At 38.4% G+C, this 72089-nt stretch overlaps 1 pseudogene; it reads right to left on the bottom strand.

The window, feature by feature from the left end:
• Positions 1–17729: 17729 nt before the first annotated feature.
• Positions 17730–45354, bottom strand: LOC118000772 (annotated as a pseudogene).
• Between the last annotated feature and the right edge of the window lie 26735 nt (positions 45355–72089).

Raw genomic sequence — 72089 nt, 5'->3', positions numbered from 1 at the left:
TAAATAGCTACATAGTTAGGTAGGTAGATAAATAGGTAGATAGAGATGCATCCATAGGTATAAAGATTTTTTAGATAAAATGGACCTAAGAATCCATTAAATTTATTGTATATTTAAGTAGTATGCTACCACCAGAAATAGATACACTGTTCTTAGAGAGTGAAAATATGAAACCATGAGAAAGCACTATATTTAATTTTTGAAAGATTATTAGACATTATTTAATAAATATTATTATTATTATTATTAGTTTTTTTGGTGTGTGTGCCTTCTAGTAACAGCACAGGGCTTCAGGGAAAGCAGAAGTGGAGGAAAAGATTGTTAATGGGGTTTTGTAAGGCTGAATGATTTAACCTTTGACAAAAACAAGAGGTCTGTCTGAAGGAGAACCCATGATAAAAGACATCATTTTGCTATTGACCTTCAGGTGTTGAACTACTTCTAAACAAGCACCCAAAAGAACTGAGAGATTTCTAAGATTTTTTTTTTGTCTTTATCCGAAAGAAAAATACACATAGACAGACATGCATTTCTGGATCCAGGGATGAGGAAACAAAACTGGACGGGGAACAGAGAGGAGAAAGGAGAAAAAGAGCTAGAAGCAAGGCACTGGACTGACCAAGGCAGCTGGTTTAGAATTTCAGACAACTCTCCCACTGTTACCAACTCTTGGAGCAGAGGAAAGTTCTTATATAGAATCTGGGAAACAAGTGGACCCTTAAGGGGAGCTAAATAGGATCAAAAAGTCACTTAACGGGCATGTAAGGGAGAAATACAGTCTTGGTGATCAAAATGCTTTGTATCATATTGATTTGTTAAGTATTATATAAGGTCCCCAGGTCAAAGCACCATCCAAGGATCCCTAAAGTCTTCTCCAAGTCCCTAAAAACAAAATTTCCTTTAATCCACCCGTGGATTCAACTAATTCAAGGAGGAATAGAGATGGGATATTTTCAGGCATTCCCAGAGTATTTTTATTTGCTTCTAATATCTTTAGCTACACCCATTAAACCAGTGTCTTCATACATGTATCTCCCTTGAGAAGCCTCAGAGGCTGTTGCAGTTCTGCTCTGTGGAACCTGGTTGCACTTTAGGACTCATCATCCCCATTGTAACCTTTTGATATATTCTGATTTTTCTGTAGATTTATTTTGTAAAAAAGGAGTCTACACTTCAAAAAAAGTACTGCAGTTCTAAAATGTCGCTTAGGGCAAATTAATTTCTTGACTCATAAAGATCACAAACAAGATGTGGAAGGAAGATGCATACCAAAGTAGGCTGGAGAATTTAGACCAGGGACCTGGCTCTGCTTTCTTCTCTTCTGCCAGACTGAGTTCCACGGCTGGGCCTTTTGAGACCAATGATAGCACTAAGATGGAGCTGTAGGCATTGTGAATGCCATACTGCTTCAACGCAATAGTTCTCAGACCTTGCAATGTCATGAGCCATGACAAATACTGTGGCTATTCTGACTACATATTACTACTACTACATTACAGGCGTGGCACACAGCTGTCACTTTTGGGGGCCAATTATGACCAGAGATACTGCAGGGGTTCAGTCACATAATTTTATGGGTCCTTGTCTATAAAAAGAATTTGATTTCTTAAGATGTATGATAAAATTCTCAGTCCCCTGGGTGGTATAGTTATTTATCAATGAAGACAGGATACTGAATGCAAAAGAGTTCCTTAATGTATTTGTTTATTGTTCAGTCAAGTGTTTGGAGATTCTTATACTTATACTATATTCTTATACTAATAGCTGACTCACCTCAGAAAATCTTCCAACTCCAAAGCGAATGGTTTGATAGTCTTGAATACTGGGGTCGTTGTTAAAAAGCATGTGCTTTCCTCTCTTGCTACCCAGAGCTTCCTGGGAAGGAAAACAAAAAAGAGAAACAAAATTCTACATCACTACTATCCTCTTAGCAGAACACAAAGCCTTTCTTCCTCTGCAGCTTCATTTTCACCACCCAGACCACTCCAGTTCATCTGCATGTAAGGAATTAACGTGTTTTCTATCTAATCACTCCTCTACCTTACTGTTCTGGGTGAGAAGAAGCTGCCAGCTCTAAATGAAATGCCTCTGATGAAACTCAAGGCCAGAAGAAATGCTGTCACTGGGCATATATTTCTTGCCAGGTGACTTCTGTGTGCTGTGGTCATCTAACTCTTGCTAACACTTTGGACGGGCATTATTATCCTCAGACTGTAGATGAGGAATTTGAATGTAAGATAATTTATCAGCTAAGGGAGGTCTGTTCCTCCCACTTGATCCCTGCATTTGTTCAGGTCTGCTGTTGCCTAAAATGTGAAGGGAGGGGTTACAGGCAGTTGTAAATAAACATAAGTGCAGACAAGATCACCAGCAATTTCTCAACTACCAGAGAGCAGTATTATCAGGTCTTTTTGGTTGTCTTAATGTAATTCAGCTCTTGTGTAGAGCTGTATAGTTCTGTGTGAAAATACGTTTCTGGTGAAATTCCTGGAATATACCATATGTAACTCGGTGGTAAATAAAGCCATAGTCAAAACTGGGTTATACAAATGACTGAAACAATGAGTTGAGAGCCCATGTTTGTTCTTGAGAATCAATAACACATATTCTAAGACCCTTCATAGAAGATGCCCTATTACTTAAAATGTTAACTTCTTTAAGCCTGTAATCCTGAATTATAGAAAACCAACAAAGGGTCTAAGTATCTCAGTTTTGTGCTCCAGAGAGGTGTATGTACTTACTAGGTCTACTTTCTTCCTTAACAGATCATTCTTTCTTCTCTTGAATTCCTTAGATAAGATCTCCACAAATATTTCCATGGCTGGAGATTACTTTTGAACTACAACTATATGTATACATGTACCTATACACACACAAACACATACACACACATATGTACCCCCACACACACGTCCACATATATCCATATTGAAATTTAGTTCGCCCCTTAGTTTCAATCATCTTGGCTACAACTATCAAGTTTTCTCTCTATGTAGAAAATTGATGTATGGTAAAGAACATAGAATAGCTTACATATGGATCATACTTTATAAAGAGTTTTAATTTGCATTATTTCATTGGAGCCTTATAATAGGCTTACTAGTAGGTAAGAGAGATGTTACTAATTCATTTTTAAATATAAATAAATGGAAGCTCGGATCCATGTTCAATATTCCATATAAGGTAATACAACTGAACTGAAATCCAGATCATCACAACATAAATTCAGTATATATTTTTTATCATAATTCTTTCTAAAAAGTTACTGTTGTTCTGATATCTGTATCTATAACTATTTCTTTATATGTCCTGTTATCTGTTTGTCTACCAATCAGTCACTCTATCTATTTATTTATCTCTCTATAATCTAGCTGGCCAGCCTTATATTTTACTGTGTTTGAGGTTTTCCCAGGACGCCAGCGATGCTCATGTTTATCTATTTGGGGAAAGAAATCTCTTCACATTTGGTTGGATTCACAGACCCCTAACCCACAGAGTTCTACTGTTGCCCCCCAGGACTAGAAATCTTTTCTACTCTCCTCAGCCACTGTGATGCATTCGGCCCACCAGTGTTATGCAGAAAATTTAAATACAAGTCTTTAATTTAGCAGATCCACCCACAAGGTTCCAGAAGCTTAAGTCAGCATGAGTCTTTGGGAAAATATCACTCTGGAAAAAATAGTACATGTGAGAAAAATACTGTGAATTCAGAAGCATTTGTTTTACAAACTACAGATGCAGAGTGAAAGAAAATGACATCTCGCTTTGATATTAAGCATTCCTCCATAACACATCCATCTGCAGCATGTTTTGCAGCCACTTCCCCGCTAAACCTCCCGGCGCCCAGATCTGCACATGAGGTACAATACAGCTGACCCTGTTTTACAGATGGAGAGAATAGAAACACGGAGAGACCAGATGAATTTCTCAAAGTTTCAGGCAGTTCTCAGACATCTGGCACTGGACAGGCGTAAACTAAGTCACAGTCGCCCTTTCCTGAAGCTGGAAAAAAGGAACAGTGTTGGTTCCAGGCTTTCTCTCTTAAGAGAGCCTTGTTGGCTGAGAGCTGATTCAAAGGGGACTTATCCTGAAGCCATTTTTGTGTAGCAAAACCTTAGTCTTTAGTAGATTGTATGTTTACTTGGGGTAGGTTTAGGGGAAGGCGGAGCAGCAGTTTTACAATGGAGGGAGCCTTGGAATGAAAAGACTCAGCCTTTGGTTAGGATCCTATCTCCTTAGGCAAGTTTCTTTATTACTCTATGCTTCAGTAATCTCATCTTTAAAATAAAGGGATGGACTAGATCAGTGGTTCTCAAAGTATGATTCTCAGGGCAGCAGACTCAGCATCACCTTGGAACTTGTTAGAAATGAGAATTCTTGTGCCTCACCCTTTACCAACTGAATCAGAAATGCTGGGGGTGGAGCCTGAAATCTAGTTTCTGAAGCCTTCAAGTGATTCTGGTGCGCATGCTAAAATTTGAGGATAACTGGATCAAAACTTCTCTAAAGGCCTTCTATCACTAAGATTCCGAATCCATCATGTTATTGACACGATGAATTGCATCTTTCAGATAATTTTAAGAATATTTTGGGCTCAGGGTGCCTGGGTGGCTCAGTGGATTAAGCATCTGCCTTTAGCTTGGGTCATGATCCCAGGGTCCCAGGATGGAGCTCCGCCTCAGGCTCCCTGCTCATCGGGGAGTCTACTTCTCCCTCTCTCTGTCCCTCCCCACTGCTTGTGCTTTCTCTCTCACTCTCTCTCAAATAAATAAATAAAACCTTTTTTTTTTTAAAAAAAAAGAGAGAAAGACTATTTTGGGCTTTTCTTTTTCTTTTTTCTTTTTTTAAAAATATTTTATTTATTTATTCATGAGAGACAGAGAGAGAGAGAGAGGCAGAGGGAGAAGCAGGCTCCCAAGGAGCAGGGAGCCCGATGCAGGACTCGATCCCAGGACCCTGGGATCATGACCTGAGCTGAAGGCAGACACCTAACCATCTGAGCCACCCAGGCGCCCTATTTTGGGCTTTTCGAAACACATATTAGTTAATTTTCAACTTCTGTCTAGAAAGTAGGTGTTAATATTCTCTACTTTAGTGGCAGAGAAATTGAGGTACAAGCTTCCAGAATCTATAGGGATGAAGAAGTGAATGAGTATAGTGTAATATCTCTCTTCCCCCAAATAAAATGCACTTATCCTTTCTTTCTGCAACTCAGGTTTTGGAACCACAGTTGACCAAAATAGAGAATGAGCAGACATGGAACTCAGGGCTATTCTCCCATTTTCTTAATGATCTTAGCAAGATGGTACCAGTTGTTACCTTGCAGTCCCCTGGGTAAAATCTGGTGTAATATTAGTTGCTGGTTTCTACCAGTCTAGAATGATAGAAGGATACATGAAATAATGTAAACCAAAGTTTTTATAGTTCCTCAGAGGCAAGATATAACTTAGAAACATTTCATGAGCCCAGGTTTGGCAATGAGGTACCTGATTAGGGTCTTTGAAATCTCCTCTTTTCCTTTAAGAACATAGCCTGACATGTTAGGTATTGAGCAGATGCATATTGAATCCCATTGGTCTATGGAGATTTCTGTGGGATATATAAAGAACAGTATTCCATTCTGCATGTAACTAAAGGAACATGGTAAGTTGAACTGTGAACAGGTCAACAAGACCTGAAGATACTCCAAACCTTGTCAGAGAAAGAAAAATGAAAGAAAGAGCAGATATTTAATCCAAAGAATAAATGGTATTTGGTGGAAAAAGGGAATGGGCATATTCAAACAGCAGAAAAGTAGAAGATCTTCCATCTAGAACATGGAACAATGGATACAAAGAACAGGAGGGAAGATATCTGACTCTTCTCAGCAACTGTGAGTTACCAACATTTGTGCAGTCAGAGCAGAGTGGAGACTGATACAGTAGAAGAGATTTAAAATGTTGGAAAAGTAGTGCTGGTATTGAGTTGGAGGAGAGGAGACTCTGAGAGCTTGGGTTATGTGCTCATGACATTTGGCCTTTTGTTATTATGCCCAATTCATTCTCCTCAGTTCTCTGCCCTATTTTGAGCCCTGGGAAATTGATATCCCAGACTTTGTCACCTGGGTATAGTTGCCTTTTGACTTCAGATTGGTTTGCAAAGTGGAAAATGCAGGTAAGAATTTGGAGTGGGAGAGAAGAGAGCACATCGTGTATTTACTCCACCTCTACCACTGGCCCCCTTCCTATGCGAGGGTCAGACAAAGGCAGGTCTTATTACAGAAACCCTCTGCCATATCTAAATCTTGTCAGATCCTTAGAACATCATCCATTCCCTGTGCCCCTTTGGATCTGGGGTGGTAACTCCTTCAAATGTTGCTAATCTTGAGCTGCTTTATCTCTTGCTGGTCCTTCTAAACTTGTCCACATCTAGACAAACAGTCCACTCAGTAAACTCTCTTCAATTACCATGTGGGATGCCATCTGATGAGCTGGTTGGTGGCCTCAGAGCAAGGGTTCTGAATCTTTAATATGCATAAGAATCAAGTGGGGGCTTGTTAAACAGCAGATTACTGAACCTCATCCCCAGAATTTCTGACTCAGTGGATCTGGGATGGGGCCCAAGAATTTTCACCCCTAACAAGTTCCCAGGCAATGGTGATATTGCTGGTCTGGGGACTACGTTTTGAGAAGAACTGCCTGATAGTCCTTCCCAAATGTGGCCACAAATAAGAATTACTTCCTGAACTACATAAAAATATCAATTCTTGAAATCCCCTCTGGGTCTCCTGAAACAGAATCTGGACGTTTGGAGTCCTGGAATGTGTATTTCCTAAATTTTCTCAGATGAATACGATGAAGATGGATTCTCTCTCCAAGATGCTTCCACAGTCTGAGATAATGAGAAAGTGAGCTAGTGCTTACTCTCTGACCTTTGGCTTGAGGGTCATGCAAAGGCCATCTGACTCTGCCTGAGAAAGGAACAGGAAACTTGTTCCTCTTCTTCCTCCAAGATCCAGATCAGCAGCTTCAACTTTGGAGAGGAGCGGCTTCTCCGAATACTATAAGGAAGCGTAATCACCTCTTTCTCCTTTGTTTCCCATCAGTACCTTGCACACACCTTTTGAGTGAGTGCACCCATCACACTGCATTTGCACTGTTGGCTCTTAGAGCTGTCTCCCAGGGAAGACGGTGAGCTCCTGGCGGACAGGGGTTGAATCTTACCAGTTTTGAATGGCCAGCACTTAGCCTTTATCACATCATTTTATCACCAAGACAACTGGCCTGGCAAAGAGTAAGTTTGAGGGGTGGGGATGGGAGGGAAGATTGTCGAATAAATGAATGAAATGATGGAATGAATGAATAGATGTTGGTCTTCCTTGTCTTTCCTATGACATCAACACAAAATAATGATAAACTTTTATTTTGCCCTTGGAGGCTGATTTTAGCAAGTAACTTTGTTAATGCAGAGGAACTTGAAGTGAGTTGGATGGCCTCATAGATCTTTTCTGTCTCTTAACTTCTTGGTTCAACAAGAAATTGAAAGGAATCAATCTTCCACTGACTGACAGTTTTGACAGCTGCTGTTCTCAGGATGTCAGTGGGTAATCTGTTATTCTCCTCGCCAACTAAAAACTGAACAGAGACATATGCACTGTCAGTCTCATTCTTCTGATCTCACTCCTGTGCCCAGTTCCCCCACTTCTGCCCTTTGATTTTCTTTCCCTCCCCTCATGTCAGGGAAGTGCCTTTATATTGGGAGCAACTCTGAAGCTCCTCTCTGCCTCCGGATTCAAGCTCATCTTCTCTGAGTATTATTACAGTGGAGTCTCCAGCTTCACAAACGAATAGGGCATCATAAACGTAAAGCTGTTCAAATAATAAATGCATCTTTTCTCTATGCTTAGCCAAGGGAAGTGGATATTAAAATGAATAAGAGTAATGATAAAAAGGGAACTAGCAGCATGGGTATAATTAAACTAAATAGCTCACACACACACACAAAAAGCTCTAAACATTGACTTCCTCTGGGGCACACCCCAGTACACCCAGACCTCGCCTCAGAAAGGTATGCACCACCTGTCATCCTAATGTAAAGCAAACACCTACACTCACCCTCCCGTCTACAATTGGGAAAGAAATTTGACTTCCTGAGTCAAAAACTCTTTCAGCCCCTGGGAGAGATAGAAAAAAACTATCTTTCCTAGCCTCAGTATTCAAGACACCCAAATGCAATTCCTTCAATTGATAGGATGACAGGTACTAAAAGATGAGGGCCTGATGCAGGGGGATTTGATTTGTATTCAGTGTTATAAGTGCATTTCATCTGTGCCAGTAAAAGTAGCCAGCAGCATTGTAGGGACATTTTGACCCTCAGATCTGCTCTATAGATTTCCTGGGGGGCCCTCTTCTAGAGAATTCACTGGGAAGTATAGGCTCTGTGCAGGCTCAGGCACCCTGGGTAGGGCTGCTAGCACCTCCACTTTCTCCCCTGGAGCCATTTAAAACCTTACAAAGAACCAGTCACGCAGACTAGGTTACACCTACCTTCCTGTCTCAAGAGCTCTGGGTCCAAATCACCCCTAGGATGAAAATTAGGAAGCATTTCCTCATTACCCTTGGTAAGCTGATCCTGTGAGAACAGTCTCCAGGTTATTTTTTCATTTGGAAACTTCATGCATTCGTGTAACCTTTTTCCTCCAAAGAAGTTATTTACACAAAGGTCTCTCCTAAGATTCTTTCCTTTTAAGGAAACAACATATTCACTAGAAAATTAACACGTGTATAATGTGTATGACTTTGTTAACGTCAGGAGCTTCTCTTGCTCTTTATTTTGCTTTCTTGTACTTTTCGAGACTCATGTATCTTCCATCTAGAGAAGCACAGGGGGAAGCCCACACATTTCCCGGGACCTCGGGGAGTCAATCTATTTCCGACTGGCTTCTTTCATGGCCCTTTTCAACCTGACACAAAATGCTGCTGAGGTGGAGCCTGGCTTGGTAAGGATTTTCCCTTCTGTTCATTCAGTAATCATGGTCAATTCCTTGGTCTTCAAGCTGCTAGTTTCATAGAAGAGAATGTCCTTCAGAAAAAGAGCTTAAAGGCCTTCGTTATAATGCCGCATTTGACAGTTGGCAGAGTCCACAAGCAGAGAGAAGAGATTTGGCTGATACCATTAAAAAAGCTCAAATCTCATTACTTCACCTTTTGTTAGTCTTCTCTTTTTCTCTTATTGTTACATCTTTTGTGTCATGCTTGGTATTCACGATAGTAACCATATGTATCATGGACTCTTACAAATATTAAGCCTAAAATAAAGCAGAATTAATTGCTCAGAATATAATGCAAATCTTCCTTACCATGTGAGTGATTTTGAGAATGCACTTATAAGTTGCACTTCTCTAGGTCTGTATGTCTCAGTTAATAGGACCAGTGGAGCAGGGATACTAAATATGCCTTCAAGCATTAATTCTCTCTGGTTTATGCTCTCAATATCTGATAATTATCAAGGTGATTGTTGTCTCTGGTAGCACGGAAAAACAAGAGTTAAACGAGTATTTTTGCACACAGGATTAGTATACATGTATTATGCACACAGATGATCTCTAAAAGCATATTGCCTTAACATTTAATTAATTTTGTATTATGATTTATTTCATTCTATAGGGCAAAATAAATAGAAATCCTAGACTTGGAATTTTGAGTCCTGGGTGTCACTCTAGCATTCCTATTTAATTTTACTGTATGACTGTAGGCAAGTCACTTAACTTCAATGAGCTTCAATGTTGTTATCTGTGAAATAATAGCAGATGTACTAATCTAGGGATATATCTGTCTAAGGAAAGAGGAGAAATTTTATACTACATTTCTCCAAGAGTCCTTCTAGTTCTACCATTCAGTGAAATCTGATCTCTCTAAATATGCATATCTTTATATATGAAATATCTAGATTATTTGGGCATAAAGGCAAAGGGTGGGGGTACAAAAAAAGGCAGAGATGGTAACAACAGAAGTTCCAGGGAGTTCCCTCCTTGGTTGATGAAGATGAGTATTTGTTGAGAACACAGGGAGAGCATGATGGAGGCAGAAAGAAGCCAGTGTTAATGCGGATCTTCTCTTCTTAGGACTTCTGCTTCACCCTTCCTATAGTCTGAATCTGGTTCGATTTAGAGGCAAAGAGCCCCTGGACAGCCGTAGTTGGTGTTCCTCATTGAAACACAGTTACAGTCCCAGAAAGCCATATTCTTATAAGGCCTAGCAATAACTTTACAAACTCTGAGTTTAAATGTTACAAACTCTTAATTTAAGCCAAATAAATTCATTTACATTAATAGTGATTTTAGCTAAATGACTTACTGACTTTTTTAATAAAAGAAAAACACAGAAGGGAAAGCCTAGTAAAGACTTACATCTATAGACCGAGTTACAGTTTTGCAGTACTGAAAGATACTTTTTAATAGAAAACCATTTAACTACATTGAAAAGGTAGAAGGAGTTGTTACCCAAAAATGACCCTATTTCTTAATGAACATCACATAAAAGCAACAAATAAAATTTGTCTTGGTTTCTGGCTTCAGATACAAGCACACACAGATAAGCTGAGTGTTCTTGGGCACAAGGTCGACACCAACAGAAATTAGTTTGCTTAGAAAGTTGCCACAGTCTCACACTTGGTGACCCATACATACCTACCCAAACCATCAAGAAGTAGGGGCAGAAGTACTGGGCATACTAAGAATTTTTATCACCAGGCCTATAAGGATAAATACACTAAATTACCCAGGAGTGCTGTTCACCACTGGAATAAGTCACCTTTCCAGTATAAGAAGATATATATTGTTGGGAAATGTCCTTTATGCAAAAGGGTGTGGCAGCATAGTCTACTTCTCCACTATGTTTTTTCTCCTTCCCAGCCATAATCTCACTCCTTATGGCAAACAGGCACATTCTGATTTGGTGCAGAGGGCAAGGGAAGTCAGCATCCTGTATTTCAGGACCCAACTGCCATAGATTACCTATTTACTATGTGAACAGCCTGAAAATTATTTAGATAATAACAGAGCCAGATCAGGGGTGCTGAACATTAAAATTCCCTGGGAACCTCTGAAAACTACTGATGCCCAACACCTGCCACCACACCCTCAGTAAATCAGAATCTGTGGTGGTGGGGTCTGGGCATTGGTGTGTTTTGAAAGCTCCCTAGGGATTCTGATGTGCAGCCAAGCCTGAGAGGTACAGGTTTCTTCTAAACGCAAGCAGTGGAAGGCATCAATGACAAGAGAGAATCGACCTTGGATTAAACTTTGAACTCTAGTATAAAAGATAAGGATATTTGAAAGTGGACATGCATCTGTTGGGCCTACTCATGGGGAGCATGCCCCACAATCTTGCCACTGGGCAGATGGCAAGTTGAAAACCCCAAAACTGGGGCGCCTGGGTGGCTAAGTCAGTTAAGCATCTGCCTCTTGATTTCGGCTCAGGTCATGATCTCAGGGTTGTGAGATCAAGTCTGGTGTCAGGCTCTGTGCTCAGTGTGGTCTGCTGGAGATTCTCAACCTCTGACTCTCCCCCCCTCCCTGCCCCCAGCCCCACTCTCAATCTCTCTCTCTTTAATAATAAATAAATAAATCTTTGAAAACTTAAAGTCTAAAATCTCAAAAGATCACTTAACATGTTTAGGGAAAACCAAGATTGCTGCTTCCCGTGGTAATACTCAGATCCTAAAGAAGTTTTTTTGTTTGTTTGTTTTGTTTGTTTTTTTTTTAGTTTTTCATGAGTGAAGTTGCTTGAGAAATAATACACCACCCAGCAAAATAGCACCCCAAAAGTGCTATTGCCTCATTCTGGCAAGGAAAACTGTGTTTTCCCTTAGGCCTTGCTTCGTAGGCTGGAGTTGCCATGGGAAGCAAGGCTTTATTGGGATGCCAGAACAAACAGGCTCTGAAACCACCCTAGCACAACTTATAGAGCTGCCTATAAATCAAAGAAAGCCCTAGGGTCAAAGCCACTTAGACACACACACACACTCACACATACACATACTCCCAGAAAAATATTACAAAGGAGAAGGTGTGTCAGGGATATCCAACTAAAATTACTGCACGTAAGTAATAATAACCGAAATTTATGTGTCCCTTTCATCCACAGTTCTCAAAAGATGCAGAATGTGCTAATATCACTTGTCTTTTGAAAGTTTTCCAACATTCTGAGGGATAAAAGAGGAGGGATTCTGCATATAAAGTCAGGCAGGTAGACATGGCTGTGAGGGGCCATCTAGTCTTTTCTTTCGGTGTCAGGCACAGTTACAATGAAACCAAGTCATTTCTCTGCTTCCCATTGGCAACGTCAGGTCTCCTCCATTCCAGGGTATCATCTTCCACCCACTCTATTTTTCTCCAGGGGACTTCCTACCAGTAATCACTCTGTTGGGATGAAATTTTAAAGCAATCTCTCCTAACACCACACTCATGTGCCAGTGTGAGCTTTAGGCCGGTTGACAACTACAAGCTGGCCCCCTCTTTTCTCCATTCTTCCCATTTACTCCGTTTCCTTTTTTATCATGAATGCCCATGATCCCACTAAAGAGTGAACTCTTTTGACTCTGGGGAAGAAAGAGTACCTTATTATCCTTAGAAACCTGGCAATACTCAGATAGCCTTGATATTAAAAAAAAAAAATTTCTATATCTACCCCATATTTCTGACATGTGTGTTTAAGACCACATGATTCTGCTCTACCATCTATAGAAATGCGGATAGCTGGTCCGGCTCCCCAGCTAGAAGGGGCTAGTAGATATCAGTTCCCCCGACTTCTTTCCCTCAGGCAGTTCTTTTTTTTAAATTTTAATAATGCTAAATTGAAACGTGAGATTAAGTTTGGAATCCTTACAAGAAAGGTTTTAGAAAAGAGTCCCACTTTTCCATTTAATGAGGGATTATTTTGTTGTTTAAAAGATGAGGACATTTGCAGGAAGGAGATCTCCCCACATTGTAAAGACTGCCTGGATGGTTTTACACTCATATGTTTGCTCCGCCTGTCCCCAGCTTCTGCAGCAGTGACCCCCACCTAAAAATTACGGATTCAGTCCTGCTCAGAGCTCTGGGATTGGGCCAGACTCTAGCCATGTGGTTGATTTAATCTACTTCAATACCCTGGAGTATTACCTCAAAGGACATTCATTGCAAGCCTAACCCTGACTTTGAGTCCTTGTGTTAATAACTTGCTTTCTGTCTTATCCCTGACACCCAGTCAGCACCAGAACCTGAGTCCCTGTCACTGGCCTCATGCCTGATCTACATTCTTTGTAAATCTCTTAGCATACCAACCTCCCTAGGATTGCATTCTTTTGCCATCTCCCAAATTCAATACCTTCTAATTGATGTGAAGACCATATAGAGCTAGTAATCATGGAGGAAGTGGACAGATGGGAAGCAAACTTGGAATAATTCCTGAGTCCTACTGCAGACTCTTGTATGTGCCTTCATTCTGTTCTCATTGTGCCTGGCTCTTGATTGGATATTAGTCAACATGGAGCTTAACCAGAATATAAACTCTTAGGACTAGGGTGCTTTTTTCTTTTTAACTCTTTATTCCCTCCTTCTATCATTCATGTTTAGACTTGGGTCTCCTTTCCCTCCTTATTCTATCTCAATTTCTCCCCCTCAAGAACAGAGGGAGCTATGCTTTCAAGAAAGATATGCTGCATTACTTGTCTAAATGAGTTCTAATTTCTCTCTTCATTGGCACAGAGAATTTGGGAAAGTTCCTTTACCTCTCTGAGCTTCCCATTTACTCATGGCATTTTTTACATGGATCAAATGAGTTGTGAAAGCTGTATGTACTATAAATATATTGGCTATTTTCTCCTTTTTCCCTAATGTTATGAGAACAGAGTGGTAACACATACAAAATCTTCTTAAATATTTCCTCAGAAAAATTTTAGAGCAACTTGGTGAGGGGGTTTCTTTCCTGCCCAGTACTGCTTGGGTTCCTTTTGGTCAGAGTCTCTAAACCACAGTTCGATGATCACTCATATAGTGCAAAGGTTTGGTACCTGTATTTCTTTCTCTGCTGTGCACTTTTCTCAGGTCTTTGACCCCGGCACTTCAGCTAAACCAAAACTTCAAAGAGGTCCTAAGCTAGTGGGAGAACTTCAAAGTCTTCCTACAGGGTCAATTAGCATCTATAAAATTTATCTCTGTTGTCACTAATGACTATTAAACCAAAGTGGGGGCTAACGAGGACTGATAACCACCACCTCCTGAGATTGTTGTTTTCAGTGGAGAATAACCTTTAACTCTCTACATTGACTCTCCAATGTGTGATTGGTTTAAGATTCATTAACTATTTTTAGGTTTGAGGTTCTTTTCATGATTCCTTCAAATAAGGAGCTTTCCCGTATACCTGTGTACCTGGTAACAAGCATAGCTTAGGTGCCTGCCTGGCCCTTAAAAATAAGTTATCAAGACTTTGTGATGAAATGAGAACTCACCTCCCAGATGGATGTGAGGTTCAAAAAGCAAGTGGGCACATCAACACCAGGCACACTGTCTAGGTCATAAGGCAAGACTGAGATCAAATCTTACCTCTGCCATTTTGTAGTCTCTTGATCTTGGGCAAGTTCATTGGCCCATCTGTGCTTTTGTAAGATGGAGCTAATGAAAATCCCAGGAGCTGTAGTGAGTGAAAAGGATGAATACAAAATATTCAGGGATCACTAGCATTTGGTGACCCTGTGAATGGGGTTTTTTTAATTAACAAAGGCAAATGGATATTTAAAGCCAATGGTAAAAATGTTCTTAAAGTTTGAATTGCTATTATATTTAAGGGATCTTTTCTTATATGAATATCTCTCTCAAATTATCATGTAATTATAGGTATATATTTCTATATAACATAGATGAAATGATTCAATATGCAAATATTTGCTTTGGGTCTTATTTATATCTTCTAATTATAAAATTAGCACATTCTAAATCTGTTTGGGGAGAACCGAAAAATATAAAGGAGCAGGAAAAAGAAAAAACAACTCCACCTATATACAATTACCCAGACATCTGCTATTTTGTCACTTTCTCTTTTAAACAATTTTTACCATCAGGAATCCTACTGAAATAAAAATAAAAACAAGTGTTTTGGATATATATGAAATTTCTGATAAATGTAAGAAAATTACTCATTATTTTGCTCATAAATATTTGGCTCTTTTTATTATCATTTCCACTTTCTTTTGATTCTTCAACCTCATCAGAGCAGCATTCTCTCCACTGACTGTATATTAGAATCAGCTGGGGAGCTTCAGCAACAGACTGAATTGAAGGTCAGCCTTCACCTCTGACCTATTAGGAGAGTAGTTGACAGAGAGGTGGGCATTTGCATTTTTAAAATTTCTCCAGGTGAATCTAATTTACAACTAAGTCCCAGAAGCCCTGCTTCAGAGGGACTGAATCCTTCGCAGCAGGAACCCATCTTTCCTATCTGAAAACAGTGGTGCCAAACCTTCCTTCCAAAGGTGCTGTGCAACCAAACCAATCTCTCCTTAGGGTCAAAACTCCTGGAAAAGCCATCAGAACTATAATCCTTGGCTCCGTTGCTGGGCACCTCTATACTTTCTTCTTTATCACTGTTCTTTGGAAGGTTACAGATTATCACCTATCATTATATATCACAACTTTAAAAAAATAAATCAGTTTTCAAATTCTTTTTTCCTTCACAGCATTTTCCTGTCAAGTTCTCCACCCCCAAACTCTTATTCTTCAACTTTAACACTCCCCTCTCCTGGTTTACTAGGCAGATTGATATCATGAAGGAAAAAAAAAAAAGTTGTTCTAGAAGAAGCCGGTGGTGAGTTTGGGTCTCAGCCCTATCAGCCACCACATGATGGAAGGACTGAATAAATAACACACTGAAAGCCTGAGGGACACCAGATAGCGCATCCTAGGAGGGACTGTTTTGTTCACTCCCCCTTTTCCCCCTTTTCCCTCTTCTACCTCTCTTTCTGATCCTTTCCTAGAGAAGATGGATACTTTTATTCACCAGAGTGCTGTGAGAATGTTTCCTAGAGAGAAATTCCTACTCCACAGGGGGAAGCAGACTGTACTCCCTGTTCACTCTTTTGTGAGGATGAACCACATCACAGAAAGAAGGAGGACATGGAAAATAAGAGAGTGAGAGAGTGATGGACTACAGTAATTCCTCTATGTCCTCTTCAAGAGAATGTAGTCTAAGGGGAGGGGGTGGGGGGATGGGTTAGCCTGGTGATGGATATTAAAGAGGGCATGTCCTGAATGGAGCACTGGGTGTTATACGCAAACAATGAATCATGGAACACTACCTCAAAAATTAATGACGTAATGTATGGTGATTAACATAATAAAATTAAAAAAAATTTTAAAAAGAATAGTCTAAAACTGCATTATTTTTAAAGATCTCTTGACAGTTGGATTTTTGGTTTGGTTGGTTAGTTGGTTTGGGATTTGGGAAAATGTATGGGTTGGGTGGGCAGAAGCTGTCCTTAGGGCAGCCAAACTATATTCCTCTTCTTCCCCAAAACAGACTTATTGCAAATGTAGCAATCAAAAGAGTTTCCTGAGGGTTTACTATATGCTGTTCTAGATTGGTAAGCCTCAAAATGGCACTCTAAGGGAGGATGTATTCTCTAACAAAAGAAAACTACTTGTGTTTCCTATGTATGTGGCCTCATTTTCTACCCCAAATACTTGCTTATGCTTCTTTTGGAAAGACTTCCTCTTCATCATCTCCTCAACACTGAATTCCAAAAAAACTTCAAGTCTCAATGGGAATACATCCCTCGTCTAAATGCTCATAACACTGACCTATATAGTTCTCTTCTTATCTAATCTCTTTTTTTACTTTCTATTTTTTTAAAGATTTTATTTATTTATTTTGACAGAGAGAGACAGTGAGAGAGGGAACACAAGCAGGGGGAGCAGGAGAGGGAGAAGCAGGCTTCCCGCTGAGCAGAGAGCCTGATGTGGGCTCCATCCCAGGACCCTAGGATCATGACCTGAACCGAAGGCAGATGCTTACTTAACAACTGAGACACCCAGGCACCCCTCTTTTTTTACTTTCATTTGAGTTCCAATGTCTAATAATGTTTTATAAGTTCTGTTGGACTATATGATAATCGTCATGATGTGATTTTATAGCAATGCTTACCACAGTGCCAGGCACAGAGCAGGTACTCAATAAATATTTTTAACTGGGTATTTTATTTATTTGTACTTACACCTACAAATCAACCAGCTAAACTGGTACTATTATCATAATACATTAAAATACAAAACATCTTTCTACAAATACTAGAATGATGAATAAATGAGTAGTTGTAGTAAAACAGCACAAGGGCAGAGGAAATCAATGAAGCACATTATAGTTCAACACTTCACCGTAACAATTGAGGTTATTAACAAGTAAAGCCTCACAATCTCAGAAAATACAAATAATTCTTTATCACATGTCTTTGTATTTCTACTTCCTGTTCTTGAGGTTAGATTCTAAAACCTAAAGATATTCATATTAATATTATATCTAGTTATCTCTAGCCAGAAACATCTTTTATCACGTTGTCTGTAGCAGCCAGTGCTACGGAAACGTCTTTGATTAGACTCCAATCTTACCCTCTCAATGGACACAATTAACATAATGAGAAACAGAATATCAAGGCAGAGATACAGGACCCTAAAAGACAAATCCTAGAAGTAAAACAGCCACTGCCCAAATTGAGATTGAATAATATACTCATCGTCACACATCAGCACGCTATAGGTTCACAGAGTAATTTGGGAATAAATCCATTATTTGCGGGATACTAAAATACTTAGTGGATTACTTTATTATACTATGGCTGTCCCCAGCAGTTTCTAAGATGGACTCCAAGTCCCTGACAGAATTTTGCTGGAACAGGATCTGGCCCTGCAGGGATTCCTCTCCACGCTTGTGGAACTGATTGACTCAGGTCTGGTTGTTCCAGGCTTGGGGGCAGCACGTCTGACTGTTCCAGGAATGGTTGCTCCAAGACTGGCTATTCTGGGTCTGGTTGCTTCTTATTGGAAGGTTTCCAGAAGTGTTCATCAGGTATCCTGGTAAGAGGAATAGAAGCCTGGGTATTCTGTAGTTGCTGAGCTGTTCTGAGTCACAGTCTTGCTATTCTTTGGCCAGTTAATTTTTTCTGCCACCTCTTCCATTTCATTCTCTGGTTCTAGAACCAGGTCTTAACCTGCTTATAGCTAAGGTTCAGAATGTTGGAAAGTTCTTGCATCTTCTGGAGACTGAGGTATTTCTGTCTCTGTAATCTATCATTGAGGACATATTGCTGGGTCTGAGAGAACACGTTTTTGTTTGTTTCTTTGTTTTGTTTTTAAGATTTTATTCATTTATTTGAGAGAGAGGGAAAGAGAAAAAACACAAGTGGGGCGGGAGGGGCAGAGGGAGAGGGAGAAGCAGACTCCCTGCTCAGCAGGGAGCCTAACACAGGGCTCAATCCCAGGACCCCAGGATCATGACCTGAGCCAAAGGCCGCTGCTTAACTGACTGAGCCACCAGGGGCCCTGAGAGAACACAGTTCTGATCTTGTGTTTCTTGCCCTGGGCCACATCTTCCTTCTTCACCATGCTCTCCTCTACAGAAGTGGGTAGTAGTTTTACTCTGAGATTGGTGGAAGAATCAGGGCTGCCCTGAATAAGCAGATCCATGGAGGAAGGAAGAAGAGAGATAGTCCCTGAGTGGGGTGTTTCAGCAGATGACATTTGCAAGGATGCATAATTTTCTTCAGGGCCACAAATCTCAGGCATTGGAGAAGAGTCCCTAGAATTGGATATTTTGGGGCCAGGTGGGCATTGGGGCTGGAGCTGGGCCTCACACTCATGTTGTCTTTCGAATTCTCAGTTAATCTTCTCTCTCAATTAGTATTTTTTGAATTAATGATATTCCCATGGTAATGGTATTTAATATTGCTTAAACATATGACTAGAAACTAGAAATTTCATTGTTGATAATCATATTTAATAATGGTTCTTAATACTGACAGAGTTCTTTACACTGATTAATCACCTTTCACTCATGGATTAATACCTTGGATAAGAATGGAGGACATAAGAGCATAAACAGGTCTAGTTGCCTGAGTTTACCCAGAAGTGTCATGCTAATATTGCAATAAGAAACCAGTATGAGTAGGCTTGATGGGATAACCACTCATGAGCTTTTTTTTTTTTTTTTTCATAATGAAGCTGAAAAAATTAAATCATTGAAGAAATGTTAAACAGAAAGAAAAGCAAGAAGAAAAAGTCACCACTATACTGTTACTCAGTGACTAATACCTCTAAAATGTGGATACATTTCCATTTTTTTCTATACTTATATAGTCTATTAATACAATCTCCAGTCATAATTGTTTTAAACATCAGGATTATTGTAAATATCCAGTTTCATATTCTGCTTTTGCACTTTGATAGCATGTATTTTTCCATATCAGTATGTATTATAGGAAAACATAAGTTTTAATGGCTGTACTGTATTAGAATGTTTGGATAGATTACAAAATTATTTTTTCAGTTTCTCCACTGTTGGTCATTTCAGTTGTTCCAGGATATTTTTAAGTTTTGTCACAAATGATGTCTCAGTGAATATCTATGTGCCCAGATTTGTGTGCACTTGTCTGATTATTTTCTTAAGTTCTACTTCCAGATGTGAAATTACCAACCACTATTTCCTTTTCAGCTTGGCAAACCTACAAAACTAAAGGAAAGATAATGTGAGCAGTGATCTTTAGCATTGTGATTCTTTACCGGGATTGAGGTTCAGAGCATGACGTAATGTAAAGAGTTGTGACCCAGAACCCTAGGGAACCGGCTTCTAACCCTAGATTGACCTCCAGTCCACAGGAGGCGCAGGAGTTCTTGCTCGGCTTCATTCAGGTGAAGTGTGGGACTCTTCTGAGTTCCTCACTTTGGACCAATTTGAGCAGGGAATTTCTGAACTTGAGTGTGTATCAGAATTATCTGGCAGGGCTTGTTAAACAGAAATTTCTGGGCCTTACCCCAAGAGTGCCACATTCAGAGGTCTAGCTGGAGTCTAAGTATTTGCATTTCTAACAATTCCCAGATGTTGCTGATGCTCCTGGCCTGAGACCTCATGTTTGAAAACAACTGAACTAGAGCACCTGTTTAGAAAAGGGACCAGGATGGTGAGGATGCAAGGGAAATGCCTTCACTTATTTAAAATAAAACACAAGATGTAAGAATCAAAGCAAAATGTTTATCTGGGAAAGTACAGAGAAAAGGATCACCAGATTCTCTCCCCTTTAGCCCAACCATACTTTTGGGGACTCCTGATCATTTCTTTGCCCATAATGCTGCATCTCAGAGATGAGGTGCTTACCCTTTAATATTCTAGGCCAGATGTGATTCCATACCCCAGAAAATAGCTGAGATAAGACAGAATTGTTCAAAATTGGTGCACCTGGGTGGCTTAGTTGGTTAAGCATCTGACTCTTGGTTTCAGCTCAGGTCATGACCTCAGGGTCGTGAGAACAAGCCCATGTTGGGCTCCATGCCTTAGCGCAGAGTCTGTTTGAAATGCTTTTCTTCTCCCTCTCCCTTTCCCCTCCCCCCACTCATGCAAGCGCTCTCTCTAAAAAACAATAAAATAAGTAAAATCTTAAAAAAAAGAATTGTTCAAAATTACTTTATCAATACTAAAGGCCAATTGAAAGAGAACAAAAAACAGGAAGCAGAAAAAAGTCTAGCTTACATAGTACAAACATCTGACAATTTTATTAGTAAATAGGCTTCAAAAAATTGTAGCTCTGAGCTATTGCACACCAGTCTCCCCAAATGGCTATATCACAGCTGTGGGTCCTTGGCAACTTCCTAGACCTTTTGCTTGGTTCCTCGCTTTCCAGACAGAGCCCCATCCCTCCGTATGGCTAGAACAGGGGACATGTCCCCATTCACCTAGCATATGCTGTCTTCTGGTCCACTGTGTGACTAAAGCTATTTAGGGGCAGCCTACTTGGTTTAGCTTGAGGGACATACCTGTTTCTCTAGCAACTAGTGGGATTTGGTAATTGATAAAGAGCTGACCCAGCCTAAGTTACCAAACACCTAGGCCCTTCTCACTACATCTAGTTAGGCAAAGCCCAATAACACTTTAGTCACAGCATGATTCCAGCATATGTGTAATGAGAATTGTACACCTACAGTAAATAGGCTGCAGGACAGGGCAATGGCTGTTGTCCTGTCACTAAATGAGTATGAATGTGTGCACAGTTAGACTAATTAAAGGAAAAGGGGATGTTCAGTCAGTTTCCATACATGCAGGTGGTTATAATTAGGGTCTTTTGGGTATGACCAAAAAGGATGAATCTAGGGCTGATACATAAACATTATAAGGAAAAGATTAGAGAAATAACACTTAATACGCACTTACCGTATTCTGTGATTGTGGCAGGTAGTTTCTCAGAGATAGAGTTGTCTAAAAATAAAGTCGGTTATCTTAAAAAATAATGGGTTACATGTTACTGGAGGCATTCAAACCAGATTCATGTTCAAGTACCACTTCCGATCAGCCTTCAGTTTACTCCCATTCCCTGGATCCTAGGTTTTGAATGATCCTGAATCACTTACTTTACATTTTCTAACTTGTCTTTCTGCTTCTACTCTAGCTCTTATAATCCATTGCAGTTAGAGCAGTCATTTAAAAATGTGACTATAGGAGCGCCTGGCTGGCTCCATCAGTAGAGCATGCAACTCTTGATCTCAGGTTCGTGAGTTCAAGCCCCACATTGGGCATGGGACCTACTTAAAAAAAATTAAGAATGTGAAAAATACCATACCTCTACTTAAAACACTTCAATAACATTCAAATATACTTGGAATAAAAACTAAACTCAAGATGCTCTGCATGGCCTGGCTGATGCCCACCTCTCCACTGAGAGAATCTTCAACTCTCTTCCATGTTCACCATACTCCTGACCTTAGGCCTTCTTTCTGTTTTTTTGACCAGGCCACACTCATGCCTCCCTCAGCCACTTTGCATGTGCCATGTTTTCTCAGTGATGTTCTCCCCCAGAACAAGCCAGTTCCATTTTATCATTCCATTCTCCAGCAAAATGTTTCCTCTTCAGAGAAATTCATCCCCACCATCCTCTCTAAAATCTAAATGCCTCTACTTACAACCACCAGTTTTAAACCTATTTTTCCCACTGTATTCTGTCCACTGCCCCTATTACCTCTTTAAATTACTTTATTTATTGGGTTACTTATTACTACCTTTTTCTTTTCTGCCACGGGAATGTGTGCTCCATGACAGGAGAAGCCTTGCCTATTTTATTCACAACAGTATCCCTAGCACCTAAAGTACTGTCTGGATAGAAAAGGGGGCAGGGGGGAGAAGAAGGAAGGGAGGGTGGGAAGAAGGGAAGAAGATACAAAAAGGAGTTAAAAGATTTCTTTCAGCATTTCAGTAGCTAGGACATGTTTTACCAACTACTGTACATTTGAGTTTTTTAAAGGTTTTGTGTGGATTTTAAAGACCAATAAATTTATATGTAATCAGCTTCAGATCCCTTCTCCTCCATCCACATTATTTTCTTCAATCACTCTGTTATAGAGATGGAGAAAATTACAAGTTGGTGAGGTTGACTTGACCAAGGTCATGTGGCAGAGCTGAGACAAGTTCTTTCCACTGCATCACCCTGGAATTTCTTAAACACTCCAACCAGACTTACACCTTTTCTCTAAAGAAAGCAAGAGAGAGTTCAGAGTCCTTATTTTTAAACCTGCATTAAATGGAAACCTTTGGAAGAGCAGGTGGTGGTAATGTTATGAATCTGGCTCAGCAAGGGAACACTGAGGTCATGATAGTTTTCACATTTAGTAACTTCAAAAATATAGGGATGATGTAAACTTCCAAAGACTTGTTGCCAACCTAGTGATACTGGTAACTTTGGGCAGGAGGTTGTATCATTGGTCAGGGCAAAAACATGCATAGCCAATGAGCTCTCTCCAGTCAAGAGAGATGCTCTGGTAATGCTTTCAGATGGCTGTCTTGGATTCACATCCTGCCTACAGTAACACTAGCAAGGCTGCTTAAGTTTCCTATTAGATACAAGACAAAAATATCCTATGATGTGAAGAAGTTGTTAAGACCAAAGAGTACCTACTTCATGGAGTTGAAAGATTTAATGAGTGAACACATTTAATAATGTGCTTTATACATACTCTGGCACTTAGTAAGTACTAGTTAAATGTCACTTTTTAAAATGAAAAAAATAAATAGATTGAAATGAGAGTGAATTTGAATGTTTGATTTTCTGAGTAACATTGGGTCACTCATAATTCAGCCTATTTTGAATTCTGTTTCAAGTAACTCATCCTCAGTGGAAGAACCACAAGATCATAGGTCAGAAGTTGAAGGGACATTCGTAGTGATCACCTGGTTACAAATGAGGTAACTGAAACAAAATACCACCACCACCAACAGGGACAGAGAGACTTAATCCAGGGCAGTGAAAGACTGCAATTCAAACCCAGATCAATTTTTCCCCAATCCATTGTTTTCTTCTCTTCCCCAGACAGCAATGTTTATTGCACTTTGCATCTGGCCCAATTTTATTTTTTATTTTTTTTTAAGATTTATTTATTTCAGAGAGAGAAAGAGAGTGAGAGAGCATGTATGCATGCGTGTAAGTTGGTGGAGGAATAGAGGGAGAGGGAGACAAGCAAACTCCCCACTGAGCTGGTAGTCCAAGGATGTGGGGTTCTCCATCCCAGGACCCTGAGATCATGACCTGAGCTGAAATCCAGAGTCCAGTACTTAACCAACTGAGCCATCCAGGTGCCCCTGGCCCATTTTTAAAACTTCCTTCTACATTAAATACTCTTAAGTATGTATATAGAGCTATAAGGTTAAGATATATAGCTCCACCTTTAAACCAGAGGCCCCCAGTAGGTTTGTATTCATTCTACCTAACCTACTGGACGATCTCATGACCACACTCTAGATATTTCATCACATGGGGGATCAAAAACAGCAGATCCTATCCAAAGACACTTCCAGACGTAAAATTCTGTGATTCTTATTACTTATGATGATTCCAAACCAGTTATTCTTGAATGGTTCCCAAATATACTGTTTAAGATGGAAAGGAAATAGGTAAAATGGTTATAGCCAAATTGATCATTAAATTATTTTGCCTGACTTCACTCCAGCAATGTGCCCTTGTAGTTTTTTTATATTTTATAAGTCAACTAATTTTTACTATTAATTTACATAGAAACTACAAGGTATTTTAGCTCCATTTGATTGACCTTCAGCTAGCATTTAAGTTTAAAAGGAAAGTTAAACAATTCACTTCATTTCTGTGCAGATGGAGGTAGACAAAGTTAATGCTCACCCTGTAGCTATTAGAGATGTCTGCCTGCATTCTCGGCAATTTCTCATATCAAGGGTGTAGAAAGAGTGCAATAGGCGAAGAATGGAAATCCTGGGTTTGAATACTGGCTCTAGTGTTTTGCACAACCTCTGATTCTGAGATAGGTCACTTCCTGTTTCTGAGTTCAGTGTCTTCATCTGTAAAATGAGGGTGGAATCTACTAGATGATTCAACCTCCCCTCTCCCAATAAGTCAAGGTTCTGTTGATAAACACCAAAAGGTTTAGGAGATGGCACAATTAAATTCCTTCTACCCTCCCACGTGCTGAGGAATGACTTAGCAGCAGAAAATAGCCATGTTCCTCTCAATGTGGGTTTAGCTTCTTCCAACTCCAAGCAGCTGGACGAGTAAGCAGATGTATTTGTGCTACTGCAGAAGAAAATACCAAGCAGCCTGTACTCCTCAGTGTTTCGCTGAGAGATAATTTAGGATTCACTTCCACACATGCTAGTAGTCCCCAAACCCTGACAATTTGGTATATGCTTGTGCATTACATTTCTTGTGGGGGTCTGCTCCTTCCCTCTAGTATACAAACAATGAGAGTTCAAATCCTCAGCCTCTCCAACCTGAGTCACTACAATAGCTTTCCAGTCTATGCTTAGCTTCCCTCTTCCTCTGTCTATTCTCATCCCTGTCCCAAGTTGACCTCTCTAGAACAAAAGTCTGACCACAGCCAAGACCTGCTTAAAAAGTCTATGGCTCGATTGCCCTCAGAATAAAATCTAAACTACTTAGTTTTACTTTCACATGATTTGGTCCCAACCTATCTTTTCGATCTCAGTTCCCTCTCCGTTCTTACCCAGACAATCCATGTTCTACCCCAAGGAAATGTTTTCCTCTTGATAACATCAGACTATATTTACTGAGCATGTTCAAGGTTCCAGGTGCTTTTACATACATTATCTCATTTAATCAAAGAATATACTTCAAGACAGGTATTAGTATCTCAGTTTTCAAGAGAGATTGACTAACTTGCCCAAGGTTCCTCAGGTTTTGGAGGGGTGAGCAGGGCTCAGACACAGGTCTGTCTCTCTGTGCTTTTTCTACTTGCACATGCTCTTTAACTTCTTTGCACATGCTCTTTACTCATTCTAGAATGTTCTTTCCATTTCCCCACTTATTGTTTAGACCCATCTAAAATGTCATATTCTCTATGAATATTTTTTTTTCTTCTAATGGAATAAACATTCTCTGTGCTCCAGTACTTTCCTTATAGACACACATAGTATTATAAATTATAATAGAGATATTTTCGTGCATAGCTTAAACTCTGGTGAAAATGTAGGCTTCTGGAGGGCAAGGGCCATGTTAACTGCACAGCTGGCATTTAGTACAATGCCTAGAAGATAGGAGGTATTCATTAAATGTCTTTTGGAATGAATGTTCTATTTTATCTTTAGTATTCTCATGTCTAAATTTAGATCTGAGAGAGATGTAGCAAAATCAATCACCAAATACTACCCAGTACTAGGGTTTGGCACAGAAATAAAGCTTACAAAAGAGCAGAGCTTATACTTCAAAAATAACTAATTTGTACTCAGAAACGTTGTACTATCCGTGATAAAACGGATTACTCCTAAAATAAACTACAACCATTTTGTTGAAAAAAGTGAAAAAGAAAGAAACATCTCTACTGATACCATGGTTAAAAATCGCTATTCTGTCTAAATTGCTCAAGCATTAGTTGTCTTCCACTCTTGGAGCAAAATAGACTTGCAGTCTTTCTGTGAGGATAGGTAGTGATGTTTTCTTGCAAGAACTCACATCCAGGCAGAGGGTTGGTGCGTTCCATAGTGAGCACCACATTTTTAGTGTATTGCAACAACAGTAACAATTACAAAGACACAAGGATATGGCCCAGTCTAAGGCTTTTGTGGAAAGTATTCTTGCATTCACACAGCAGGACTTTCCAGATTTAGTCAGGCATGCCTATTTACCCACCGAGGGAAGAAAACGTCTCAGCAATTTAACATGCCAAGTAGATATCATTTGTACGGAAACTGCCAGCTATTTTAGAGAAGGTAAATAAAGGCAAATCAATGCCAGCAAACTGTGTTTCACGTCTTTGAGATGGCATTAATGAAAGAGAAAGCTTTCTTTTGGTAGCATTTGGTACACATTTGTTACATACACAGAGGCCCACAGGCCTCTCACTTCCCCTCCACAATGTAGCTGCTCTCTAGGCCCTCCCACCTCTGTCCGAGCAAGGAGGGCACAACGTGATGTTACTGCCTCTTCTCTCTCACTTTGGGGCCAAAAGAATATTCCAAAACATGGGTTGTATCATGTCACAGGTTTTCACATGAATCTAAAATAATTTACCCTCACTGCCTAGAATAATGAAATGAGGCTTTTAAGGCCTACCTCACTTCAAGCTGGAACACCCTCCCCTATCCCATAAAACTCCTACAATACTATATTCTTCAAGGCACAGCTCAATTATCACTTTCCCAAAGAAGCATTCTAGTTTCAATTCAGATGAAGCCTTTTTCTGAATAGTCTGATCTGTTTTGTTGTTGTTGTTGTTGTTGTTGTTTCTGTGCTTTGTATTGCGTTCCCTGTTTATAAATTGTAAAAGCCCCGAGGTCAGAAACCACATCTTTTTTTTTTTTTTTTAAGATTTTATTTATTCATTTGACAGAGAGACGGTGAGAGAGGGAACACAAGCAGGGGCAGAGGCAGAAGGAGGAGCAGGCTTCCCGCTGAGCAAGGAGCCTGATGCGGGGCTCGATCCCAGAGTCCTGGGATCATGACCTGAGCTGAAGGCAGACGCTTAATGACTAAGCCACCCAGGTGCCCCTCAGAAACCACATCTTAATGACTGAACAAATGAGTTTTTTTGCCATTAAACATAAGAAAGAAACATAACATGCCATTAAGCATGGCTGCCTTTTCCTCATAGAAAAATCCTGATCTCAAAGTGTAATCTCAATAAAGAAGATTCAAGTCAGGTTGTGGGGAAATATCATGAAGCCACAAACATTAAAAGACAAGAAATCACATCATAACAATTGACCACTTTCATGGTTCCAAATGTGCTTTTAGAATCCTGCTGGTTCTTGGTGTCCTATCTGAAACTGTTATAAGTTCAGTAAGCTAGGCTTGTAAAGATTTTTTTTAAAGGATATGAAGCAAAGATGAACTTCTTGGATTGTAAAATCATTAAAAGTGGTTGCTGGTAAGTGTTTTTCAGAATGGTACTTTCTCTTCCTGTCTCTCAGAGTCTTTTGAAAGCACAGCATCCTCAGTGTTTCGTGTTACAGTTGAAGAAACAGGTGCAGAGAGATTAGCTCATCCAAGTCCATGGGGCAGTAAGTGGTGGAGAAACAATATGAAAGCAGGAGTTTGACGGAGTTTGACCCTGGACTCGTGTTACGATGCCTTGTCTGAGCTACTCTTTCTGCTGCCTCCTTCTTGAAACAAGACTATTCCTCTGTTTTCTTTGTTCCTCATGGAAGTAATCTAAGAAAGAAGCTTAAGACCTTTCCCCAAACTTAAAGCCTGTTCAAGAGCCTATAACTCTGGAATGTATTCTTGAGATTTTAAGATGTATCTTTCATATATGTGAGATGTGACTTATCTAAGATGTATTTTAGTCTAAAATATTTTTAAGTTGAAATAGCAACATTCGGGGTGCCTGGGTGGCTCAGTCGTTAAGCGTCTGCCTTCGGCTCAGGTCATGATCTCAGGGTCCTGGGATCGAGCCCCACATCGGGCTCCCTGCTCGGCGGGAAGCCTGCTTCTCCCTCTCCCACTCCCCCTGCTTGTGTTCCCTCTCTCACTGTGCCTCTCTCTGTCAAATAAATAAATAAAATCTTTATAAAAAAAAATAAAAAATAAAAAATAAATTAAAAAAAGAAATAGCAACATCCTAATTTTGTAAAATCTCATTGTATTTATTTAATCTCCAAGGTGAATTGCATATTTATGGATTATTTAAAAATAAGGAGGAAGCAAGGGAAGCCAGGAATTAAGGCTGACTGAGAATGTTCCCCCATGACAGTTGTCAATGGAGCTGGAAGAAGGATCCACACAGTCCAGGACTGAAGCCCAAAAGTTGTTTGCTTCAAAGAGCAGTGTTACCAACTTTATTTATTTATTGTCTATTGTTTTTCTGTTTCCCAATCCATTGGTAATTGATTTTATCTTCCTTTAATCCTTTCTGATACTTTTTTTTTTAATATTTTATTTATTTATTTGATTGAGCGAGAAGGAGAAAGAGAGAGTTCAAGATGGGGGAGGGTCAGAGGGAGAAGCAGACTCCCCGCTGAGCAGGGAGCCCGATGCGGGACTCGATCCCGGGACTCCAGGATCATGACCTGAGCCGAAGGCAGTCGCTTAACCAACTGAGCCACCCAGGTTCCCTCCTTTCTGCTACTTTTCTCAAGTTCATTTTATTGGTGTCTTTCTAACTTCTTATCTTTTATGCTTGGTGACTTTCTTTCTTGATTGGTAATGAGAACATTAAGAAATAGTCTGCTTTGAGTATAGTTTTGCCTCCGAATCATAAATAAATTATTATAGTTACTGTCAGGTATGAATAAGTGATGGTATAGCTATATGACATTATGCAACACTTAAAACACTTCTAAATGATTTTTATCACAAGCAAAAAAAGTTATAAAGCATGTTATACAGTAACATACCAATTTTTAAAACCCTTTAATGCTTAAAATATACTTCAAGAATATTCACTGGTGTTATCTCTAAATGGTGGTATTATAGCTCCATTTTGTTTTCTTCTTTATGCCTTTATATTTTCATTTTTAACATGATTGACAGTCATAATCACTTAAAATTTTTCTATTCAGTTTTCTGTCATATTTCTAAAAGATGATTAAGATAATAATGAACACAGGGGCACATGGGTGGCTCAATTGGTTAAGTGTCACTCTTGGTCTTGGTTCAGGTCATGATCTTGAGGTCATGGGATCAAGTCCTGCATCAGGCTCCATGCTCAGCACAGAGTCTGCTTGAGATTCTGTCTCTTCTTCTCCTTCTGCCTCTCCCCAACCCCCATGTTCTAAATAAAAAAATAAGTAAATAAAGAAAAAAAATCTTTCAATACCATGAAGATAATAATGAACATATATGGAAAATGTTTATGACATAAAATTTTTAAAAAATACTTGAATGTGTGTTATAATCTTAACCCTGGAAAATTTAATTACATAGATAAAAAATTAGAAGGAAATAGATACAAATATGAACTACTATGTTCTTAATTGGGAAGTCATCAATTCACTTTGTTTTCTTCCGTATTTTTGTAACTTTCTGCAATGAGATAAAATGAATTTTATAAGAAGAAAACAAGAAGTAGATGTTAGTCATTATAAAAGTTTACTCCAGAAAGCTGTTGGAGTTTTTAGCTCGTTTGTTTTTTTGGTACATGCCCACCTGACCCCTAGGCTGTTTGAAGAGCATTCCAGCTGCTCTTCCGGCTTCTTTCCTTGTCTGTCTCTCATTCTCTTCTCCACACTGCTGATAGGATCTTAAGAATCCCTATCATTTTCTAATCACAGCGCTCCCCTGATGGGAACACTTGAAAGACTTTTGACCACCTCTGAAATGGAATTTGAAATTTTTGACATCAGCAACCAAGCTCTCCATTTTTAGACTCTGAGTGTAGGTCTATGCTTATACTCACTTTTTCTCTCAACAAATTCTATGTTCAGGTCAAAATGAACACTGAATTCAACTCTCTCTTTGCAAGGGCTTGAGTCCTTGCAAAAATAATCCCATTTTTTATTTTATTTATTTTATTTTTATTTTTTGAAGATTTTATTCATTTGAGAGAGAGAGAGAGAGTGAGAGAGCACAGGCACGGAGAGTGGCAGGCAGAGGGAGAAGCAGGCTCCGCACTGACCAGGGAGCCCGATGCAGGGCTTGATCCCAGGACCCTTGGCTCATGACCTGAGCTGAGGGCAGACGCTTAACCGACTGAGCCACCCAAGCGCGCTCCCATTTTTTAATAACACCATTCCCCACTCATATCAAAATGTAATAAAAATTTCCTAGACCCTTCTTGATTGCCTCTGCTGGAATAAGCAACTTTCTTACATATTTTCCTGGCCCTTACATCATAGTGCCTTCTATTATAGTTATTCTTGTTAATGTACATGTTATGTATCCAAATAAATTATCTTGAATTCAGTACATGTATATTTCCTTATTAGTACTCTTTGAAGTTCTGCATCTTATCCAGCTGTATAGAGTCACTATCACCATTATATGGTGAAAGCTTGCATACAATAGATGTTTAGCAAGAGAAGATTGGAAGGAATTATTAAAGAACTATTTTCTTGTTTAAGTCATGATGTTCTGATACCGAAAATCTGGGTTGTTAATTTTGTTTTCTGGTTTTGTTTTTGAATCAGCAAACAGTTGCAAATTTGAGCTATCAAACACCAGAATTGTACAATACTCCTTTCCCTGCTAGAGGGCTACGAGGAATTGAGTCCATTCCATGAATCCAAAACTGACAGAAGACGTCTCTAAGTCAGAAGTATGGGTGACCACAGGGGTGAGAGTTGATTGTGTGTTTGGGGGAAGGATGCACCAGGAGGATGTCCAGTGAGACACCCTGAGCAAGTCAGCATTATAAGGACAGAGGACAGAGCTGAGTGATAGAGACTATGGAGCAATGAGTGGTAGAAGACTGGTAAGTCAAAAGTCCAATCCTCAGCAAATATATGAGAGAAGTGTTTTTGTCTATGGCTGCCTTTCATTCACATGTTCCCACAGCATGATGCATAGGGGACTTGGTAGCACTTGTAGGACCGGTAACAATGTGGTTCCTTTGCACTTATTTTCCCCTTCCTTGCATATTAATAATCAGACACATGTAGCTCTCTCTAAAGTGTTTTCAATACTTAATGAGCCTTTCCAGTAGAATTAAAGCTGGTCCGTTCTTGGGATTCAGAAATGTCTTGTAAAATCTTGAAATCTTGGTGTTGGGCACAAGAAATAAATTACAAGGGCATTTGGTTCAAAATATCAGACACCAGAATAGAAGGGGGTGGCTGAGAAATATACTTCTTCAGGCATAGTCTTCCTCACCTGTCCCACAGTGTCTGACTCTGCAAACAGAAATGAAAGGAACGGATTTTTCTAAAACTCTTAAAGACACAGTGGAACTTCCTTAGAGCCCATCTCAAAGAAACAGTAAGAGAGAGATTCTCTGTACCTCTGCATAGAATTTAGTACAAGAAGATTCCAGACTCCTAGAGCCCCTTGAGACCTCAGCTTCCCCCCTTAGATCACACTCCTCTCTCTGACCTCATTGGATCCCTCCTAGGGAGCAGGAATTATTAATCTAATTGACTAGAACCCAAGAGGGTCACTGTGAGAAACAAGAGTGTCTTAAAGTTAGATTCCATGACCCACTTTTTTTTTACTCTGGATATCCCTTTAGGAAGCTGACCACACTCTGTGCTTTGTCTTAGCCTCTATGCAAAGGATGAGTGGATGCTGGGGCTGCTTCTCCTAAGCCTCAGGCCTACGTTGTGCTCTCCTTTGTGGGCTTTCCCAGACATTAATAATATCAGCACTTTCTTTCCTGCTTGGCTGCTGATCCTTTGGTGAATATGCTCTTTGGCTAGGAACTCTGGAGAAGAGGAAGGATGAATGGTAGGATTTGGGCAACGAACCAACCGCACCCTAAACCACACCCAGAATGCATCATTGTGCCTTTTTATAGGATTTTGGAAGGATTAAATAAAAGAATGCATGTAAAATGCTAAACACAGTCCCTGGCATATAGTACACACTCAATAAATGTTAATTATTGTTAATAATACACACAGATCCTAAATATTTGCCATCGGCTATTCGTACCTGATCAGATAGCTCTCAAGTTTTGGGAAAAGTGCTTTAAGGCTGAACACCTGAACATTTGACTGATAGAAACTGGAACAAAATAGGTTGTCTTAGCTTACTGTGAATTTTCTTCCTATGGTTTAATAAAGAAGTAAAAATTTCCTTTGAAGCATACCACTTTCTTTTCTGGGAGAGTTCACTCTGTGGAATGTTCTGGTTATGCATATAAGTACCTCTACTTTGGCCTTTGGGTAGCCAGTGCCAGTGAAAGGATACGAATGCAAATTCCTCAGACCTGCCTTGACAGATTCTGCCTAATGAATCATCAAAGTAGGGGGTGAGCTATATCTTCTCAAAGATTTTTCCTTTCTATATTAAAATAACCTTTTAGATTTTTTTCTTGCAGGACTAAAGAACAGAGTTGGGAGTAAGAGACTGATACTCAAGGAAAGGATCTGGTAGAAGAAACTCTGAAGAGTAGACCCATGTAGCATGTTGGGAGGCCAGAGGCCGAAGAGGCACACAAGCTGCCCCAGCCCCCTTGTGATGCGATTTAGTAGGTAGGCTACAGGAAGCATTGCTGTCTAATAGCCAATATTTAGTTTTCCCCTTCTGGCTTGGCAATTCCCTTTTGCTATCTTCATGTTTTTGATAGACGTTTTTAAGCCTCATGCTCAATGCTTAGGGAGTGGCAGAAGAGGCACGTTCGTGCTTAGGGGAATCAGTAAGAAGCAGGGATAAGTAGCCCATCAAAGAGGCTGTGAGACTGCAGAGAGTGAACCAAGGACCTGGTGATGGCTGCAGTCTGGATAATAGAAAATAGAAGCTTTTCTGAAGAATGTTCAGAGGTACTTCTGGAGGGGGAGACTCATCCAGCAACATAGATCGGGGCATCCTTTATTATCTTTAGCTATAACTGAACAGGATGATTTGAAAGAATAGAGAACTTGCACAATACAGTAGAAACCCAGAACTGAGTAGCACAGACCATCCTTTGGAGAAGGATCCTGTCCCTGCATCTTACTCTTTCTGACCTTGAATGTGTCTTTCTCGGGCCAAGGTATATCACCTTTAGATACCTTTTGACTCTCAATACCATCGAATACATTATTTTATATTCAGTCAATCATCCAATCGAGCATTTGTGTTTGCCATGTTCAGGCGCCAGAAAATACAAACATGAATAAGACATGGTCCTGAACTCAAGGGTCTATGGGAGAAAGAGAATTGCATAAATGGTTGATTCACATGCATTGCAAATGTGCATGCAGGGTGCTGTAAGAGCATAAAGAGGAGAGGGGGGCGATCCCAGACTGAGGCTGTTGGTTATAGCTTCCTGAAGATGACGTTCAAACTGACTCTGGAAGCTACCTCAGATTGTCCATTTGAATCATGCACTCCCTTTCCTCAATTTCATGAAATATGGTAAGTACAGGAGAGAGCTCTTCTTGATCATAGACTTTCTGGAACAAATACAAATTAGAGAAGAACAGATTGCTAAGCAGTAGGAGCCATAGAATTTCATCTGTGGAATTGAGAGCCAGCATAGTGATAGTCCATGGGCTGGTTTTCAGTTGACTTGAGTTCTAATCCTGATTGCCACTTACTTTACCATGTCACCTGGGACAATTCAGGAGACACTTGGAATCTCATTTCCTTCACCAGTGAAAAGGAAGTAATACCCTTGCTTGGCTCCCCAAGAGGGCTGTCATGAGAAACAGATGAAGTACTGGGGATGAAGTTGCCTCACAAGACACATGGGAGCTTCCTCATTGGTGGGGAATATATTCTGAGGAGTCTGGCCCTCCTTTAAAGGCACTAGGAGAATGGCTGGTGTGGGGAGGGACCCTTGCAGAGGAGCCGGCAGTGTTTTACTGGAATGAGAGTTCCCATCAATCACCTAAACCAGTGGGAGATTTCTGTCCCAGGACGGGGATAACAGAGAAAGGGAATTTCCTCCAAGCTGCTCCACAGACCTATATGCCATCAGCCAGCATGATGTGGAAAACAGGGACAGCAGTGGGTGAAAGACAAGAAGGAAGGACAGTGTCAGCAAAGGTCAGGGTGTCGCACATCAGTCACCATGACAGCTGCCAGGGCTCAGAGGGATGCAGAGCCTGATGAGGATGGCTACTGGATTGGATTCGGACACATTCTGGAGGCTTTGCATCACACACCCAGGATGGTGGTCTTTGCTCATCTTAGCTTATCCTCCTACTCAGCCTCTCCGAAAGTGTGCTTTCCAGGCTGCCGTATCTGCTTTCCTCCCAGAAAGGATTACTCATCTGCACTCTCGCAGCCTTGCCATCAACACCAGGGAGAGAGCTTCTGCCTCCCCGCTGGGCCAGAGGCCCTCTGGACCACAGGTTATGAAACACAGGAGCTCCACACGCAGATTCCCTGGAAAGTGGACAGGGCTTGTCCAGCATGTGCCTCACGTCCCAGTGTACCTAACACTCCACACCTCCTTTTTACATATTTGGAGAAGCAGAAAAGCATGCTAAAAAAGGGGCTGGATTGTGAGCCACTTCAAATCACGTGAAGGGAACAGATAGTAACTTAGAACTACTAGTTGCTGGGTGGTGTGCTAGGATTGCTCCCAGAATTTTACAGTTTACCTCAGAGCTATTTTTAAGATGGATATTTTTAATACTACACTTCAGATCAATGAACTGAGGCAGAGAGAGGGTAGGTAACTTGCCCAGGGTCACCCAGTCAATAAGTGTTGAAACTAGTAATCCAACCTAAATCAGGGCCACGACAAAGTCCAGGCCCTTGGCCTCGCCCTCATCTAAAAGAGGAGATCACTGATGGGGTCTGGGGTCCCTTCTATGTCCAAAATGCCATGACCCTTTTTAGCTATGTGCTCTGGGAGTAAATTACTTCATTTTTTTTTTTTTAACTGTAAGGATTATTTGTATCTTACTATCCAGTATATTTTCTCTTTCTGGAATACTTAAGAAATATTAGTTGAATTGAATTGACCTGAATTTTCAAAGCCTCATTTCCTTCATGTCTAAAATTATGATAATGGTCCTTGTATCACTAGCCCCAACAGGTTGCTATGAGGCTCAGATGAAATCCTGTGTTTACAAGCATGTTTTAAAAATATAGAATTGTGATACTGTATGGAATATATTACTGTACTATTATATATAATGTGCATGCATTCATAAGTATATGTGTCATAACTGTACTCAAGGACTATCACAAAAGAAACACTCAGCAACCAGAAGGAGAAAGAAAATGTTGCCAGAATTCTGGAAGTCTCATTGAGCTCCCTTCCAGTCACTAGCCCCCACCCTAAGGACAACCACTTCCCTGACAGCAGAAGTAAATGTTCTCTGCCTTTGTAGGATACTTCATTAAGGTATAATCCATATGCCTTCTTATGTCTGGCTTCTTTCACTCAGCAACTTGTTTGTGAGATTCATTCCTATTTGTTGATATAATTTTATATCATGTAAATGAAATCTCTGGTAGGGTCACTGGAAGAACCTTGAAACTCTCATCCCTGACATTAAAGAAACAATTGAAACATTTAGTACAAAGAATAATAAAATCACAAACTCCCAGAATAATATGCATAGTTACTTCCTTTGAAAATAGTCTTCTTCCCGGATGCCTTTGTCGTCGTCCACGTTTTCAGAAAAACCTTGAAGGGCAGGTATACTAGGATTGATTTTAAAATGGTATGAATCCCTTTAATTTTAAAAAAAAAAAGCAAAAACTTAAAATAAGGCAAAAAAAATCTCTTAAAAAATTGATCACATGTGGGGCGCCTGGGTGGCTCAGTCGTTAAGCGTCTGCCTTCGGCTCAGGTCGTGATCCCAGGGTCCTGGGATCGAGCCCCGCATCGGGCTCCCTGCTCTGCGCGAAGCCTGCTTCTCCCTCTCCGATTCCCCTTGCTTGTGTTCCCTCTCTCGCTATGTCTCTCTCTGTCAAATAAATAAATAAAATCTTAAAAAAAAAAAAAAAGATCACATGTAGGTTTGATGGTTTGCTTCAGCTCTTACTCCTTCCGATTGCCTTTAGTCATCTCTTAAATCAGAGAAGGAATTTATATTCAGCTACTTTGTTGAGCGTTGTTTCCTCTCTACTGTTTTTGATAGGGACACTGATGTGAAATTGCAGAAAATCAGATCTAAAAAGAACCTTAGATGTTATCAAGTGCCATCCCCCATTGTGCAGATAAGGAAATTGTGACCTACATGATTAAGTGGCTTGTCAGTTCCAGTCGCGAGGCTGTGAGCAAAAATTGGACTAATTCATTTACCTGGAATTCTAAATACTTTCCTGTTAAATTGTCTACAGGAATTTAATAAACGGGTATTAGTGGTTTATCAGCATTAGGTAGAAGACAAAGTTTATTGTATAAATGAAAATAGAAGTGATTGTAATGGAGAAAATAGTTTTCCAATATACTAGTGTGCTTCTTTCTTCAGTATTACTTGTTTGTTTAATGTACCGATCCTTTTACCTATTTTGTTGGGGGCATTCATTTGCCTCAGGAAGTTATGGAGCTACCAGAAGAGTAAAACAAAGACTTTATTTTTTCTCATTCTGACCTCTAAAATAAAATCATTTAAACCAATTTTATTGATGTATAACCTGATGACAATAATAATGTATGCATTTTTACTACACCGTTCAATGAGTTTTGACAAATGAATATTCTCATGTTACCACCATCATCTTCAAGAGGCAGAATATTTCCAACATAACAGAAAGTTCCCTAGTGCCAAGTCATTCAGCCCCACCCCAAGCAGGTCTCAAGCAACTACTAATTTGCTTTCTGTGACTAAAAATTTGCCTTTTATAGAATATCATAAAAATAGAATCATAAAGTACATAGTGTTATATTTTACTTCTTTCAATTAATGTAATGTTCTGAGATTCATTCCTGTTATGTGTAATAATATTTTGTTTTTCTTATTGCTGAGTAGTATCCCATGTATAGGTATACTATAATTTATTTTTTCATTTATCAGTTGATGGACATTTAAATTGTTTCCAGTTTGAGGCAATTACATATAATGCTGCTAAGAATATCTGCATATGTGTATTTGTTATTTGTGTGAATGTATACTTTTATTTCTCTTTGGTAAATATCCAGGAGTGGAATTCTTGAGTCATATGATAAACATACATAAACACACATATAAAGTATATAATTATAATGCAATTATAATTATTTATATATAATTTTAAAATATTATTTACATATATTTTACTTTATAAGGTAATATCATAGTGTTTTTCAATGCAGCTGTACTATTTTATATTCTCACAAGCAATATAAGAAAATTCCAGTTATTCCATATTCTCACCAACACTTCATCTTTACCAGTCTTTTTAACTAGAATTTGTCCATTTCATCTAAGTCATTAAACTTATTGCCATAATTTAGCACTGACCTATATTTAGTATTAGTAGTTAGTATTATATGATATCTGCAAGCTATAATTTTTCTTTACTTTTATCAGTGGCACTAGAAATTGCTTAATTTTATTGATTTTTTTTTATATACTAATGCTCATCATTTCTTTTTTTTTATTCTTATGTTAATCCTCATACATTATATCATTAGTTTTTGATGTAGTGTTCCATAATTCATTGTTTGTGCATAATACCCGGTGCTCCATGCAGAACATGCCCTCCTCAATACCCATCACCAGGCTAACCTATCCTCCCACCTCCCTCCCCTCTAGAACCCTCAGTTTGTTTTTCAGAGTCCATCGTCTCTCATGGTTCATTTACCCCTCTGATTTCCCCCCCTTCATTCTTCCCCTCCTGCTATCTTCTTCTTCTTTTTTTTTTTCCTTAACATATATTGCATTATTTGTTTCAGAGGTAGAGATCTGAGATTCAACAGTCTTGCACAATTCACAGCTTACCAGAGCACATACCCTCCCCAGTGTCTATCACCCAGTCACCCCATCCCTCCCACCCCACCCCCCACTCCAGCAACCCTCAGTTTGTTTCCTGCGATTAAGAATTCCTTATATCAGTGAGGTCATATGATACATGTCTTTCTCTGTTTGACTTATTTCGCTCAACATAATACCCTCAAGTTCCATCCACGTCATTGTAAGTGGCAAGATCTCATTCCTTTTGATGGCTGCATAATATTCCATTGTATATATATACCACCTCTTCTTTATCCAGTCATCTGTCGATGGACATCTTGGCTCTTTCCACAGTTTGGCTATTGTGGACATTGCTGCTATAAACATCAGGGTGCACGTACCCTTTCGGATGCCTACTTTTGTCTTTGGGGTAAATACCCAGTAGTGCAATTGCTGGGTCATAGGGTAACTCTATTTTCAACTTTTTGAGGAACCTCCATACTGTTTTCCAGAGTGGTTGCACCAGCTTGCATTCCCACCAACAGTGTAGGAGCGTTCCCCTTTCTCCACATCCCCGCCAACATCTGTCGTTTCCTGACTTGTTAATTTTAGCCATTCTGACTGGTGTGAGGTGGCATCTCATTGAGGTTTTGATTTGGATTTCCCTGATGCTGAGCAATATTGAGCACTTTTCATGTGTCTGTTGGCCATTTGGATGTCTTCTTTGGAAAAATGTCAGTTCATGTCTTCTGCCCATTTCTTGATTGGATTCTTTGTTCTTTGGGTGTTGAGTTTGATGAGTTCTTTATAGATTTTGGATACTAGCCCTTTATCTGAACCAACAGAATGGGAGAAGATATTTGCAAACTGATTTTTTTTAAGATTTTATTTATTTATTTGACAGAGAGAGAGAGATAGCGAGCACAGGAACACAAGCAGGGGGAGTGGGAGAGGGAGAAGCAGACTTCCTGCCGAGCAGGGAGCCCGATGTGGGACTCGATCCCAGGACCCTGGGATCATGACCTAAGCCAAAGGCAGACACTTAACGACTGAGCCACCCAAGCGCCCAATTTTATTGATATTTTTAAAGGCAAGTATGTCTTTATTGATTTTTTTCTATTGTTTGTTTTCTATGTCACTACTTTCCACTGTTTATTATTTTCTTCTATCTACTTAGTTTTGGCTTCATTATATTATTTTCCAGTTTCTTTTGGAAACTTACACATTGCCGTTAGAACTTTCTTCCTTCTTTCATAATTAAAGCATTATGTGCTAGAAATTTCATTCTAAGAACTACTTTAGTTAAATCTCACACATTTTACATTGTGTTTTCATTTTCATCCAATTTAAAATATTTTCTAATTTTCTTTGCGATTTCTTTTTAATTAATGGTTTATATAGAAGTATAGCATTTAATTTCTAAACAGTTGGGAAATTTTAATATATCCTTTTGTTGTTATTCATTGTTAATTTTGTTTTATTGTACCCAAAGAAAATGTTTTGTATGCTTTCAGTTACTTTTATATTTATTGACACTTGGGTTATGACCCAGTATATCAAGATGAATGTTCCATGCATACTTGTTGGCATGGGGATGGGTGGGTAAGTATTCTGCTGTTGTTGGGAAAAGTATTTAAACACCAATTAGGTCAAATCGATTTATAATATTTTTGTTCAGTTTTTCTACATCCTTTATTTATTTATTTATTTTTATTTTATCTTATTTTATTTTATTATGTTTTGTTAATCACCATACATTACATCATTAGTTTTTGATGTAGCATTCCATGATTCATTGTTTGCATATAACACCCAGCGCTCCATTCAGTATGTGTCCTCTTTAATACCCATCACCAGGCTAACCCATCGCCCCCCAAGAATCTTCAGTTTGTATCCTTATTTATGTTTTTATTAGTCATTGGAACAGGAATGCTAATCATCTTCTGTAATTGCAGATGTGCAAGAATATGAACTTACATACTAATTACTACTAGTAATTTTGCTTTCTGGCATTAGTTCTATTTTTTTTTTTTTTTGCTTGTATTTTAAGGTCTCTTATTAGGTAAATATATATTTAGGTTGTTCTGTCTTCTAGATATATCTACCTGTTTATTTTTATGAAATATTCCACTTTGTCCCAGGTACTATTCTTTTTCCTGAAGTCTGTCTGAAATTAATATAGCCACCTCAAAATTTTTAAGATGTGTGTTTACATGATATATCTCCTTTTCACCCTTTTATTTTTGTAGATTTTTTTTTAAATTTTGGAATGTATTTTGGATACAGAGAAAAATTGTAAAAAGTACAAAATATTCCTATACACCCTTCACCTAGTTCCCCCCAATATTACATCTTACATAACCATGGTACATTTATCAAAATTAAAAACTAGCATTGGCACATTACTATTAACTAAATTCCAAGATTTGATCCATCATATGGCATTTATTAATAATTACTCTTTTGTTTCTTCTGGTGTTTAAAAATTTCTCATTCTTCTTTGTTTTTCATGACCATGGAAATTTTGAAAAGTACTTGTTGGGTATTTATAGACTATCTCTCAATATGTGTTTATTATATGGCTTTTTGATGATTATGATTTTTTTTTAAGATTTTACTTATTTATTTACTTATTTATTTGGCAGAGAGAGAGAGTAAGAGCACAAGCTGAGAGACAGAGGGAGAGGGAGAGGGAGAAACAGGCTCTCTGCTGAGCAGGGAGGCCAATGCGAGGCTCAATCCCAGGACTCTGGGATCATGACCTGAGTCTAAGGCAGCCGCTTAACCGACTGAGCCACTCAGGCGCCCCATGATTATGATACGTTTTTTCATGATTATAGGGGTTATTGTTTTTTTGGAGGAATACCTCAGAGGTCTAGTGTGTTCTTATCACATTATATCAGGAGGTTAATAATAACAATGAGTTATCACTGGTGTTGTTCAACCTTGATCACTTGAATAAGTTAGAGTCTTTCAGGTACTCCCCCATTAAATTACTATATTTTGCCTTTCATAGTCTATTATTTGGAAGCACATTCCTAAGTCCAGTCCACAGTCAAAAAGAGGGGAATTAACCTCTAATTTCTAGAAGGAGGTGCATCTTCATATATTACTTGGAATTCTTCTGTAAAGATTTGTTCTATCTTTTCCATTTATTTATTGGTTTAATCATTTTTATGTAACAGTATGCACTCGCCATATTTATTTTATACTTTCAGTTATAATCCAATATTACAGTATTTGATCTTTTTTCTCATATTATTCTAGTTTTGACCATTGGGAGCTCTTTCATACTGGCCTCTGTGTCACTTTGACATGACCCCCCCCCCTTTTTTAAGCATTTCCTTACTTCCTGGCACTGCAAGGTGCTCCAGGTTTATTTCATGTTCCCTGAATTAGGTCTAGAATTAGCAATCTGCTTAGGAAATTTGGTTCTTTTTTTATGTAGATCCAAGTTTCTTACCTATGTCATTTTCCCGCTGCCTAAAGAATTTCTTTTAATATTTTTTTTCCAGGAAGGATCTGCTGGTAATGAATTACCTCCGTGTTTGTTTGTCTGGGAAAATCTTTATTTCTCCCTCACATTTAGAGCTTTATTCCCCTAGATATAGAATTCTAAGTTGGTGATTTTCTTTTGTTTCGTTTTTCCTTTCAACACAAAAATATCATCCCACTCTCTTCTAGCTTGTAGGGGGTTTCTGATGACAAGTCTGCTGTAATTCTTACCCTTTTTCCCTCTATAGATAAAGTATTGTTTTCCTCTACTTTCAAGATTTTCTCTTTTTCTTTGGTTTTCTGAGTTTGAATATACTATGCTTAGAGGTGTACACAGATGTATGTATGTATGTTTGCTGTTTATCATGTATCCTGTTTGTCATCCTCTGACATCCTGCATCTGTGGTTTGGTATGTGTGACATTAATTTTGCTCAGTTCTCAGTCATTATTACCTCACTTTTTTTCTCTTTTCTATTCTCTCTTTTCCTTCTGGTATTCCAGATAATATCCCATAGCTCTTGGTTGTTCTATTTTTTCTTTCTTTTTCTCTTTCTATCTTTTGTATTCTTTCCTTTCAGATTTCAGTTTGAAAAGTGTATATTTGCCTATCTTGAAGCTCACTGATTCTTGAGCAATGTCAAATTTACTGATGACCCATCAAAGGCATTCTTCATTTCTGGTACAGTGATTTTTTTTTTTTAAATTTCTAGAAATTCCTTTTGATTCTTCATATTTTCATTTCTCTGCTTACATTTCCCCAACTATCCTTGCAAGTTGTATACTTTTTCCTTTAACCCATAACATATTAATGATAATTATTTTAAATTCCCTATGTGATGATTTCAGTATCTGTGTCATATTTGAGGATGGCATTGAGGATGATTTTTCTCTTCAGGGTATGTCATTTCTTGCCTTTTGGCATGCTCTAAAGGCTAGATATGTTTTATTGGGTAATAGAGACTGAGATAAATAGGTCTTTCGTGTGAGGATTTGTGTTAATCTGGCTAGAAGTTAGGCTGTGTTTAATGTTTGCTGTATCTGTAAGTGCCAGAAGATTCAAATGCCTTTAGTGGCCTTTAGGCTTCCTTAAATAGTCCTCTGCAGAGAGAGTCTGTGTCTTGCAGCCATTTCAGCTGTAATCCACTGTTATTATGCTGGAGCTCTATTGGTGTGATGGTAAGTGTGTGGTAAAAGAATTGTTTTATAATCCTCTGATTAAAATTTCAGTCTTTTAATGGACCTATGTCTCAGGACTGTGACCTCCACAAATGTTTCCAGTGCAGAGTTGTTTTTTTGGGTTTTTTTTTTTTTTTAACCTCTGTTAAGTATGTTTTATTACTTTTTCTCTTAGCTGAGACAGAAGGCTGGAAGGAAAAGGATTGGAAGGGATTCCCTTACCTGAGTTGGGATATTGCTCTGGAAATGCCCTTTCTGCTGAATAGTAGACTTTTGTCATGAAGGTTCGGAGTATATTCCACAATGATTACTGTATGAATTGAATTTTGTCCCCCTCCCAAATATATCTTGAATTCCTACCTTTCAATACCTAAAATGTAGACCTTATTTGGAAAAAAGGGTCTTTGCAGATTCAGTCAAATTAAGATAAAAAATCATTAGCATAAGTCTTAATCCTCTATGACTGGTATCCTCATAAGAAGAAGGAAATTTGGACACAGATATACGGAGAAAATACCATGTGATGACAGAGCAGAGATTGGAGTCATGCAGCCACAAGCCAAGACATACCAAGGACCAATGGCCACCATCAGAAGCTAAAAAGAAGCAAGGAATGATTCTTCCCTACATATTTCAGAGAGAACATGGCCCTGCTAACACTTTAGTTTTAGACTTCCAGCCTTCAGTAATATGAAAGAATAAATTCCTGTTGTTTTAAGCCATACCCATCCATGATACTTTGTTATGGCAGCCCAGAAAACTAACAATTACTCTTCCCCTCTCCTTATACACTCATGAAAGAACCTTTCTTAAAACTTCACCATGGTGATCTGGTTGGGTTTATGGATGTAAAGCTCACAAATTTTGGGAGATCTCCTTAAGACTACACATCGCAGCAGTTTCTTAGTCTCATGCTAGTCCACAGTCAGTCTCCAGCAGTTCATCAAAATTACCATGAAGTGTGCCTATAGGTTTATCTCCAGGGGCTTCCCTTTAGGTAAATGGATCTTAACTGCATCTCTCTGGACGCACATGTCTCTCCAAATATCAGAGTGATAGATTGTCCTGTTCCCGTCATTCACTGAGGTCCAGTTTGCATATCATTTTCTTGTGGTAATGACAGAATGAGAACGTCCAAGCTCTTTACATATCAGAATTGAAACAGGAAGTTGAGAAGTTTTTTAGAAACCAAGATCTAAATGCTAGGTGTGCTCATTGCTACTGGGTTGTCACTGGCTCTAGGTCATCTCAGTGGGTAGAGCTAGGAAATATATGTATATTTTGCCCTAAGTATACACATGCATCCGTAATTATTCATTTATTATATTTTTATTTTTAACTTACATGTGTCTTTACATTGAACATGTATTTCTTATAGATAGCATATACTTGGTTCTTATTTTCATATCTAGTTAATTAGACAATCACTGTCTTTTAATTGGAGTGTTACATCATTTGCTTTAGTGTAATTATTAATATGATATTTTTAAGTCTACCTTGTTATTTGTGTCCTCCCTTTGGATTAGTTGAATTCCTTTTTATCTGTATTATTGGTTTGTTGGGTATATCTCCATTTCTGCTTCTTTGTTTTAATAGTTGTCCTGGAGGTTTCAATATACATTTTTAATTTAATAAAGTCTATCTTTATGTTAGACTCTTGTGTTGCCTAATATCTAATGAATAAGAAGAGTTGCTTCATGTGTTTTGTCTGGTTTCATAGTTGTTTATGAAAGAAGGGAAAATACACTAATTCCTTCTTTGGAGCTGGAAAAAGAAGTCTCCAAAATAGAATTTTGAAGCAAGATAATAGTCATAAATGCATATTTATTTAAAGAAAACATTTAAATTTTCAAGATTCATTCAGTAATTCTGACAAACATCAGGACTAGGCTTAGACAATTTTTTTCTATAGTACTGAGAAAGTAACTTTTCATCTATTTCATGAGATATAATGCCCTATTTAGAAGAAAGATAGTAGGGAAAGGAGAAATCTTTCAACCAGAAGAATTTTGAGAAGAGGGGAAAGAGCAGAATATGTATGAGTTCAGGTGCCAAATTCTTGTCTGTTTGTTTTTTTGTTTTTACTTTACTATCAGAATCTGCAATTTAGTGGTAATTACTAGAGGTTTTAGAAATATTTCATTAGGATAGAGGAGCCTAAGAACATGGGAACTCCTGGGATATGCCTTTAAAGAGCATGGAGGTGTAAAGGTCTCTAGAAGAACCCTAGCCTTCAGTTAAGCACCACTTTCAGAATTGCAATAGAAGCGTAGGAGCAATGGCATGGAAATGGTGTCTGGGAGTTTGAAGAAAAAAGGTCCTGAGCATTGATCTTGCTTCTTTAGTCTCTGTGGGAAAAATTTGCCTACCTTGGGAATGGGACCCAAAAGTATCAAAAGAAAATTAAATGGAGAGAGTCCTGATCTCAGACATTAGCTTGTTTCCCAGTTGAAAGAAAGACAGGACAAGTTATACTTCAATTCTCACCTGTCCAAGGAGGAGCAGAAGCCACCTGTCTTCACTGACCATGTCAGTGGAAAATATAGAAGATGCCACATCAAGTTGCATCACCCTTACAGCCATGAGTCTACTTACACTACTTTTTTTAGTGAGAGAGAGAACCATGCAACTTGCTCCTTAGGATAATTAGTCCTGGAAAGGTGTTAAACACACACTGGATATATGAAGACATAGACTATAATCTCCACAAACGCAGAAACCATGAAGGTTTTGCTCATCACTGAGTCCTAGGTAATGTGGTATATAAGTTTTCAACAAATATATATTAAAAGAAGTTAGGAAAGAAAGGAAACAATAGAAAAAAGAAGAAAAAGTAGAAGTTACATGTAGTAGTAAGAGTTGTTTAGTAGGACATGTTGATTTAGCTCTTTTTGACCAACCCTAGGAGGGAAAGTTCACCAAAATCTAAAATCCTAGTTTGAATTCCTAAATAATATGCACAATTTCTTACTTTACTCCAGTCTAGGTCCTTACTTTTGCCCTGAACCTCATCTATCTCTGATATGCTCTAAATATAATAATCAGAAAGGGAGTAAGTCTGAAATATGGGGGCAGGAGTGATGGAGACAGCTAGCTGCATATCTAATTTATATCCTTTTTTCTTCCCTACTAATAGAACTCCTATATCATTTGGACCAATGATATGCCCAGCCAAAAGACAAAATTTTCCAATTTCCATAACAGTTGGAGTGGCTATGTGAATAAGTTTTAGTCAATGAGGTATGAGTTAAAGCTATTGAGAGAGATTTCTTAGAGGTTTCCATTAAGGGAGCAAGACAGAAATATGCGAAAATCCCCCATTTCTCCATTTTTTTTTTTCCAGCCTACAATATGGTTGGAAGGTGGGAATGCTCATGGCCCCAATCACTATAAGATTACCTTGATGATGGAAGGTTGTGGGTAGAAGTCATGCCAATAGAGTCTGGATTCCTAATGGTGGTGGAGATACCATACCAGCTCTGAACTTAATTCCAAGCTGAATTCTTAATTTCTTTCACATAAAAAAAGAGAGAGAGTGAAATAAATTTCTACCTTGTTTAAGCCAGTAATACTTTGTGGTTGTTGTTGTTTATAGTTGAATTTCATTCTAGCTGATTTATGATAAGACTCAGAGATGACTGAGAATCATGTATAGGCAGGGGTATCTACCAGAAAATACACTTGTCAATTTTTAAAATGTTCAATATTTTTAAGCCAAATATTTCCACACTGAAGTATATAAAGTGGCCATAGCCAATGTAGATATTTGAAACATCTCTTTCCTAGTCACATAGCTAAACCATATCCTCAGCCTCCCTTGCAGTTAGTGTGTTCATATGACTGAGTTCTGGTCAATGAAAAGTGATGTGTACCACTTCCAGGCTGGCCTATAAAAGTTTATCAGATAATTCCATGCTCCCTCTTTTCCTTGTTTCACTGAAAGGAGAGGACTTTGTGGACATAGAGACTGGTAGAGACACAAAATGGAAGAAGCTTAGGTTCCTGAATGACTGGATAGAAGACTACTAGACTTGAATTTTTATATAAGGAGAAATAAGCTTCTATTCTTTTAATCCTTTGAGATTTGGGATTGTTATGACAGTAGTTTGCCTACAATAACTAATTTAGCTGAATTCAAATGCCAGTGTCAAAGTCAAAATACCCTATAACCATAAGCCTATCAAATGTTACAATGGGAAGTCTGAGCTCTGAAATCTATTAACAGTATAATCTGGGGGAAATAACTTAATCTCTCTTATCTTTAGTTTTATCACTAAAACTAAATGGGGAAATATCACCTACACTAGAGGGTTATTGAAAAGACTAATTCATATGATTTTTATGCAAACCTTAAGCATTTGAGGAAGATTAGCTACTAAGAGTATAAGAGGAAATGAGGGTCTGAGAAAAGTCCAGCTTCACAGGTAATGGTAAAGAGCTGGTGCACAGAACCCTCCCCCCCCCGCCAGGTATTTTGGCCTATTGAAATTACCCCGAGGTGACTTACTCACAGGTTCATTCTGCTTAAATTCTTATTGAAAAAAAAAATAGTGTTCTGCCAGAAAGCCTTCATTTCTCTGGCTTTCTCTTGAAAATCAGTTAGAGAATAATTAAAAATGATCTTACATGAGGTGGCTATTCAGGAAATGCTGTAGGTTGCCAGTACCAAGGCATCTTTTGGCATATGCACTCTCATGGATAGACATTGCAACCTAAAATGGATATGCACAGGTACTGATTCCCTGGTAACTATGGCAAAGCCAATTTTGTTTGCTAAATATTGGCAATGGCCAGGGAAATTAATAGCAGTCATCAAATCTAAGGTACTGTCTCTTGTCTTTGGTGACAAGCTGCAATGTATCATGGCATGGCACTCAGAAGGTGAATGGTGGCTGTAATGTTGTGATTTATAATAAGAGATATACATTTGGTCTTCATCCGGTTTCTGGCACAGAGTTTCTAAAACCCTTGATATTTTCTAAGTGTTGAGAGCAACAAAAATGTCTTTTGTTACGTTAATGAGGTGATTTTGGAACACATCAAAGGATGGGGGCTGGTCCCCAGGCAGCCAAATGGTGATTAGAGAGTTAGAACTTCTAGTCTCACCCTCCAACCTCCATGGAAGGGTGAGTGGGAAGGTGAGGGGCTGAGGATTGAGTTCAATCACCAAAGGCCAATGATTTATTCATCATACTTAAGTAATGAAACTTCCATAAAAACCCAGAAGGATGGTTCAGAGAGCTTCTGGGTTGGTTAGCCATGGAGATGGGGGTAGAGTGGCAAGCTTGGAGAGAGCATGGAAGCTCCATTGTCCTTCCCACATACCTTGCCCTAAGCATCTCTTCCATCTAGCTGTTCCTGGCTTATATCCTGTTATAATAACCTGTAATCTAGTAAGTGAAATGTTTCTCTGAGTTCTGTTAGCTGCTCTAGCAAATTAATCAAACCCAAGGAGAGGGTCATGGAAATCTCTGATTTCTAGCCAGGAGGTCAAAAGTTCAGCTAATAACCTGGACTTGAGACTGGTATCTGAAGTATAGGAGGGAGTGATGGGGTGGAGGGAGGGTAGTCCTGCAACCCTTACCCTGCAGGATCTCTGGTAGATAGGTATCAGAATTGAGTTGCATTCTTGGATACCTTTATGGTGTCTAAGAATTGTTCAGTGTGTTGTGGGAAGACAATCCCCCCAACACATGTTGGAATTGGGTCCAGGAACTAAAAGAGACATTTCAAGTAAGATTTTGCTTGGAACAAAAGATTTGGGGTAATGAAAGTAGATAGAATAGCACATAATTTCCCACTCTACAAAACAGCATAAGGAAGGTATATTAGTCAAGGTTTTCCAGTAATGTAATGTGTATATATATATGTGTGTGTATATATATTTAAGTATATATGTTTATATAAAATATAAATATATATGCTGTAAAAACTACAATATATTATAATTTTTGCCTTAAACAGTTAATAGTCCTCTAATAAATTTAAAGAGAAATGTTTATATAATAAAAACAATAAAGGGCGCCTGGGTGGCTCAGTCGTTAAGCGTCTGCCTTTGGCTCAGGTCATGATCCCAGGATCCTGGGATCGAGTCCCACATCGGGCTCCCTGCTCAGCAGGAAGCCTGCTTCTCCCTCTCCCACTCCCCCTGCTTGTGTTCCTGCTCTCTCTGTCTCTCTCTGTCAAATAAATAAATAAAATCTTAAAAAAAATAAAAATAAAAAATAAAAACAATAAAGATTTTGTGAAATACTTTCCTAGATATTTACCTTTCTGATGTTTTTCATTCCCTCCTGAAAATCTGAGCTTCCATCTAACATAAGAGTCTTCTCCTGAAGAACTTACTATTTTATCATTTCTTATACAGCCAAAATAATGATAATGTGTTGTAAGTTTTATAGCACATACTTTTATTCTCCTCAAAGAAGGCATGAAAATATTGAGAAAATCAAGAACAGATGACCAAGATAGAAGACTTAAGCACATCTATATCAATAATTATATTAGCTTTAAAGGAATAAACACTTCAATTAAAAGGCAGAGGTTGTCAAATTGAATTTAAAATGTAAGATACCTTGTTTTCTGTTTACAACATTATAAAGTTTAATTTTATCCCAAATGTAAATATATGTAAATATATATATATATATAAAGATCCTTGAAAAGCCAAGACAGTTTGAAATAAGAAATGTGAGAGACATACCCTATCTTTTTTTCTAGCTTATTTAAAGCTACAAGAACAATGTGTTAGTGTTGGTTAATTAAGCCAATTCTGAGCAAAAACTACATAAGAAGTCTGTTAGAGTGAGGATGAGGCACTTTTTCTTTGCTGATAAAAGGGACCAGATTCAAGAGGAGAGTCATACGAGCCATCCCTCCCCTTGCCCCCTTTTCTATTGAACATTTAAGTGATATGGTGGCAATCATCTTGCAACCATAAGATGATAAGTATGAGGAGGAAAAGCCAACATACTTAGGATAATGCAGCAGAAAGTTGTCTGAGCTTAATTTTCTTGATTACATTAATGATCTGCAAAACCAGTGCTAACAACTGCTTACTCCACCACATTTCTTATGTGAAAAAAAAATAAGCCTCAATTATGTAATCACTGTTATCAAGAATTCTTTTGATTGCCATCATACCTATTTCTAACCATCCTAATATCTAAAAAGAGAGGTGCAAATTAAACAACAGTAACTCTCATTTCCCTGGTACCATATTGACAACATGCACAAATTTGATCATTCCAAAGAGTGAGGCAGAAAAGGCAAAGGGATTCTCATGCTGTGCAAGTGGTTTGCAAATTGGCACAACCATTTTGAGAACAATTTAACAGCAATTTAATAAAGAAGTTTGGAGTCATGTATATCCTACAACACACAAATTAATCTTTAATTCCCTAGAGAAATGCTCTCATTTTGATGTGAGGAGATATGCAGAAAGATGTTTATTGTAAATAACTGGAAACGTTCTATATATCCACTAATCAAAGAAATATTTCAATAAATTGTGCTATAATCCTGCAGTATGATAGTATTCAACAGTTAAAATGAATGAACTAGATTTGTATGTATTAGAATATATAAATCTTGGAAACATAATTTTGAGTTACAAAAAAGTAACATGCAGAAGGATTCATGCAGAAAGATACCATTCATACAAATTCTTAAATTACACAATCATTATATATGGCTTATGAACACACAGATTGCACTGAATTGCTAGTTGTTCCTCCAAATTCATTCTCCCTTCTTCATAGTGAAAAGAATTTTAGCTGAATATAGTTACAACTAGACACTACATTTTTCTACTTTTCCTATTTAGGACTCCAAAGAGCTTTTATTTATGTTGGAATGTCCATTGATATTTATCAAATTCAAATTTAAAATTGAGGCATTAAAAATATTTCATTATAAAAAAATAATATATGTTTATATTAATATATTCTTTTATGAAAAATAACTTTAAAAATAAATTTGGTGAAAATGTGGCACTCATGTTTTTGAAAATCTTTTTAACTTAGGACTTGATTCAAGACAAGTAGAGTCTCATCTGCTTCTGCAGTCTATTCTAATATTGTTTTTATTGCTGAACTTGAAGAAAATTTGGCCTCACACAGATATATAGTTGGAAAGAGGAGGAGACTACAGACACCTTGAAAGAATCCCAGTGACCCCAGGAGCCCTCAGTTTGCACTTTCAAAACTGCTACCTTAAGAGATGGTGAAACAACTAAATCTCATGGTTCAAGGCAGACTGCTTACCCTGTCCCTTCTACCATCCTATAAACTGCTTTGAGGGAGAAATAAGCTCCAATCTCCTTTGAGCCACTGTGTTTGGGGGACTCTTGGTTAGAGAGGCTTAGTTAATACCTTATGTAATAAACAGATACAGAAGCAAAGTAGAAATGTGATCTGGAAATACACATCCACCACAAACTGTAATTAAGAAAGGGTACACAAGGACCTTAAGTGTATCTGTAATATTTTCATTCTAAAAATATATTTGAGGAAAATACGGCAAAGAATCAATCTTCGTTAAATACGCATAGTGGGCACTTGGTGATTATTATGTTATTTTCCACATATTCGAACATTTTTATGAAAAGAATTGAATGTTTTTGGGGGATCCCAGCATAAGACACCTAACTACTTACTGCACTTACCATTATGCTCTCAAAGGAGGGAGGTAAATGTGAAGGGAGGTGAAGGTCTTCATAAGGTCTCAAAGAAGGGAGGTGAATTTTTCTTTATAAACATAAGTTCATTGAGCCTTAGTAAATAACTCTAATTACACATAGATTTTGAGAGAAATAAAGACAATGAAAATGAAATATGTATGCATAAATGAATGCATTGGAAGTCTTTTATGCACCATTATATTTACTTGAGTTTTCTTGAAGTAAGAAGCATATTTTCCCAGGGTTGGCGGATTAGCATATACTTTCATGTATTATTGATATATTTGTATATCAGTTTTAATCTAAGGATTTCAAAGTAATTTACAACTAATAGTAATCATTTACATCTTACAGGCACTTAAAATTTGGAAATTGTGTTAAAATCCATGGTTTTCTATTACATTAACAATAACCCTGTTAACTAGATAGGACAAAGTTTATTAATATGATATGGTAGGGAATCTGAGCCCTGGGGGGTAAAGTGACAAATGCCCAAGGCCACAGAACAAGTTATTTTCTCCATGGAGAGATCAAAGACATTTTTCGTCATTACATTAATTCTCAAACGCCTTCACGTGAAAATGTCCCAACACATTTTCCCTCATTTTCCATTAGCCAGAACAGGGTTGCTTGCCACTCTAAACCAATCACTGGCAAAAGGGAGAGACACTAGCAAAAATGTTCACTCTAATCTAATTGAGGTCCATTTTCTGTTGAAGGTTGGGAGCCATCTTTCCTGAGCACACTGTTACCTCAAAACAAAACAAAACAAATTCTTTTAACGATAAAGAAATAAAAATGGCCTTTGGGGGGAACACCTCACAGTGTCTTCCACAACAATCCAATATACTTTTACTTTCTTTAAACTCATCTTTTGTGCTAAGTGTCCCATAAGGTAGAAAAAAAAATCCATGATGCAAATGCTACCCTCTAAATATATTAATGAGGAGAGGATATCGACTATTCCCTCAAATTCCGTGAATTTTGTTCAATTTTCTTTAGCTCCTTTGAACACACAGACCAGTTTGTATACATCCTAGCACGGCTAGAATTTTGCGTAAAAATGGGAGACATTCACACTCAGCTCAGTTAAATTTCATCCACTGATTGTGAATTCTGTGAGAGCAGGAGTTTAAACTCTTTTCTTTATCATTTTATTCGTGGAGCCTCAGCCAGTGCCTTGCACATAATAATGTGTTCAACATATCTTCTAAACTATTAAATCTTGTTATTTCTTACCATTTCTCATCACCTCCTTTTTGTTGCCACTGAAAGTCTCCCTTCTAGATAGAAAGCTTGATTCCTCCATAAAGTGTCAGAGTAATAACCAATACTGATCTAGTACTGATTTTGTACCAAACACTCTCCTAAGTATTTTATTTATACTATATGTATATCCCCCCCTGCATTAAATTAATCAGAGTAATCACCCAGAAAAGCGCCAGCCTGGACGTTATGAAGTCACTGTGTTCTGTGCATCCTTAAACTTGGAGCTTATAATCACAGAGAGAGGAAAAACAAAACAAGCACCCTGCCAAAAAAATCCTGCATATATATTACTATCATAGTGAACAGAGAGTACAGAAGAGAGCCAAATGACATTGAAAAAGATACTCTTTTTGCCTCAGTCCATAGGCCCTGGAATGCCCTCCCCCCTTCACCCAGTGATTTGTGTCCAGAGAATTCAGTGGGCCAGGCAGTTAGCTCACAATAGACACAGGACACCCATGGCTGTGGGAAGTCCCCTGAAGTCACTGGAGCATACACAAGAGTGTGTGTCTATGGATATAAATATAAAATGCTTCACTCACCTCGGCCCCCAAATCTGACCTTATTTGTCAGTGCTACCTTGGCTGGGTCTGGAGGGCAAGGAAAGAACATCTTGACCAGCTGATGCTCCAACAGATGCAGGAGAGGCACATGTGCTGGAGATGTGGGGAAAATGGCGTGCTGAGCCTGCCTGCATCTTCACCTTTGCTGCCCTCAGAGTCTTGCTGGCAGGCTCCTCTTGCCTCAGGAAGTTCCCAGCACTTTCTGCTATTTTTTCCTCTAGTGTAGTTTGTTCCTTGTAAAAATAACAGAATCTCAATTGTTAAAATGCAACTGGGAGAAGAGAAAGAAATTCATCATCTTTCCCACCTAGCATGGTCATTTTAGCACTTCAAAAAAAAAAAAAAAAAAAAGTCCCTTACAGTCTTTTCCCTATGTTTTTAAAAAATTGAATTGTATTTTTGTCTCTAGCTTTTGTTCTGGACATAAAACAGCAATATGGAAAGATGTCTATGTGATATCTAGGGGGATCATAGACTATGTTTGATTCAGGACAATTTTGAGAGTAAAAGGGAGCTAAAATTAATTATATAAATTTTTGAAATTTATATTTATTGACTGATAAATTAGTTCCAAGATATTGAGGTACCTTAAATAGTATTATTCAAAACCTATTTTCAAAAATAAAATTCACCCTAAAAAATTTAAGTAACATGTATCTATGTACATTGAAGCATTTAAAGTTACATTGAAATATTTTTTAAAAATTTCTTTATATTAATTATCCAAACCCAACAACCTAACTGAATAATTATTGTTTGTATAAGCTCACAAACTACTGTTTTTAGTTGTATCTGTTTCTAATACCATGATATTGGTGTTTCTTAAAGAACATACGTTTTTCAATATGATATTATTTTAACTTTTCAGACAATTGGCTAAAATATTTCTTCAAAGTTGCGTTTAACTATTAATACACTTGAAATTGCTGACACTTTTAGGTGAATCTTCTCTATAGACTTTTTTTTTATGGACAAAACACTCTTCATAGTACTTGAAATATTCCATGAGTTCAGTGCAAATTTTGAAAAATAGGGGACATATTCTATTCTATTTCATATAAAAATGTGTTAACATTTCAGCCATATACCTTCAAAAATACTGTCTTTTCTATTTAGGATACCTTTCTTCAAAAAATATTTTTACAAGCCAAAACTCATTAAATAAGTTGCCGCTTTTTTTTTTTATTTGGTTGAAAGTTTCACCAAACTTAGATACAACAAAATAAAAGTTCTTCTCAATTTTATTCTATTCTAAAACAGAATATAAATGTATTCAATGTAAATAAGAGCTTCATGAAAAACAAAAAATCTCTTTCCATAAGTTTATGTATTCTAAAACACAACTAAATAATTCCAGAGTCATTTTGTTTTACACAGTTTGTACTTTCTTGGTTTGTTTCCTTCTTGTCTTACTTTTACAGGGATAAATTTCAACATCTTCCCCTTTGTAAACTTTACTTTCAGTGATTTCTCCAAAAGTTTCAAAGCTGAAGTTTTTTAATGCTTCATTCACTGCATACTTAGATGAGGAATTTTCAAAACTGATTTTGAATGAGCTGCAAACAAGATGTATAGGCCTCATTCACAAAAAGTTCAATGCCATTGCAGGACACTGAAGGGAACACTTCAGTTTAAACCTTTCTTCATCATAAGACATGTAAGCTCTTTGGATGTTTTTGTACCATATAAGTAGTAGTGTAAGGACATGCCCGTGATCCCTCTGGCCCATCCGCCTTCCTGGGCCATCTCAACTCACTGTGTGCATGGTGGTGGAGGGAGCACCAAGCTGATGGCTGCAGGTCTTTAGTGCTTTAGTCTCCTGCATGCCACACATATGAAAGCAGGCTGTCTTAGTTGGGCCTTTCTAAAGTAATCCCCCATATCTCTCTGTACATGACAATACGTTTGGCTCCAGGATGGGGAAGAGAAGACTGGTATCTGCTCTTGGTTTCTCTTCTTCCTCTCGAAGCCATTGGGGCTGGCAAGGATGGGTTTCTCCTCTTTCTCTTCCTAGATGACCACTATCATCCATAAATAAAAGTCTGTCACCTAGTCTTCCAGGCCTTAATACTAGGGCAGGGCAAGAGGAATTCAGGAACTTTTCTCTCTCTTAGCAAGCCTGGGTTTACATCTCATTCTTTTCCTGTGGACATAAAGTTCTTATTTTGATGGCCAGAAAGCGAATATTAACTTCTACTCTCTCTGCATTGTTGTTGTACCCATCCTAATTACTTTTTCTGCCTCCCCACTCTGCATCCCCCTAAACAGTAAATGAATGTTTGGGCTGACTTGAATGGAAGTCAGGCATATAAAAATGCAAAAGAGACAAGCGTATCCATGTATCTCCCAAATTATCACCCCCTCTTGCAATATGTTACTGGAGAAATAATTAGTGGGTCAAAAATATGTATGTATGAACATCATCAGATAATATTGACAAGCTGAATTACAAAACAATCTCCTATAAATGAGAGCACTAGTTTCACTGTATTCTTGTAAGCGATATCATTTTGAAAATTTTTGCTAAATTAAAATCAAAGAATGATCAAGGGATAACCTTTAGATTTCTTTAGTTTTATTCTAACCTCTAATTCTGCAGGCAAGTAAACTCGAATTCACGAGAGACATGATTTAATACCTTGATTGGGGGATATAAAATGACAAGGCGCTGAGCAAAACTGGGACGAAGAGATTTTTGTTACTGAGATCAACAGCTTTTGGATTTCACTGCCACCAGAAACCAGGCTTGATTACCTGGGCTACTAGTCTGACTACTCAGCGATGCAATCATCTCTTAGATTTGCTTAGGTCCTTCGGGTCTCAATGTTGTTGCCATTTTACATATAGGATTTTACTTTCCCGTGAATGCTATGAGGTATTATTAATTCCATGTGATAGCCAAACCGAGACCCAAAGATCTTAAGTGATGTGCTCAACGTGGATGGAAAGAGCAGAGTGGTAGACAGAGAAGGTCAGTCTGAATTGGATTTCTGACTCTACCACTGAGGGGTTCTGTTATGTCAGAGAATTTCCTAATATCCCAAGCTGCTTCCTCACCCGCCAATCAAACTTAGCAAACTTCACCTCGGGGTTGTAATAAGGAATAAATACCTCAATATGTATAAAGGAGTTTTTGTCCCAAGCTTGACAGGGAGCAGCCTGTTAATGAGTGATTATTCTCATTGGGGGACAGTACAGTTGCTGGCTTTTTTATAGTCCATTGCCTTTGCTCTTCCTTTGAAATAAATCTTTTTCAAATCAGAACAATGACTGACTGCAATACATCTTGTTAGGTCAAGGATCAGCAGAGATAAAGAAAGAGAAGATGTACCAAAAGGGATTTTTTTCCATTTGAATTTACCTTACAAAATAATAGAATCATAAAAAGCAAGTACTATAAGAACAATGCATGTGAATCCCTCTCACTACCGACAGAAACCTAGGTGTGGAAGGAAAACGGCTGGCCCAGAGTTCCACAGGGAGTAAACTGCAGTCAGTATTTCTTTCAGAGCCCTGGCCTCTGAAATCAGATCCAGGCTTTCAACACAATGTGCGTTTTATCCTTCGCAAACCGGGCAAGGAGAGCCATAGGTTTTACCAATGAAAAATGATGAGGCCTGCCAAAATTCCAGCCAACCCTGCACACTTAGTGGGTATCCACAGAGTGCCAGGGCCTGTGCCAAGTGCTCTGGGGGAGAGGGTTGAGTAAGGCATGGCCATTGCTCTCTCGTCTGGTGGCGGAAGGAGGCACACACACAAGTAACTTGATTCCAAGGCAGAATGTGATAAGTGTTATCTTAGATCAGTGGAGGAGACAGGTCACACGACTGGAATAGCATGAAGTCAGGCCTGAGGCTGAGGCCATGCTGTTATTTAGGAACCCTATCAGGTTCATCTCACAGCTTGGCAATGGTCCCAAAACCCTGTAGCTTCTTGTCCTGGGTGTGCTGGGTCATGGGATGGTCCCCTGTCTCTCCTGGAGTCTACTGTGAAGGCCCCTGGATGGGAGAGTGTATAAAGACGGGTAGAAAGAGAGGTTTGTTCCGCTTTTTAAAATATGATCCTAGAATGCCTGGCCCAACAGAAAAATGGCTACTTCAAGGTGATCTCTCTTCCACACCTGTGGGGAGGTGGAAAACATCAGAGTCTCCCCGTTTTCTAGCCATTCAGGAAGTGAACAAAACCAAAAATGTGACATTTGTTTACTTTTCTAGGGTAGGTCTTATCTCATTCAGCTTTGCCTTAGCTGTCTGCTGGTCTGTCTCACCAACAGGGACTGTAAGGTTCTGGAGGACAGAGCCCCTTTGACTCACCTCAGCTCCCACAGTACCCAGGGAAATCTTCAACACCTACACCCAGGCAAGTAGGGCCGACTTGAATTGACCCTTCTGCTATTCCTTTAACACTTCCCCATTTCCCAACTTGCTGGCAACTTTGCCAAAATACCTTCAAACACAGAGTTAAAAGTGAAAGGCAATACATGAGACCTCTCTGTACTGAATATTGCATTGTGTTAAATAGATTGCAAAAAAGCAAGGGTGAGGGGAGGAATTAACTTGGATAAAAAAGGGAAAGAGGACTTGAGTGCAAGAGGTCTGAGCTCTGCCCTGACTCTGTCTGCCCGTAGGCACAAGGTTCCCCTCCCTGAGCCTCAGCCTCCTCAGCTGATGGAAACAGGGCTGAATAGGTTGATTGCCAAGATTTCACTTATTTTGAGGGATCTATCATTTTAATTATGACTATTTGCTACACTATTTGCAACAACAGTAATAGTGGTCTGATAATATTAGACTTACAAAGCACTTGTAGATTCATTATTCTCTAATATCTGTTGAAGAGGGAGCAAGGTAAGCTGTGGAGTCCTCCGCTCCATGCCCTCTCTGAAGCAGACTTGACCTCTAGAGCTTAGTCTGGCCTAGATCAGATTTCTGTGGTCACACTCTGATCCAAACCAATTGGTAGAGCTTTGGAATGGACTAGGCACTGCTGTGAATGCATCCAAGAAAAACACAAAGTTGTGCTTCTCCACGCGCTGGCCAGACCCACCAACCAGAGCTCCAGGAAGGCATTGGGCAGAAGACCTTCCTCTCTTCTTTTTCCTTTATTCGGTCTTCTCTGCCTACTTCTCATGTACACTTAAGACTTAAATCACCACCTACCAGTGGTGATTACTATTCCGGGAAGGCTAACCTGAACTGGGGTCTCAGCTCCCAACCCACTTTTCTAACTAATCAACATCAGTATTATGTCCCTGAAGCTCGATGTGATCCACTCTGTCTTCATTGACTTCCATCATATCAGCCCCTGTTCCTGACCTCCGTGGCTTCTCCAGCATCTGCCTTGTGAACTTGGCTCAAAATTGCTGGTTCAGCTCTCATTTCTTTAATGTTCTCCTATTGCTACTCAGTGGCAGAGGCTGGCAGATTTTCCCCTAGCATATCTACCCCTGTCATACTTAGGCCTCATCATTGCTTACCTAGACAAATTCTTTAACTTTTATTTTATTTCTTTATTTTTTGACAAAGTCCTAACTTTTAAAACTATTCTGCTTGGGCCGTTAAGCCAGAACACACTCATTTTTAATCATGGCACGCCTCTAATCAGAAACACTTAGAGGGCCTCGACTGCCCCCCACAGAGTGCATTTTTTTTAACACTAGGGTTCAAGGCCTTCCACCATCTGGTGCAATCAGCTATTGCAGATGTATGTCGTGCCACTCAGTGAATGGTGCACTCTTCTCCACACACGCCCTCCCATGCCCATACTTTCATAATACTGTGAAGTGGTTCAGAATGCCCTGCCCTCTTTCTCCCCACCATTCTTATTAACACATAACTCCATGTTTCCACCGTCTCCAAGGTGCAGCTTGAATGGCCCCTCTCCCACTACACCTTTCTTAGGGCAGATGTATGCTGTCCATCTTCTGAACCTGTCTTTTTGTCTTTTTCTTTGGAAGACAAGGCACTAATCTTATTTTGCCTCATTATTTGGTCATTTGTGTAGGAGCACACTTCCAAATTTTTTTGTCTTTTTATTACTCCAGGTTGCATGTCAGTATGCATCACTGTGGAATTTGACACAGCAAAGAGCTCAATACAGTTTAGATTGAATGGGGTTACAGTGAAGAATCAAAAGGAACAGGAAAAGAAAGGAATCAAGAGCCATCATGGTCTTTTATCTGTGATTTAAACCACGATTTCAGCTTGAAGGATACATTATAACATGAGTACACTTCACTGACTTCCACAGAAATGCTGTTTTTGTGATGATCACAAAATGCTAGAGTTGGAAGGAGCTTAGGAAAAGATGAAGTTTGGTGCAAGGGAGTAGCTTACTCCAAACCGTAAATTTCAGTAAGCAGCCGAACTAGGATTAGAACCATTTATCCTGATATCTAGGCTGTACTATATCTACTATTATTCTTCTAGCTAGCTTTTACCAACTTAACTACACCAGAATGGAGAAGGCCAGAGGGTCTATATTTAAGTAATATTGATCTTGGAGCAATGTGTGATTGATTGGATCTCCAAAGGTCACCCTAGGGTCAATCATTACCATAGACATAAGACACTTAACTATATGTGCGTCCACCCAGGCAGGAACTGGAAGATTCTGGTGGACAGAGCCCCTCGGACTTCCTGCTTTATCTCATAGCACTTAGAAAGTGCTTTGCCTTATTAAATATCCAATCAGTTATCAATTGAATTGCTATAATCTTCTGCTATTCCACAGTTCTTTTCTATGCCCCAGCTTTTATTATAGTTGTTACAGGGTCTCTGACCTGAACTCGCGAGGTAAAAGTCCCCTTGCAAAATAATTAATTTGCTCCATGCATTCCCAGTAGTCATTCAACCCCCTAGCACAAGAATCTGGCTCCTCCACCGTAAAACTCTGGCTTTGGGACATGAAATGAGCACACGGTGCCTATCTAGCCAGCCCTTACTGAGGGACAGTGTGTGCCGGGGGCCAACGCCTGGCCCGCTACCTCAGCAGCTGCACCTGAGCCAGAGGAGCAGGAACATGGCCAGCTGGTCCTTACCCTCTGGTTCCACCTGACAGGAAGATGGTTTAAGCTTTCTCTTGCACAGTGCACTGGAGGCGGAGGAGGAAGACAGACAAAAAGAATAGGTCAGGCAGATTTCATCAGCCGGCAGCCGGCATCAATACTTCTCTGAGAAAAGATGTTTGGCAGCTTACACACAGCATGCTCAGGCAGATTCCATGTAACAGGACATAGGAGCAGTGGCCTCCTTTCCTCTCTTCACCTCTCTTTCTCCTGGCCCCAGGCAAGGATGTTTTCTTTTCTGGAGGGTAAATTGAATGTTAACAGAGTCTATGGATTTAATTTCAATAACATGCACTTTTCTTCAATACCAAGTTCTCAACACTGGATCTTTAGAAATAAGTATGCAATGCATTCCCCCTCCTTTTATTTTTTTTAAAGATTTATTTATTTGAGAGAGAGAGTGAGAGAGAGACAGACAGAGAAAGAGAGCACAGTGGGGAGGGGAGAGGGAGAGAGAATTCCAAGCAGACTCTCCACTGAGTGCAGAGCCCGACTCGGGGCTTGATCTCAGGACCCTGAGATCATGACCTGAGCTGAAATCAAGAGTTGGAAGCTCAGCCAACTGAGCCAACCAAGCGCCCCTTCCCCCTCCCTTTAAAAAAAGTGTGTTGGGCGCCTGGGTGGCTCAGTTGGTTAAGCGACTGCCTTCGGCTCAGGTCATGATCCTGGAGTCCCGGGATCGAGTCCCCGCATCGGGCTCCCTGCTCAGCAGGGAGTCTCCTTCTCCCTCTGACCCTCCTCCCTCTCATGCTCTCTGTCTCTCATTCTCTCTCTTTCAAATAAATAAATAAAATCTTTAAAAAATAAAAATAAAAAAAAAATAAATAAATAAAGTGTGTATGTGTTTGTGTGTGTGTGTGTGTATGTGTTTGGACACAAAAGTAATATGCTCACTGTAGACATTTTGGAAATTATATATATATATATATATGTATATGTGCACATATATATATAAATATTCCTATATTTAATGGATCATTTGATATAAGCAATTTATAAATTTTAACCTAAACATAATAATACAAATGTTTGTTCATGCTAGTAAATTTTCTTTCATGGCATAATTACTTGGTCACATAATGTCACATCATAGAGCTATAACAAAATGTATTTAATTCTAGATTATTGGACATTAGGATAATTTCCTGGTTACTATATACAACACAGTGATAAATATCTTGTATAATATCTTTTCCTGTTGTGTGTATTCATATTGGTTTTCTTAGACTGAGTTCTCTTTCCACTTTGTGAGATATGACACCAAGTTTGGATTCTCAAATTTAGCCAACAGACTAAGATTGGACTGTGGGAGGTTGGGGCAGCTTGGGGAGAAGTAAAGAACTGGAACTGCAACTGCCCATTCTTGGGGCTCATTAGAATCCACAGGTTATTGATGCCAAAATTTCTGCTTATTAAACAACCAACCCCAAGATTCTCTCAGACTTTAATTGATCCAGAATTTCATTCCTCCCTTTAATTACAGTCCTAAAGCACACAGAGACCTCTGTGGATCAGTACATGAGCCATGTCAAGTTCAGCCAGCATCGTTCAACAGGTGAAAGTAATTAAAGGAATTTCATTCTTTTATCCATAGGTGGATTTAAAAAGGGCCCGAATAACCAATCCACAGCAACACTTCACAAAATTTTAGCCACTTTCCTTAATCTTGCATCTACCCTAATACCATTCTTTTAGGCTCTTCAGTATGTAGATCAACTTAATCCCCTTCCTAGCAGGAAGAATCTTTCCTCACTGGAAGAGAGAAAAGTAGGAAGGGGAGTACAGGATTCTATTTGATGGACAATGGGTAAAGGACTGAGTGTTGGTAATGCTTGTCCTGTCACATAACCATTCCTCAAATATTTACTGAAGCTGGACAAGCCAGAAACTGTGCTAGTTCCTAGAGGGAATATGAATTGAAGAAGAAAATCTCTATTATCTTAATAGTAGAACTAGTTGAGGAGGCTGCAAATGGTAAATTATCTGACAAGAGGACTTGTCTTCCATTACAGAAAGGCAAAGATTATTGGTTACTGGTGATTTGTCTCTGTTGATTCAAATTGGGAAAGGGACAAGACCCAGATTTTTGTTGTTATGAACAGCAATTTATTTAATAAACATGGGCAACAAAAGTTCTATGGAGGGTGCAAAGACATTTAACATGTCAGTGAAACTCCAGGAATTTACAGTCAAGTTAGATGATAGACTGATATGTGAAATGGTGAATAAACTGTTATTCAAGGAATTATGTAAGTAACAAGTGTCAATATATTTTAAAATAGAAAGATAATGTTTCAGGGTTTCAGAAAGGAAAATGGGAGGAAACTGGACTTTCAAGGTTTTTTCTTTCCTTGTAGGTCAAGTAAAGTTGTTAAGGGATATAGGATTAGAGTTGCAATAATAATAATCATGAGGTAACACCACTTAAAAAATGAACTTGGACTCTCCTTGGTCTTATTTCACAAATGTTTGGTGAGTATCAACAGTGAGTGAGAAAATATGTCAAATTGTAGTGATATGAGATTCATGAGACGTGGAAGCTCAATCTACCGTGGGGGGAAGACAATAATTATTGTATTCTACTTAGAGTTAACCACCTTATTCACACATAACACATCAAGCTCAACAACAAATTGATAGGTTTGATATTACTCTCTCTAGCTTACCCATAAAAACAAAATAAACCACACCAACATAAAAAAAAACTGAGTCAGGGTTTTTTACTTGCTCTAGATTACAAAGGGCTCCCAACCATTTTATTATCTTATACTACTGTTATTTGCTAGAGAATGTTCCATCACAAATGAGATAAACTTTAGATCTTTGCTCACCCATGATTATTCAGCTTAGTAATTGCACTGATCATTTTCATATTTTATTTCTTAGATATTTGTCTTTTCCTTATTTTAGAAATTCATTATTCCAACAATTAAGTAACAGAGATCACAGCATCTGGGAGTAAATTGTCTGCTTTCCATGACATTTACTAAGAGCCAAGGAGTTGGCTTAGCTCATTAGTCAGCTCTGCATAATTTTCCATGTATTTCATTAAATTTTATACTGGAACATTCATTTTAATTTATTCATGATTTTATAACTTTAAATAAGTTTTAATCTCCTATTATATTTATATTATTAAAAGACATTAAAATAATGTATATATAAAAAATAAAATGTATCTTATTAAACTATATAAAATAAAATTTATGTTATTAAAATATTATAAAATATAAATTTATGTAATATATTTTAACATATAAACACTATATTGTTATACTATTATATATTATAGACCAATATTAATAAGTATTAATAATATGTAATATGTTGATGTAGTATCTTATTTGTTATAATGTGTAATGTTTAATTTTTAAAACTACGTTTTTATTAATACTTGGTAGAAATTAAATTACTATAAATATACTTTTCATATTTATACTAATAAGTGAACAAGAAAGATCTCTGATATCCAAAGATTTGGCAACTGGTATAAAATTTAAGGACAGACAATGTCAGTTTTAGGAAACACTTCAGAGAAAGCATTGTCTACCAGGTATTGCAGGCACCTTTGCACACCTTGTTGCATTTAATTCTCAAAACAAGACTCTAAGTTTAAAGTACTAATCCCTATTTTACAAAAGAGGAAATGCTCTCAGAAATATTTATAAGCTCAGCTAAGATCATATATCTGGCAAGACGGAGGACCAGGATGTGTCCAAATGAATTACTTTTATCCTGGGACTGGGAAGTAAAGAAGACATCCATGACATTATTTTCTTGTGTTGCTTGAGTTGGCCAATCTACTGCTAGGAATGAAGTGTTAGCAAATTCTCACTGTCCTCTGCTTATTTGCTGATAGAGCTCAGTTTGGGAGCTACATTATGGAAGAAACAGTTTTAAGTCCATTGCTAGTGTAACAAACTTCATTTTTCTTCCTTATGGATTTGCTTTAACTCTGCAACTCATTTCAACTGTTCTTATGCAAATGTGTAGTCTCATCATCTGGGCCACCAGCAAGCCTCCGATCTCACTCTCACCATTTCCACCCCCACAATGTACCTGTTTCAAAAACAATTGTCCTAACAGAAGGTACCTGTGAGAATTCCATCTCAAATAATACCATCGATTGATAAAATGGCATCTTTCTGCTGGTGCACATAAAAGATTCTTGCAAACATTATTAATAACAATACAACCTCACTCAATACTTAGGACATAAACTAGAGGACATGTTATTGAGTATACCCTATGCATTTCAGGCAATTCTTTTAATCTTCACAGTTGGGTATCAGCACACAAACAAGGAAAGGAAACTGAGTCTAAGCTGAAAAGGAATTCGCACAAAGTCATACAACTAGTTAGTGGTAGAACCAGATGCAATACCTGATCTTAATGTTACAGAACCACTTACTATTTATAAGAACTTAAGGTAAGACTATTGCTTAATTTTTCCCAACTTCAAGTTCCTCATTAAATGAGGGCTGTTAAGAGCTGTCCTGCCTATTCCACAGGCTGTTTGAGGAGATCAAAGGAGCTAATGGATGCAAGTGAGAATATTTTGCTAAAAGCATAAAGCACCATAGAAATACAAGGTTTTATCAGTCTGTCTAATGCATCTCTCTTATAAGTGAGTAGGAGTTTTATTTTTCTTTGATGTAGCCACCAACCTTTCAAAGCAGCATTGGGACTAGAGTTTAGTTTCAAGCTCAATCTAAAGATAAACTGCAATACAAAAATTAGTTTTTGGTGTGTCTCACAAACCTATCCCATCCCACTCAGTGGCTAATCTGGGATGAGGTGGCTATATTATTCCAGACTAAGGGCACCCAGTGTCTACCGTACCTTAATTTAACTATGTACAGTTAACATCACTTTTAAATGAGATGGTGTTTTGAAGAAACATGTCTTGTATAATTTGAAAATGGTAAAGTGTTTAGACTATTAGAAAGTGTACTATAAGATTCAAAACCTAGGTTTGATACATGGCTTTGCTACTAACTAGTTGTGCACTCAGGCTTCTTTCTCATCTTCCTGGGCCTCATTTTTTCTCATCTATAAAGTGAGCAGATTGGACTGCATAATTCATACACTTTGTTATTTAACCACCATTTGTTGGAATTTACCAAATGCCAAGTCCTACGCTCAGAGACAGGTGAGACTATGATCCCTGCTCCAAGGGTTGCAACATCTGGTGGGGGAGCAGACATAAACCAATAATAATAATTCAGTGTGATATCTCTAATGGCTCTTCCAGTTATGAGTCAAATGTATATGTCCCCCTTTTTCTCATAATGTGTGTGTGTGTGTGTGTGTGTGAGCACATACCCAGATACATACACATACACACAGATACACACATCCTCATACAGGACCAAATTAATTGCAGAAAAGTTCAAGCAGAAACAGACTCTACAGGGCTAACTGTTAATTAAAGAAGGGCTATCCCAGAAGGTAGAAGAACTATATTTACTCATTGGATTTCATTTACAGTTACTTTGTCCATATTATGAGAGGTTTGCAAAAGGCTTGATGAACTTGAGCAAACCTTGGTGAAAAAATGTTTCCACTTAGCTTCAAAATTCCTGGGTCATTTCTGAAACCAACTGAATTCTCAGGTAGAGGTCTGCTCTGGGATGTCTTCTGTCATCACAGCAACCCACAGAATGACTTTCCTTGATGACTGTGTTCCTCCTATGCAGGAAGAAATTTTGAGGATTCTCTAAGAACAATCACATCAGAGACTTTCAAGTCCCAAGATTCAGACTCAGAGTCTCTAAGCAGAGTACTGACTCTGCTACTTACTAAATATATGTCTGATCTAAAAAAAACTGACCCTACGCAAGTCATTTGATCCCTCTGAGCAACAAAGTTTTTTGTTTTTGTTTTTGTTTGTCAATTGAAAAATGATGACCCCTTTTGTCTACCACCTAGGAGGACTGGGAAATTCAAAATGCTTAAAGTCTTTAAAGAGGTTCACACATGTTAGATTGGGGTGTATATCTGGGGAGGTAAAATGGGAAAGAGCAGTAAGTGTTGGGAATGGGAAGTTTCAGTAAATAACATAGCAACAGCAGTTCAGCGTCATGGGGGCCTCTGAGATACCTTAGTCCCATATCCTCACTCTACAGATAAAGAACAAAGCCCATTAGAGGAAGATCTGACTAAGACTTGTACCACATCATACTTTCATATTGATGCAAGGATAGCTATAGATTCTAGCCAAGTACTAAGAATTAGAAGTAACAACTAGTCATACAAATATTTCATGAGTTCAGGAATTTTTAAAACAGTGACTGTTTCAATGATTTCTGTTTTGTTATTTCTACAGTGAGTATTTACACACACTACTAATTTACTGGGTAATTCCTTTTCAGATTTAGTTTTATGCTCTAAAAGTATTCTCTCTCAAGGCAATGAGGTGTAACATTATTTTTTAAAAAATCTAAATCTGTAAATATATATTTTAAATATTATTTTTAAAGGTTTTTATTTATTTATTGGAGAGGGAGAGGGAGAGAATAAGCAGGGGGGAGGACAGACCGAGAAGCAGACTCCCCTCTGAGCCAGGAGCCCAATGTGGGGCTCCATCCCAGGACCCTGAGATCATGACCTGAGCCGAAGGCAGACTGAGCCACCCCGGCTTCCCTTAAATATTATTTTTTAAATCTAAACCTGTAAATACATATTTTAGAAATATCCAGTCTTCTGAATTCCAATGGTTGTAGATTTCCTCTAGCTTCCATTAAACTTTTACCCTTGCAAGATTAATATCTTGGTGCTGTTTAGGGAAACTGCCTGCCTCTAAACCAAATCAGGCATTTCCAACCTGCCTTCATTCACTTTATTCATTCATAGACAATTTCAAGATAGATTTCTTGAGAATTCAAGAGGTTGGTGGAAAACAAGGTTTTATCAGTCTGTCTAATGCATCTCTCTTATAAGTGAGTAGGAGTTTTATTTTTCTTTGATGTAGCCAGGAGTCTCCCATATTATCCAGGAGTCTCCCATATTTCTGTTCTACCTCTGAGCAGGGGCACTAACTAGCCTTTATTGCAGAATATACTTTCAAGGATGTTCATGGAGTTAACAGCCATGGAAGACAGTGATAGTGTTTCTCTTTCAACAAAGGGAGGGAATGCTATATAGGCCAAGATAAAATATTCAGATTCCCTAAACTCAAAGACCCTCTCCTCTAATGCACTCACTGTGCGGGCAGGTGTCACCCGAACTTCTTTCTGCTGTGCTTTAGGCTCTGGGCTTCAGAGAACCGGTGCAAAAATGCTAACACAGGCTATTCTCTCACTCTGAGTAAGAAACTGTCCTTCCTCTCTGATGAATGATCTCATGTCTTACATCAACATCCATAAACTGTGGCAGGCCAATTTGCTCGCTTGCAAGTAAATCTCAGACCCTCTGCAGTTCTCAATAGTGGTTGTAGTGACTTATTCACCAGCATGCCTTCCATCAAACAGAATCAGTTCAAGCCCATTTCTATTTGATAAAGATTGCTTTACAATATGCATATGGTGATGCCAAACTCGCCAAAGCAATATGAAAGGAAGTATGGGAGAAGGCTTCCTAGATCTTTATAAATCAACCAGGAAGGGAAAGCCAAATGTGATGTTTGTAACTATTTTAGCCACCTTGCTTCAACCTGGGGGCGGGGGGCGGGGTGGGGGGTTGGAGGTGACAAAAACCACACCTGTAAAAACATAGGAACAAAACTACAGAGAAAAGGAACCAGCCCTGACTCCAGGAGCTGCAGCAACCCAACTGCTTTGTATCGGAGAATGTATGTCCTTATGGTTTAGGGCAATTGGCTTCAGGTTCTTCTGTTTACTTTATCCAAATGCACCCTGCTGATACAGTAGCCTCTGAGCAAGGTCTCCTACTGACTCATCACACATTCTTCCTTTGAACCACAACAATGAGACTTCTCAATCACTACAGTGACACAGATCACCAATTATCCTATTTTGTTTTAATTCTTGTTATGACATATGCACAGAAAAGAACGTAAAACATGTAAGTAAAATTTAAAAACTAAAAATAAAACAAGCCAACATCACTACCCATGTTAAGTAAATAAAATATTCATAGCATCCCACACAGAGGCCCCTCCAAAATCACAATCCCTCCCTGTCCTTCTAGAGATAACCACCCTTCAGAATTTTGTCACAAACACATTCCTGCTTTTTTTATAGTTTTACCCACTAAGCATGTCTCCCTAATCAGTATAGGTTAGCTTTGTCTACTTCTGAACTTTCTATAAGTGGAATCATAATTTATGTATTTTTTTTATCTAGCTTCTTTGCCAATTTCTATGTGACGTCCATCATATTTTTGTGCAAAGCTTTCATTGTTTCATTTGCATTGTTGCCTGCTCTTCCATCGCATCAATATGCCACCATTTATTTATCCATAACACGTTGGTAGGCATTTGGATTGTTTTTCATTTGGGACAAAGAATAAAATCCTGACATCCACATTCTTGTAAAGATATCTGAATACTTATTTCCCAGATATTTTTTAGGTTATATACCTAGGAGTGGATTTTTTAGATCACAGGATATGCATCTTTTCAATTTTACTACAAATGCCAGGGTTTTTTTTTTCCAAAAATGGCATATCAATTTATACTCCCACGAAAAGTATATGAGATTACCTATTGTAGTATATTCTCTGCAGCACTTGATATTGTCAGACTTTTTAATTGTTGCTGAACAATTGAGAAGGTAATCTCATTGTGGTTTTAATTTGCATTTTTCTGTTTACTTATTAAATTGAAGATCTTTTCATATATTTATGAGTCATATGGATGTTTTGTTGTGATTTGCCTATTCAAATATTTTGCCCATTTCTTTATTGAGTTATCTGCTTTTTAAAATGTATTTGTAGGAACTCCTTATATATTCTGGGTACTGGTTCCTGAATCTGTGGTGCAAATATCCTCTTACATAATATGTGGCTTCCTTTTATTGTTGTTATGGTATTTTGTTACAATTTTAATACAAATACACTCAAATCCTTTTCCTTTGTGGTTACCACTACTTTGGAGGCAGTTTCTTTTAAATAGAGATAATTTTCATGTTACATGGGGAATGCAAACATTTATTCTATCGCTCAATATAGTCTTCAGTTTGGTATCAGTTGCTTCAGTTTACAAAGCATGCTGGGGTCTCTGGGTACCATCCTTAGAGTGGCCCACAAGAGACCTGTTTGGTAGTCCTTTCTTCCACTTCGCAAGCAAAGCAGAGTGGTCCTCTGACTTGCCATGGTAATGGTTAGGATGGGGCTGGAATGGGATCCTGGTCTTACAGTTCCTTGTCTGGTTCCTGTCTCCCAGGGGTCCTCTGAGTTACAGTGCCAGCTATATTACCTCTCTAATAAAGGACAGGTGTGATGGGTTAGGGCAGGGCCTTAGGGTAGACGGATTCCATGAGAAGAATTTAAAAGCCCTAACACATTCTAGTGGAAATCAGAAAGCTGACCACAGTAAAAAGGCTAGGAACAAGTCCCCAATTTCTTTATGCCCATGGAGACCTGGCTGACTTAACTGCCATCGTTTTAACTTCCTCAGTTCCATTAAGCCTTCATTACTTCTATTTCTGTCAACAAGCCCAGGGTTACACAGATGAGTAGGACCCTTGCTCAGATGGACTGACTTTCTGGATACACTGATAAGAATTCCTTTATGGTACCCATCTGGAGTTCCTAACACATCCAGAGAAAACCAGTCGCAGAATATTTGTCCTGAGCAGGGAATGTAATGGCTCTGGATGTGCCTAGGCCTAGTAGTGCCTGTAATTATTAAATCTCCCAGCCAGGTTCCATCCAAACTGGATAATCAGCTGCTTCTGTGTGTACTGGTTTAAGAAATCCCTCCTAAAACTGAGATCATGAAGATATTCTACAATATGTTAAAAAAGCTTCAGTTTTGACTTCTACACTTAAGGTTTTAATCCACATAAAATTCATTTTGTAACATGTTATATGATAGAAGTCAGCCAACTGTCTCAGCACCATTCATTCCTGGTTTACCTCTGATACCATTTCTGTTACAAATCAAGTGTCCACTTATGTGGAGATCTGTTTCTAAATTCCTCACACTGTTCATTTAAAGGATGATGAGGTCACCACTCACCACAAAATAAATAGGCAAAGCTGTTATTTATTGTTTACTAGAGTAAGGGAGAAGCCTGCTCATCAAGATCAGTCTCTGAGAAGAATAGCTGATCTTCTTTAAGGTTTTAGGAAGCACACATTTTGAGAAATGTAAATGATATTATCTGGAAATGTGGTTAATTCAGATAAAACTGCTATTCATTGATTGGCACTCAGAATTGGGTTTATTGAAATGAGTCTAGCACTGACTGGTGATACTGATTGGTTGGTTTGCAATTTGTGTTTGCTATGGCAAGTTACTGATTATTTGAACAAGCTTAAAACTGGCTCAGATGACAATTTGTTACCATGGCTGTAGAACAATCAATCATTTCCTAGTTCCTTTGTGGGAATTCCTAACACATCAGTTCCATTGGTCTACTTGTCTAACCAGGTACCAATATCGCACTGTGTTAATTACTATAGCTTTCTGATGAGTCTTAATATCTGGTACAACAAGTTCTCCCACTTTATTCTTTGTTTGTCAGGAATGTCTTAGGTATTCTTGTCTATTCTACTTCCATATATATTTTAGAAATTGGCTTTTTAAGCTATGTATATGAAAACTTACAATTTTGTATTATATTAAAGCTCTGGATCAATTTTAGAGAATTGACTCTCTATAATATTGGATGTTTTAATCCAAGGGTATGGTGTATTTTTCTTTTCATTGAGGTCTCAAAAATTCCTTCATGTCTCAAAAATTTTTTGGAATTTTCTCCATAGAGATTTTATATGTCTTTTGCTAGCTTTATTCTTAGGTCTATCATATTATTTTATAGTATTGTGAGTGGATATTTTCTAGTTATCTTTAAGGTATTTATTCCTAGCTTAATTATATTGTGTTCAGATATCATGCTCTGTATGTATTTAATCCTTGAACAATTGTTAAAACCTGCTACCAAAATTTAGGTCAACTTTTATAAACGGCTATATATAGATGTACTCAGAAGGAATGAGTGTTGAGCAGTTATTGGATGCAATGTTCTATATGTACCTTAGGTCTAGTTTGTAATAATATTGATTGGCTATACTCTATCTACTGAGTTTCCATCTGCTTGATCTACGAATTACTCAAAGAAATTGTTAAAATCTCCCACTGTGATTGTGTAATTTTTTATTTCTCTTGCAATTCTGTTGAATTTTTGCTTTACATATTTTGAAACTGTGTTATTAGTTGCATATGAATAAAAAATTATAACTTCCTAGTGATTTAAAAGGCTTATCATTATAAAGTGACCCCCATTTGCTCTGGTAATGGTTTTTACCTTATACCTTGTCTGATATTAATATCATTGTCTTTTAGTTGGTAATTTTACAGTATATCTTTTTCCATTCTTATAGTTTTAACCTTTCTGTATCTTTATGTTATATATACTCTTTAAATACTATTAGTTGTCTAATATGACAACTTTTATTTTTAATTGCATAATTTTGTCCATTTACATTTTAATATTTTTACTTATCCACTTTAATATCTTCCTTCATCCTTTCTATTTGTACACTTCTGTATACTCTCTGTATGCTCTTCTAAATACTTTGTCTTTCCTTTTTTACTGTCATTTGAAATTTTTTA

The sequence above is a fragment of the Mirounga leonina genome, unplaced genomic scaffold, assembly GCF_011800145.1.
Source record: "Mirounga leonina isolate KUSES-001 unplaced genomic scaffold, KU_Mleo_1.0 Mir_115, whole genome shotgun sequence".
NCBI lineage: Eukaryota > Metazoa > Chordata > Mammalia > Carnivora > Phocidae > Mirounga > Mirounga leonina.
Note: the sequence above shows the minus strand (reverse complement) of the source record. Positions and strands in the feature narration are given on the sequence as shown.